This window comes from Lotus japonicus, chromosome 6, assembly GCF_012489685.1.
Source record: "Lotus japonicus ecotype B-129 chromosome 6, LjGifu_v1.2".
In the NCBI taxonomy this organism is placed as follows: domain Eukaryota; kingdom Viridiplantae; phylum Streptophyta; class Magnoliopsida; order Fabales; family Fabaceae; genus Lotus; species Lotus japonicus.
In genome coordinates this window covers 43,899,613-43,958,263 of record NC_080046.1, presented here as the reverse complement: position 1 = coordinate 43,958,263, position 58,651 = coordinate 43,899,613, and the positions used below count along the sequence as shown (strand labels likewise).

At 36.4% G+C, this 58,651-nt stretch overlaps 5 protein-coding genes and 1 long non-coding RNA gene across 8 annotated transcripts; 5 read left to right on the top strand and 1 right to left on the bottom strand.

The window, feature by feature from the left end:
* Positions 1-4,078: 4,078 nt before the first annotated feature.
* LOC130722732 (uncharacterized) lies at positions 4,079-7,282 on the top strand. The gene is made up of 5 exons (XM_057573560.1): positions 4,079-4,343; positions 4,427-4,568; positions 5,025-5,251; positions 6,253-6,510; positions 6,815-7,282. The coding sequence occupies exons 1-5, from the start codon at positions 4,302-4,304 to the stop codon at positions 7,118-7,120; spliced, it is 975 nt and encodes a 324-aa protein (XP_057429543.1). The 5' UTR covers positions 4,079-4,301; the 3' UTR covers positions 7,121-7,282.
* Positions 7,283-11,823: 4,541 nt separating this feature from the next.
* Positions 11,824-14,002, top strand: LOC130722730 (uncharacterized). Of its 2 annotated transcripts, none has more exons than XM_057573558.1 (5): positions 11,824-12,393; positions 12,501-12,587; positions 12,673-12,762; positions 12,861-12,950; positions 13,105-14,002. In XM_057573558.1, the coding sequence occupies exons 1-5, from the start codon at positions 11,839-11,841 to the stop codon at positions 13,993-13,995; spliced, it is 1,713 nt and encodes a 570-aa protein (XP_057429541.1). In that variant the 5' UTR covers positions 11,824-11,838; the 3' UTR covers positions 13,996-14,002. The 2 variants fall into 2 exon arrangements, with proteins under 2 accessions (XP_057429541.1, XP_057429540.1); XM_057573557.1 differs by having other exon boundaries at positions 13,099-14,002.
* On the top strand, positions 14,002-16,165 carry LOC130722731 (uncharacterized). The gene is made up of 4 exons (XM_057573559.1): positions 14,002-14,333; positions 14,421-15,094; positions 15,173-15,461; positions 15,541-16,165. The coding sequence occupies exons 1-4, from the start codon at positions 14,202-14,204 to the stop codon at positions 15,895-15,897; spliced, it is 1,452 nt and encodes a 483-aa protein (XP_057429542.1). The 5' UTR covers positions 14,002-14,201; the 3' UTR covers positions 15,898-16,165.
* A 13,678-nt stretch (positions 16,166-29,843) lies between these two features.
* Positions 29,844-31,351, top strand: LOC130726280 (uncharacterized). The gene is made up of 2 exons (XR_009014776.1): positions 29,844-31,119; positions 31,189-31,351. It is a non-coding gene; the product is annotated as an uncharacterized LOC130726280 (long non-coding RNA).
* Positions 31,352-32,938: 1,587 nt separating this feature from the next.
* Positions 32,939-38,801, bottom strand: LOC130722041 (uncharacterized). The gene is made up of 9 exons (XM_057572631.1): positions 38,289-38,801; positions 37,965-38,016; positions 37,678-37,756; positions 37,513-37,558; positions 37,336-37,434; positions 35,602-35,670; positions 35,166-35,499; positions 34,912-35,057; positions 32,939-34,818 (listed from the first exon to the last, which is right to left on the bottom strand). The coding sequence occupies exons 1-9, from the start codon at positions 38,646-38,648 to the stop codon at positions 33,421-33,423; spliced, it is 2,583 nt and encodes an 860-aa protein (XP_057428614.1). The 5' UTR covers positions 38,649-38,801; the 3' UTR covers positions 32,939-33,420.
* Positions 38,802-41,168: 2,367 nt separating this feature from the next.
* Positions 41,169-45,990, top strand: LOC130726955 (probable tetraacyldisaccharide 4'-kinase, mitochondrial). Of its 2 annotated transcripts, none has more exons than XR_009015064.1 (8): positions 41,169-41,408; positions 41,521-41,644; positions 42,245-42,478; positions 42,690-42,839; positions 43,009-43,218; positions 43,484-43,822; positions 44,792-44,851; positions 45,106-45,179. XR_009015064.1 is itself a non-coding variant. In XM_057578270.1 (8 exons), the coding sequence occupies exons 1-8, from the start codon at positions 41,230-41,232 to the stop codon at positions 45,477-45,479; spliced, it is 1,200 nt and encodes a 399-aa protein (XP_057434253.1). In that variant the 5' UTR covers positions 41,172-41,229; the 3' UTR covers positions 45,480-45,990. The 2 variants fall into 2 exon arrangements, 1 of the variants encoding a protein (XP_057434253.1); XM_057578270.1 differs by lacking the exon at positions 43,484-43,822 and adding an exon at positions 45,318-45,990 and having other exon boundaries at positions 41,172-41,408; positions 45,106-45,186.
* The last annotated feature ends 12,661 nt before the right edge of the window (positions 45,991-58,651 follow it).

Genomic DNA, 58,651 nt, shown 5'->3' with positions numbered 1-58,651 from the left:
AAAGAAATTAATTTCTATGCACTAACAGTGTAATTTTTTTTACACAATCATTTAATCACATTCTTCTATTTCCTAATTTAAATATTATTAAATTGAAAATTAATTATGAGCTACCAAAATGAATATATATGATTGAGTTACGGTGTAAAACTTGTTTACACTCTCAGTAAATAGAAATTAAACTTTTATAAAACAGAGGTACTGTACAACCGTACAAGTACCAAAACTTATACAAAAATATCCATGTAGTTACCCCAAGCTAATTAGAACTATCACGCAGTTGTTGTTGAGTAAGTCGAAAATGACACGTAGGCCGAAAGAAGAAATTTGATTTTTTTTTGTCACGATGACATTTTGAATTTTTTTCCAGACCAAATTTAATTCTCTTACAAATTCAAACATATTTAAGGCTTTTGGAGGTAGTTTTTTGCTTTTGGGTGATAGTCTTTGTTCTCGGGGGTTTTGCGCCTTATCTCTGGTTGTGGGTGCCTTGTTGGGCAATTGGTTTTTTGAATTGCCCTTAGTCTTGCTATCTTTTTGGATTGTCACTTCCCCTTTATTATGGGTTGTGTATTCTTTTTTTTTTTGGTACGCTTGTGAATTGCCACTATTTTTGTTTTCTATTTTTCGATGTATAAAAAAAATATTTTTGTTTTCTAAAAAAAACATCGGCATTGACTTTTTTTCTTTAAAATTAATTAATTAAACAAATATTTTTCTTGAACCTAATTAAACAAATAAATAGTTACCATTTTGAATTAGGAGGTACAGTAAAGGCATATTTAATTTTGGGATAATGTTTCATCCACACCTCTCTTTTGAGGTGGAGAGGTGGAATGGTGAGAGAGATATGAAGAAAAGAAAAAGTAAGAGAGAGAAAATATGAGATGTGATAGATAATAAGATGAGAGAGATAGAAATAAAAAGAGGTGGAAATGAAGTGTTTAAAAAAGGAGGTTTCTATGATACCCACAATGTATCATACATGAAGGATGTGATTGGTCCACAACAAAAATAATTTATATTTTCATTTTTTTCTTTTTAAATACGGAGGATGTGATTGGTCCACAACCTTTTCGTGTATCATACCCACACTAAGTGTTGTGGTATCGTAGCAAGCACCAAAAAATGAGGTGTGTATATATCATTACTCTTAATTTTGAATTACGCGTAGCAGTTCTCAGTATTGATTGTTACAAAAAATAAATGTGACCAAAAAAGTTCTCAGTAATTGATTGACAATGAAGAAATTTGTCTACGAAGTTTAAGCTTAGATTTCGCATGCAATGCAAGCATAGATGAACGGTGAACAGTTTTCAAATTGTTGCTTTCATTTTGAAGGCTTTCTAATTTGCAATCTTCCCTCGGAAGCTTATTCTGCTAGTATAATTACTTGCTTGTTCTTATTTGTCCATCATTCCCTTCTTCCCTTAATCTGATTTGGATTTTTTGGGTACCTGTTTCAGTAAGAAACTAGAAATGAACATGCAAAAAATCAATTCAACTAGTCAGTCCTGTTCCCAAGTACTTAGTCATCTTAATGAACCGACTCTGTACACATTGGAGGATGATTTTTGCATCATGCACCAACCCAAAACCATACATGAGCTTAAGGATTGCAATGAGGTATTTATGCATGCACAATATTCTTTTTTGCCATCAGTCTTCTTCAATTTACTGTGAATGATTAGTTGATTATCAATTTCTTCAATTAATTCTCTTTTTTGTTCAAATTGACAGGATTCCTGTTTTATTGTTCAAGCCACAATCATGTATCTTGTAGATGCTCATCACTGGTGGTACACATCTTGCAAGTGTGGGAAAGCTGCTCATCATGATTCAGTTGCTTACTATTGTGAGTGGTGTAAAAAACATATTGATCATGTGACTAAGAGGTCAGTTGAATCATAGTGTTATTTATTTCACTAATTTTATGTGAATTTTTGTTGTTCTTTAGGTTATGAATTGAATCTGAGTTTGAATCTTCTTTGGCTTGGAATTTAGGTATCAAATTGAAGTTATGGTCATGGATCACACTGACTCAACAAATTTTGTCATATCTGATCAACCAGCTGCTTCAATGTTCAAAATGAGTTGTGCTGAGATGGTTGAGCATTTTGAAAAGGTATAACTTAAGCTTTTGAGTAAATATATTCATGACATACATGATATCAGAATCTATTTGATCAAGCGGTCTAGAGTTTGATCCCGGTTGCCCCCAAATTTTTTTTCTATTAATTGAATTTTAGCACATAGTAGGCGGGTCTGTGTAGCCCAAGTGAGTTTTTGTGTGAGAGTGTTAGAAATATAATAGGCTTAAATAAGTTTTTGGTCCCTAACCTTTACCAAATGCTTGGTTTTCGTCCCTCGCCGGAGCAAAGGTGAGTTTTAGTCCCTAACCTTTGTCACAAGATTTGGTTTTGGTCCCTCCGGAGCTCTGGGTCAACGCCGGAGCTCCCGGTGGCCCATGTGGCATGGCCACATCAGCTAAATGAAGTGACGTGGAATTTTTTCCTTTTCATTTAAAATATTAAAAAAAAATAATCAAATAAAAAACTCTCAACCTCCTCCTCTTCTTCTTCTCCTCCTCACCAATCACAATCAAAACCCCATAGCCAAAAGCTTAAACCCAGAATGCAACCCTACCTCATTCTTCTTCTTCTTCTTCTCCACCATTTTCTTCTTCTCCTTCCCTCTCACAACTGCAGTAACAACAGAATGCAACCCCACTGCCACACAATTATTTTATTAAATACTAATTAATATTTTTGGAAGGCTACTAAAAATATTGTTATTAGCGTAAATGTCTCCATTTTTTTTTTGGTCTTGACCAAGGTATCCCCACAGCCGACAACCGTGAAACTAATCTCTCGCCCCACGGTCAGCGCACTAACCGGTAAATGTCTCCATTTAACTTGTTGTTTAAAATATTTCTTAAAGTTTTGATTATTAATTAAATTTAGATATTCAATCTTAAATATGAGAAAATAATTTTTTTTACAATAAGTAATTTTTGACAATCAATTAGTAATTAATATCATGAATAATATAAAAAGTTATTAATAACTAATTAATATTTTTATTTTTTGAGTTAATTTTCAGTTCATTATAATTTTTAAGTTTTTTCTAAAGTAGTGATCAATAATTAAAATTGAAATAATAATCATTAAATATGAATAACTTATAAAATTTACAATTATTAATTAATATAATAAATAATTGGCTGTCATTTTCATAAGGCTTAAATATGTTTTTTGTCCCTTTAAAATTAGGTTTGGGCCTCTTGGTAAAATATTTTTTTGTTTGCACACACTCTTATTTTGAGGGGCCTAAACCAAAAGATCTAATTTTTAGAGGGATGAAAAACATATTTTAAGCTTTTTATAATTATCGGTTGTTTTTTTAAAACTAATTATGAGTTTTTTTTTTTACATCGGAAAGATAAATTGTACCCGCCAGCGATTGATCCCTAAACCTCCCCCACCCAACGTACATGTCCCCTAACTTTTACCACTTGAGCTATCACCAGGGACATTTGTTGTTTCTGTTGCCATTAAATGTTATATTTTTGGTCGAAAAATTAAAATTAAACTCGTTTACAAAAGAATTTAATTTCTATGCACTGATAGTGTAAAGTTTTTTTACATCATCAACCAATCAGATTTCAAAGATGTGAGAAAATCTCTTTATTTATTTAATTTCATTAATTGACGTGACGCATCCTTAAAATCTGATTGATTGACGGTGTAAAATTTACGCCGTCGATGCATCATCTTTTTTTTCTCTTTACAAAATAAGAGGTTTAAAAAAAAAGATGGTATCTAGTCGTTACTACGAGTAATTATATATACACACCTCCTTATTTATACAATTCATTTCCACCTATTTTTATTTCTATCTCTTTACTCTTATCATCTATCACATCTTATACTTTTTCTTTTCTTCATATCTCTCTCCTCATCCATCTCTTTCCACCTCTAAATGAGGTGTGGACAAATTATTATTGCCTTACTACGGATTGATTGAGCACTTTGTCCCCATCCATATGTAACTGATGTAAGAAAACAATGAATAACATAAACCGAGTCCAAATTGGGTAAAAACAAAACCGAAAACAAATGTCCCATTGCATCAGCAGTTTCAGGCTATTCAGAATCCAGAACCTTCGTCTCTCTTAATTTCTTACTCCACCAACCCCACTCACAACCCCTTCTTCTTCATCTTCATTGATCACACTCAGAGCCAGAGCAACATCACTCACCGCGAAAGCTTCGTTATCATCATCATCATCAGCGACGGAAATGGTGAAAGCTATCAGAGTTCACGAACTCGGTGGTCCCCAGGTGAAGAAGACTCATCATCTTTCACTTTCTAATTCAATCACTCATTCACAGTTTTCACTCACTCATTCATTCATTCAATTCAGATTCTGAAATGGGAGGATGTGGAAATTGGAGACCCCAAAGAAAATGAAGTGCGTGTGAAGAACAAAGCAATCGGGGTTAATTTCATTGATGTCTACTTTCGGAAAGGGGTTTACAAAGCCTCCACTTCACCCTTCACTCCAGGCATGTCTTGTTGTTCTTCTACCAATTGATCATTCTATTCTATGTTGTTGTTGTGGTTGTTGTTGTTGTTGTTCTTCTTCTTCTTCTTCTTCTTCTTCTTCTTCTTCTTCTACCAATTGATCATTCTATTCTATGTTGTTGTTGTTGTTGTTGTTCTTCTTCTTCTTCTTCTACCAATTGATCATTATATTCTATGTTGTTGTTGTTGTTGTTGTTCTTCTTCTTCTTCTTCTTCTTCTTCTTCTACCAATTGATCATTCTATTCTATGTTGATGATGTTGTTGTTGTTGTTGTTGTTGTTCTTCTTCTTCTTCTTCTTCTTTTTCTTCTTCTTCTTCTTCTTCTTCTACCAATTGATCATTCTATTCTATGTTGTTGTTGTTGTTGTTTTTGTTGTTGTTGTTGTTGTTGTTGTTGTTGTTGTTGTTGAATTCAATTGTTTTGATGGGGTGGCAGGTATGGAGGCTGTTGGGGTTGTGACTGCTGTGGGTGGTGGACCAACTGGTGTGCAGGTTGGTGATCTTGTTGGTTATGCTGGTCAGCCAATTGGCTCTTATGTTGAGGAGCAGATTCTCCATGCTGGTAAAGTGGTTCCTATTCCTTCCTCAATTGACCCAAGTGTTGCTGCATCGGTGATGCTCAAGGGCATGACTGCTCAATTTTTGCTTCGCCGTTGTTTCAAGGTGAGTTTTTGTTATCTGAATTAGTATGATCCTAGGTTTTAAACTGTGGTTGGTTGGTGCTATTGCTGATATTGTGAAACATTGTGCAAATATGCGGTTGATGCAGTCGCGATTGCTGCTACTGATACAGCGCATGCTTGAATACACTGTTCAGAATCGTGATGAAGCCAAAATTCACGGTGGAAAGAAGCAATTTCCGTGAGCTTTTGCAACCGTGCCCACCATGATTTTGGCCTCACAGTGGTTTTACATTGTATCCAAACATGCATATAGTCATGGTATGTGGATCTCCAAAAGACCAAAACCTTGATGTCTCGGCCGCCAATGCGGTCGTGGACCTTGATTTAAAACCATTGTCCTATCTTAAGAAGCCTTTTTTTAACCCTTGGTTAGTCTGCGGTGAATAGTCCTGAAAAGGGTTTTAAGTTTCGGTTGGCAACTGCAATTGCGGCCATAGCGTTAAGGGTTTTTGAGATGGCACCGCAATTGTGGCTGCATCAACCCACATTTGTCGCTATTTCGTGACATAACACGATGGCAACTGCAATATAAGACCCTGGTTGTGAAGTCTGTTTTGATGAGCCTATGAAAATAGCTTTTGAAACCAGCAAGAATATGAGGTTTTAGCTATGTTTTTAGATAAGCTGTTTGTGAAAACAAGGCTACTAGTACATTGTTTTCACCCAGACACTCTTCAACTTATTTCATCCAAAGTTTCATTCTAGCATTAGATGGAGGCCTACAACTGGTATAGTTTTTTTATCTCTAATGTGCAGTAACCAGTGTTGCCCTCATGCATTCATTGGTGTTTATTTTTCTTCATTAGAGGTGGGCATTTTCTTGCATATTACATTGGTGTTTTCCTGTCTGTTGTTTATCATAGCGGACTATAGTATCTATTAACTGATGGATTCTTGTTTTATCCTCTAACTAATTCATTTTCTCTTAACTTTGCCCTACTTTTATATTAAATATAGACTAACATACCTATCACTTTACAGGTTGAACGTGGCCACACAATTCTTGTCCATGCAGCTGCTGGTGGAGTTGGATCCCTATTGTGCCAGTGGGCAAATGCTCTTGGTGCAACTGTTATAGGAACTGTATCCAATGAGGAGAAGGCAGCTCAAGCCAAGGAGGATGGCTGTCATCATGTGATAATTTACAAAGAAGAGGATTTCGTTGCTCGCGTCAATGAAATTACATCAGGCAATGGAGTTGAAGTGGTCTATGATTCTGTGGGAAAGGATACCTTTGAGGTAGTTCCAATTCTATGCTTACTACACTAAATGAAATTTCAAAATCAGACTAGGTATAATACTTAATATTAATGGGTGAACTCAATTTTAAGGATTACTTTCAGATTAATACAATCTAGAAGCAAACTTAGAAGCTTATTTTCCTGATGAACTGATTTCTGCCTGATGAAAGCTTTCTTTGTTAGGGCAAATTTGAAAATCAAACTTTGGGTTACTATTTTTCAGTGATATGTGTATGCTCTTTTCAAATTTCAATATTGTTGTGAGAAAAAGTTTGTAAGGAGGTATTCTATGATTTATCCAGGGATCCTTAGCATGCTTGAAGCAACGAGGCTACATGGTGAGTTTTGGGCAATCATCTGGTTCACCTGATCCAGTCTCATTATCCTTCCTTGCTGCAAAATCCCTGTTCCTGACAAGGCCCAGCCTAATGCAATATGTTGTCACTCGGGATGAGCTATTGGAGGCCGCAAGAGAGTTGTTTGCTGCTGTTGCATCTGGTGTCTTGAAGGTGAGGGTCAATCATACTTACCCATTATCTGAGGCTGCAAAAGCACATGAAGACCTGGAGAATAGGAAGACCTCAGGATCTATTGTGTTGATACCCTAAGGCTGTAAGTTATATGTAGCTATTAAACACCAGGTCCTTGTTTGATACCTCTTGAAAGGAGATATGTTATTCACCATAGTCGTTGTACTCAAATATAATGTTTTTTCTGTTATCTTGATATTGACATTCAATAATGAAGTTCAAATAATACTCTTTTCACAATATATTGTTTCACATTTTATCCGCAAAGGTAGTGCAGCTACTACGTGGAGGAGGAAAGTCCTGGTAGCCTCCTAGAAACTGTCAGCTTCTAGCAGCTGTCCGTACACATCTCACAACCAAGAGAGGTGAACATGTGCACATTGCACTTGTGCCTTATGGTATAGTCCACCTCATTTAGGCTATGTTTGGATTGATGGAGGGGTGAAATGGGATTGAATGGAAGGGAGTGTTATTATGTTTCATTGTTTGGTTTTGTTAAATGGGGATGAAGTAAGATGGAAGGTGATGAAATTCATTCCTTCACATTCCAGTACTTACCATCAATTTTCATACTCCCGAAACAATGTTGTCAAATAGCTGATATCGTGGCGCCATAGTGCTATAGCGTAGCGCTCTGAGGGCTCACAAATATCTATAATTTGCCGCTATTTTCTGCTCTAAGGACTTTTGTGCCCCATCCTCTTCCTTTGTTTGCTCGCCACCTTCAGCCTCACACCTTCCCTTGTTGAACCATAACTCGGACTTGCTGAAGTTGCCCCAAAAATCACCATCGTCCCTAAAGTTGCTTGGGTGGAACCCTACTAGAGCTTGTGTCTCGCCTAAAATATATTCTAATTCATCTAGCAAATATATTCTAATTCTAATTCAAATGGTTTATTAAAATAGCGGTCAAAACCTTAAAAATATAAGAAACTCAAGAATTAAATTATATTCTTAACAAAATATATTAGTGAAATTATTCTCTAAAGAACCCTAAGACAAAGTATGCTGAATGAGAAATAGAACGTTAGAGTTATACTCAAGTAAAAAGTTGAGTTACAATGAGCATAGGCAGCCTCCTTTATATCCCAAGTAGGTCGACCACCCTAAGGGACCGTTTGGTGGTTAGGATAGGATAAAAGCAGGATATGATAGAGTTGGATAAAGACAATATATGATAAGAGCAGGATAGACTTTTATTCTATCATGTGTTTGGAGTGCACAGGATAATAACAGGATATAATATATAATTAGAAAAATGTATGAAAATTTTCTTTGAATAAAAAATAAATTTAAAAATTCATTATTTAAATTATCATTTAAAAAAAGTGATTATTCTATTAATTTAATGTTTTTACATTTTTATAAATTAGTATATATGTTTTAAAATAACTATCAGTAAATTAATTTTATTGATTAGCTTTTTTTTTAAGGGAGTCTATTTTAATTAAAATTATGTAGTCAATCAATTGATTTTAACTTAGTTTTGACAAGTGATAAGAAATTAAAAATAAAGGTTAACTAAATTAAATAAATATTATTGAAAATATTAATTTCTCGAAAGTACTTTATATTTAAATTATATATAAGTAGAGAAATGATTTTAATAATTGATGATAATAGAAAATTAGTCTATTACTGTTAATAAATTAATGTTTATAAGTGAGTAGTCTATTTTACTATTTAATTTAATGAATAATTATTTATTTTTACTTTAATTAAAAATAAAAAAATTCTATTTATTAGTTAATATCATTATATATTAAAATAAATTAATTTGAGTTCCAAAACCGAAAGAGAATATATAGTTGTTATCATATCCTGTTAGGATAAGTTCTATCCTAACCCCCTAAGGATAATTTTACACATGATGAACATGATAAGATAAGAGACATGATAGTGTTATCCTATCCTGCTGACACAACAAACACTAGATAACAACATGATATGATTATTACTATTATATCATGTCCACTAAACAGACCCTAAGTATCTAAATACATTGAATGGTTCGGTTACATGTAACAAAAAGGTAACAGTGATAGCAAAGTAGTCGAGCTTAACTCGAAAATCCCTAAAGACTCGGTCATAGCCCCGTCTGCCAAACTCTTGCACAATAAGCTAAACGCATCCTCATACCTTCCGAAACTCCTTGATATTGGGCCGCCCTTCGTATGTATATTCACGGGGCCTATCGATGATACCATGGTTGGTAGGGGTGGGTATTTTTGTGGGGCGAATAAACAAAAGGCCCAAAGTGCTGAAAATTTGAAATCTTATTCTCATCCACGCCTAATGCTTCAAAGCTCCAGTGAAAACGCCTCCGTCTTCGGGTGACCTCTTGGCTATTGTCTCATTTGAAACAGTTTTAAAACAGTCTCAAATGCAACCAATAAAGGCATGACACGTGTTAATTCTATTTTTTTATTTTTTATTTTTAGTAGTAACTAGATATTCAATCTTTTAACACCAACATTTTACTAAACTAAATTTTAGTCCCAACTAATCTACATTATTATACTTTCTTCTCAAGATATCATAAATTATGATTTAACCCATAACATTTATCAAATTATATTTTAAATCTTCAGCAATCAATATTTTATGTTGTATTTCAAAAACTATCACAAATCTTGACTTTGTAACCGTTAGTTCAAAAAAAAAAAACTTAATAACCGTAAAAATCAATTCAACCACGTTAAAAAAAAAGAAACTTCATCCTTAAAATCTTTTGCCGCCACCTCTTGCCATCGCCGCTTGCCGCAGACCGCTGCCGGTGACGCTAGCCTTTCGCCTACAAATCCTCTTGCCATACGCGCCGCTCGACTTGTTGCCGCCGTCATTATTAGGTCTTGGATGCGGAGAGCGGTGATCTTCGGCGAACGACGAGCGTCAGCCGTCTGCGGCGAGCGGCACTGTGCGGGGCGTACAGCGGCGGACTGAGGAAGAAGATGATGTTCACGATGAAAATACGTTATTTTCACGGTCGAAATTATAATTTATTACATCTTGAGAAAAAAGTATAATAATGTAAATTAATTGGGACTAAAATTTAATTTAGTAAAATGTTGGGGTTCAAAGATTGAATATCTTGTGACTATTAAAAATAAATAATAAATAAATAGAAATAACACGTGTCATGCCTTTATTTGTTGATTTGAGACTGTTTTGAAACTGTCTCATGTGAGACAATACCAAAAAATTACCCCGTCTTCGTTTCTTTCCCCTTTCCGATTTCACTCTCACTTCATCAACCACGAAATCTGATGAAATTAACCTAATCACAAAACGAATTCGAATTCGAAATTGAATTGACGGAGTTGCGGTTGCTGCGATCGTGTTTCAGTGAAGAACAGCTGAAGAAACCTGTTTTGGAAGAAACGTTGCCGAATCTGATGATTGTGAGTGATGAAGGGAGCAAGAAATTTGAGATTGTCCATGGCTTACCCTCAGTGTTCTGCTTCTGTTCCTCATTTGGGTGGCTTTGAATATTCTTCCAATGCAGGTACTGTTTGCTTTATCTTGAGAACTTGTAAATTCTTTCTCTTGAATATGATTTTCCTCCATTTTTTAGAATTAATCCTTTTTTCTTTTCATTTTTAGTATTTAAGAATGCAAAAGCTGCTTGTTTTTGTTCCATAAATAAAAGCATCTACTAGACTAAAATCTTGTTATTTTCTTGAATGTATTGTAGAGACTAGAGTTTACTTGTAACTATCCTTGAGTTTATTATGGTGACAGGGGGAACAACTTTTCTTGGTGCTGATAATGTGCATTTGAAGGATATGGTATGTTCTCTTTCTTCTCTTTGCACTTTGATGAACAAAATTCACACCACCATTTGCAGGATCCTTTTAGGAGCACATGCACATACCACACTATAAGGTTAATAGATATTAATGTAAAGGCTTAATAGCACTTTTGATCCCCCACGTTTAAAAAATGTGCAATAATAATCCTCCACGTTTAAAAATAGCATAATAGTACCTCAACGTTTATCTCCGTTAGCAGTTTTGGTCCCCCGGCTCCTTTCCGTTAAAAACTTAACGTTTTTGTGTGACATGGCTTTTTTTTTTTCCTGATGTGGCACTCAGACTAGGAGAGAGAAAGGTTTTGGGGGGAAATCACAACACGTGAGAATCACGTGCTCATTATCTGACCTAATTCAAGCCCCAATCCCCAATTAGTAACCCTAGGTCCAAAATTGCCCTAAATCTACAATACCCATCTCGACGCCGGTGAGGATGTGCGATTGTGGTGTTGAGGAGCTGCGATTGTGGTGCTGAGGACCTACGATTACGAGCGAGGACGACGGTGGTGAGGACCTGCGATTGCGAGCGAGGTCGACGGTGGTGAGGACCTGCGATTGCGATAGAGATGGCGAAGGATTCGAAGAAGAATGGTGTGTCAAAGAAGACAACTGCCTCTCCAAGTCAAAAGAAGACCCCTCCAAGGCAAAAGAAGAACACTCCGACAAAAGAGAAAGAGAGGGTGGTCCCAGAGAAGATGGTCCCAGAGAAAAGGCCTCCAAACTTGGACTATTGGAACCTTGGAGCCGATGTGCCCTCTCACTATGTTGCCAGGTGCCTTTTTTATTGCATATGATGTCTAAGTATTGTGAATCTTGGTTGAATTTTTTATTGCCTATTGTATTCATGTCTCAGTGTTGTCGGTTGCATCTTTTATTGCCTATTTTAGTCATGTCTCAGTCCATTCAATGCATTGATGTGTGTTATTTAATTGATAAGTTTGTTTGGTATGTTATTTAATTGAATCCCTGTCTTGTTTGTGCTTGCATGTGGTCCATGAGATTCCCTTTAAAGTTTATTCTATTGTCTTTCTACAGGCCTACTGTTGCCCATGTGATAACCATGAAAGTGCATCATAGGGGTGAAATTACATTTGACCCAAATATGCCCTATGAAAGTGGGCTCTGCCAATCCTTTGAACATATGGATGTGGATCACATTTCATCCATTGTGGTGAGTAATTTGGTAAAGTACTTGGGATATCCCAGCTTCAAATGCTTGTGGTATAGGCATGTGGCTAGTGATGGGTCTGTCTGCTTTAGTCCACTTTCCAATGATGAAGATGTTAGAGAATTCTTTGAAAATGTTAAAGGTGTAGCTGAAGTTGATATTTATGTTGAACACCTAGTGGAAGATCCAAATATTGTTCCTCTAATTGCTTACAAGAGTGCTGAAGATACTCCTGAGGTATTGCAAGTTGGTTCTGAAAGTGATGATGAGGTATTGCAAGACAGGGAGGGTGAGACTGAGACAGTCAAGGAGGCTGAGTTAGTGCAAGACAAGGATGGTCAAAGTGTGCAGGAAATTCAGATTGATGCTGAGGTAATGAAATTATGATTTAATTTTTGTGTAAGTTGAAATAAAGTTACCCTTTAAGTTGTCATGAAAAAAGAGATTTATGCTTAGTTGTGTTTTTGGATAATCAAAAGGTTCTCCAACCTGAACAGAGAAGAGGTGCTGAGTTAGAGCAACACAGGGAGGCTGAAGAAGGGCATGAAAAGGAAAGTGAGGCTGAGGTAATTAAATAATGAATAGTTTGTGAATTAAAGCTACACTTTAAGTTTCCATGAAAAAAATATTGATGCTTAGTTTTGTTTTCAGATTGTTGTCAATGATGAACAGAGGAGAAGTGCTGAGTTAGAGCAAGACAAGGAGGCTGAAGAAGCGCATGAAAAAGAATTTGAGGCTGAGGTAATTAAATGGGTTTATTACTTAATGTTTAATTTGTGAATTGATGCTATAATTTAAGTTGCCATGAAAAAAATATTGATGCTTAGTTTTGTTTTCAGGTTGTTGTCAATGATGGACAGAGGAGAGGTACTGAGTTAGAGCAAGACAAGGAGGGTGAGTCAGTGCAAGAAAAAGAAATTGAGTCTGAGGTAATTAAATGATCAGTTACTTAATGTTTAATTTGTTATTGAGTCTGAGGTAATGAGTTAAGCAAAATTTCTTGTTTAAGTTGTGAATTAAAGTTGGTCTTTAAGTTATCATGAAAATTATATTGCTGATCAGTTTGTTGTCAATTAGGAACAGATTCGTGATGTGGATGACAATGATGAAGTAACTGAAAATGACAAGGGGGTAGATAAGGGAAAAAGAAAGGCCAGTGAGGTTCTTCTCAGTGATGAAGATGAGGATTCTGATGCTGAATTTGATCCAAATGATGAAGAGGCATCCTCTGATTTTTCAATGGATGACAGTGACTACGAAGAAGATTGGGATTGGCTATGTGTGCTTCCTAAAGAGTCTCTGCTGAATATAGCTGAGGCCAATCCAGATCCCACTTTTGCAGAAGGTTCTACTGATCAATATACTCAAGCTGTGAATGAGTCAAGGAACCTGGAGCCTAGTACATATGAGGAATTTGAAGATGAGGATGGTGATTCTGAGGACTTAGAAAGTCCATCAGAAAGCGATGATGAAGGAAAAAGTAGAAGGAAATATCCTAAGTTCAAACCTACTGAAGATGGGGAGGTGGTTCACCTTGAGTTAGGTCTGACTTTCAACAACAAAGATCAGTTTAAGGATGCTGTCAGTGATTTTGCTATCCAAACCAAGAAGAATCTGACAATCACCAAAAATGATAAAAAGAGGATGGTGGTTAAATGTGTTAAGGAGTGTCCATTCTACCTGAGAGCCAGCAAGACTCCCTCAAGGCCTATCTGGCAAATTGTAAGCTTCCATAACAACCATAATTGCTGCAGGACAGCCAGTAATAGGCAGGCAAAGACATTTTGGCTTGCTAAGAAATTTATGCAAATTCTGAAACACACTCCAGATTTGAAAGTGAGGGGCTTGATAGAGGAGGCAAGGGTCAGGTGGGGCATTGTGATAGGGAGGTACAAGGCATACAGGGCAAAGGTCAAGAGTCTAGAGATGTTGCATGGTGCAAGTGTGGAGCAATACATGCTGCTGAATTGCTGAGAAGCAATCCTGGATCCACAGTCATTATAAAATCAGCAGTGGGAGTACATGGCCCAGTCTTTGAGAGGATCTACATCTGCTTTCAAGCTACTAAGACTGCATTTGCCAAGCACTGTAGACCCTTAATTGGGTTGGATGGCTGCTTCCTTAAGGGACTATATGATGGTCAACTTCTGTCGGCCGTAGGCAAAGATGGAAACAACCAAATGTTTCCAGTAGCATTTGCAGTAGTGGAAGCTGAAACTAAGGATTCCTGGACTTGGTTCTTGAACATTCTACTACATGATCTGAATAGTGTTAAACCTCAAAATTGGGCATTCATCTCTGACCAGCAAAAAGTAATTATGTTTAGACTTTTCCCTTTGTCTTATTTTACATTATGTTATTTTTCTCTAATGTTACATTCATCTCTATTGCATTGTTAGGGATTGGTGCCTGCTATTGCTGAATTGGGTCCAGATGTTGAACACAGATTGTGTGTCAAACACTTATACAGTAATTTCAGGAAGAGGTTCCCAGGAGAAGAGTTGAAGAATGCTTTATGGTCTGCTGCAAGGGCTAGCACAGAACCACAATGGAAAACTGCAATGGATAACATGAAGGAATTGAATCAAAATGCTTGGCTGGAAATGATGCATGTACCTCCTAAGATGTGGACAAGATCAGCTTACAGCCCACACACACACTGTGATCTCCAGGTTAACAACATGTGTGAGGCATTTAATAGGTCTATCTTGGAGCATAGAAACAAGCCTATTATCACTTTGCTTGAGGGGCTGAAATTTTATCTCACTAATCGCATTGTGAAGCAGAATGATCTAATGCTTAGGTGGAGAAATAGTCAGCTGTGTCCAATGATTCAGCAAAAGCTTGATATTATAAAGAACCATTCAGAGAGGTGGAGACCTAACTGGAATGGTGATATTGCACATGGACTATTTGAAGTACAGAGGGACAATGATAAGTGTGCTGTCAATGTAGAGTTAAGGACATGCGCTTGTAGGAGATGGGATCTGACTGGGATTCCCTGTGTGCACGCTGTGGCCTGTATGTGGTATAATAACCATGTGCCAGAGAATTATGTGGACATGGCATACAGGTAATGCAAATAATTTTTCTTAAGTAATAATGCATTATGTTGATTAACAAACTAACAATTTGTTTCTATGTTTTTCAGGAGGCACACATTTCTGAATACATACAGCCACATAATCCTCCCAAACAATGGGCCCAAATTATGGCCAGATGTGGAAGCAGCACCTCTAAATCCCCCTTATGTGAGGAGGGCCCCGGGAAGGCCAAAAAAACAGAGGAACAAGGCAAATGATGAGCCTAGCAACCCTAATAGGCTGAGGAGGATTAGTTCCACTGTGAGATGTAGAAGGTGTGGAGAGCCTGGACACAACAAGAGAACCTGCAAAGGTAAAACTGCAGCTGATAGGACAATCCCAGTAGGAGGCAATGAGGTAATGAATTTACTTGTGCTTACCAATTAAATTTTGTCAAAGTTGTGAATTTACTTTAGTGGATTGTGTTTGATTTCAGGCAAATACTCAAGTTCTTCAACCTGAACAGAGAAGGACTACTAGAAATAGAGGTCAGAAGAGGAATGCTCAATCTGGACCAGGTGAAACTTCAGCTCAAGGTGCTGCAAATAACCAGCCTGCACCCTCTGCTCCAGCAAATTCACAGGCTCAACAAACTGATGCTCAATCTTCTCAGCCTGCACCCACTGCTCCAGCAAATTCTCAGGCTCAACAAACTGGTGCTCCATCTTCTCAGCCTCAGCACATAGCTACTGCATATTCTCAGCCTGCACCTACTGCCACTACATCTCAGCCAAATGCACCAAGGAGGAGAGGAAGAAAGAGGAATGCAGAAGCAATTAGTGGCACTCAGTAGTGTTTTTAGATCTGTTATTCTATTTTTATGAACCTATTGTCCTGTGGATGGTGTTTTTAAGTCTGTGTTTTTTGAGGTCTTGTAATGAACCTAGTCTTGTTGTGTATGTATCTGGTATGGACCAAGTATGTTTTGGATGGTAATGTAGGTTTTTTGGATGGTGGATTTTGCTGATGTAACAACTATGGCTATTCCTTCTTATTTATGAGACTTTGTTGAAGTAACAACTATGTTCCTTCCTATTAGGAATACATGCATATTATGTCAATGCCTATTATGAGTCCATTCTTATTGAATTCATGCATTTTATACATTCACTCATTCACAGGATCAATTCATGCATTTTATACATTCACACATTCAAGTGAATTCAATCCAAGCTGCCATGAAAAAAATTGCATCAAATTTAAGATACATATAACCTCAAACAGAATTGCATAAAATTCAACTCAATGGAAACACAATTGGCAAATTTCATTTCTTGCATCAAAGGATCCTAATGGAAGTACATAAGTGCATTCACTTTCTCAAAGGATTTTTTCCCATCTTAATGGAAGTACATTCCTACTTCCTTACAAAATGCATTCCTACTTCCTTACATTCCTACTACCCCAACTAGTATTCCTACTTCCTTACATAAGCTACCAACAACACAAGGATCACAATTATTGACATGAACAAAAAGGCAAGTAGGATCCTCTCTTTCTTCTTCAGGTCTTCATTCTTCTTGGTTAAGACAACAATCAACTTCTTCTCCCTAGCATTAAAATTGTCATCAGCATCATGCCATTGGAAGAAGTTGCATACCTTCTTACGATGCACCTGTAATTTTAAGTTAGTTATACAGATCAGGGAAGAAGAAAATAGCCACTGATTCAACAACTCAATAATCTTACAAACCTCAAACAGCCCACAACCATAAAACCTCCTTCCACGATTCACCCCAGTCCATGTTGTCACCAATGGACTTTCAACCCCACATTCACACAGCACTACTCGTCGCCTCATCTCAGAACCAGTCGAAACATCGCGAGAGCCAGACAACCCATGAGAACCATCGTTTCTTCTGTGCGATTCAGGTACCCTGCGACTCGAATCAGCTTCTAAATCCCTCCAATTAGGTGTGGCTGAAGATCCTCCCATGGTTAGAGCTCGCGATATTGGGATTTGGGGGAGAAGAAGAGGAATTAGGGCTCGCGATTTTGGGTTTTGAGGGAGAAGAAGAGGAATTAGGGCTCGCGATTTTGGGTTTTGAGGGAGAAGAAGAGGAATTAGTTTTGGTGATTTTAGGATTTGAGGGAGAAGAAAAGGAATTAGGGTTAGTGATTTTCAGATTTAGGGAAGAAGATGATAAAAGAGAAGGTGATTCTCACGTGAGGGGCATGTGATTTCCCCCCAAAACCTTTCTCTCTCCTAGTCTGAGTGCCACATCAGGAAAAAAAAAGCCATGTCACACAAAAACGTTAAGTTTTTAACGGAAAGGAGCCGGGGGACCAAAACTGCTAACGGAGATAAACGTTGAGGTACTATTATGCTATTTTTAAACGTGGGGGATTATTATTGCACATTTTTTAAACGTGGGGGACCAAAAGTGCTATTAAGCCTAATGTAAAATCTCGCAAAATCGGGTCATGAAACAAGGACTTCACTCAATGTTTCATTAGTTAGCATTAGTTATCCTAGAGTGTATCAGATTTTGTGACAAAAATAGCATGTTAGTGAGGGTATCATCACTCTTGCTCATCCATTCCTATTTGTATCCTGATCTGAAGTATCCAAGAATTTTATAGGGTCATTTTTTACTCCTTTTTGTGATTAATTGTCTATTGTGAAGGTTTTCGAAGCGCCATCTGAAACTCAGACTCTAGCAATGCAAGAAGGACTTCAGACTCCTTGCGTCAGTATCTTCCTCCTACCTTTTGTTTTTTTTTTTGTGAAGTCTGGAATTTCTTCTTAAGGGGTGAAGGACATCCAGATGGCTTTGAATTTGATAGTTAACTACTGAAGTGATTAATTTGGCTCTATACGTGTTTTGCAGGTGACTAGTCAGAGGTTGTCTGTTGGGATGACACCCAAAACACTTAGGCTGCCCAAACCTGGAGAGATGCTTCTCTCTGTCCATGGATCACCTCTAGGCGTTTTTAAGGAAAATAACATGGAAGCTATAAATGGTAAGAAAAATGTTTGGGGTGAAAACTGAAACCATTTCTGTATCATGTTCATGGTATTGGTTTCCATATTTCATAATGGTAACACATTTTGTCTTACATTTGCTTACTTCCCTGAAACTCCAAAACCTACCTTAGTACTTTACTTATGATAATACATTTTTGTTCTTCCAATCCAGATGAAATGCTGTAATTTTATCTAGTTATGATATAACTTCTATTCCTATGTGCAGAGTCAGAGGAGGGTTGAATTGAATACTGGCTAAATCCGTTTCAACCAAGAACAACCTATGCAAGTATGTGTATGAGCTGACGGATGCCATTTATTGTCATCATCTCATCACTCTAGATACCATTTATTGTCATCATCTCATCACTCTAGATGAGAATTCTGTAAAGATTAGTGGCCCCTGTGTTCATATTCATTGTTCAGCTAACATTCCAGACTCTATGCTGTCCATGACGGCCAATTAGATCAAACTAAATGCGAGTATTGATTTAGGCGTTCCAGACTTCCAATATTTTTGGAAAGGGATGCAGTTGGAAGCGTCTTACAGAGTTGTCTGACCGCTGTGGTATTTTATTTATGGTTTGTAATTGTATGGCTAGTTTGTGTTACCAGAGTACTGGTGCTGTAAAAATTATTTGCATTCTATTTTGTTATTAAGCAATAGGCTTTATTGAGACACCTACTTTAATGGAAAAGAAAATTCTTGAGATTTATTGTGCTTTCTCATAGTTTTATATCATTGAATCAAAGGCAGTGGTCATCTCTACTTGAAATCTGAGGAATCCGTATGCGATGCAAATTAAGATATCATTGAATCAAATTCATATACTCTTGGCCTATACTCTTTTTATGCGTATGCATGGTGGGAAAAAGGGAAAATAATATGATGAAACACATGGATACAAATATATAAAGTGGATATCATAAAGTGGATAATATGTTAGAGCACTCACCCTTCCAAGTTCTGAGTCTCACAAAATTTTCTGAAAGTAATGCAAAGATTTTTAACTCTGGCAGTGCCCACACTGTTTCTAAAAATAATTTCACAAATAATCAGAACTTCTTCTAGGAACATATTTTTGCAGGTCACAGCAGCAATCAATACACAAAGACAATCAATCAAATAAAGTATTAATATTATTATACCTAGCACTGCTTCCTTCGTACTGATGCACATGAGCATCTACTTGTTTGAAATCCACAAGTACTTGTTCTCTGCAAAAATCAAAGAGAACCCATTTGAACAATTAATTCCCTTTAAACATCTCAATATCTCATACCTAAAGTGATCTCAGAAAGTTAATAAATCAATGAATGAATATATCATAATACATAACATGGGTTACGGTAACAACCTGCTAAAAGGTCCATTAACAACCTGCTATATTCAGATTCAGATATGGTGTGTGAAAATTGAAATCAGCAAGGAACCCAAATTGCTCAAGTTCACCAATTAATTTCACATGAATTATCAGCTAGTTTTTTTCAATGATCATGAAAACATTTCAGCACACAAAATAATCAATGAAGCTAACCTTCTCCATGTGAAGAGTTCTTCATGAGGAACAACCAATTGATGAACATCTTATAAGCAAAAATTGGGGTGTATCAAATCAGCCAGGCTGTAAAGAAGAATGAGTGGCAGTTTTCAGATCTAGGGTGTAGGGCACACAACCTGTAAAGCAGAATTAACAGCTGGTTTTTGAAGCTTGAAGGTTACCCGTGCAACTTTAAGCCGAAAATCGATAGGGGAAGACAGGAGTAGATGAACTTTCTAGGGTTATAGCATCCAACTTTAAGAGAAAATACAACCCAACGAATGAAGCAGAAAGCAAAACTGATAGTCTTCAACGGTACTTTCCCTAATCAATGGTACTTTCCCCCTCAACAATCAGAGCTCCAATCCAAGGCATGTAGTACAGTTGGCCGGAGGCCAGCAGCTAGCTGTGTCGAGGTCCATAGGTTCTCAGAAGCAAAGAGAATGAGTGGGAACTTTGGAAACAATCAGCTAAGAGATAAGGCCCAGCCCAATACTCTCCCATACCAAAAAAAAAAAAGTTGGTGCATGAACAGTGATTTTAAACCTTCAATTGTAAGTTAGAAGATATGAAGAGTTATAACATTTTTTTTCTTTCCCCTAATGTTTTCAGTGTTTTGTATAATTTGTCTATCAATTGCAATGTTAGGATTGAAGTCTGTCGGACCTTCCAAGCAAGAAGTTCCTTCAGAGTCTCTCTGCTGATGATGTCAAATTGGTTTTGAAGCAGCTTTTGGAGCTAAAGAAATGGTTTGAGGTTCAAACCATCTTTCATTTTTATTCGTGTTCTGTTCTCGTGGTGTATGAGAAGGGAATGGGAAGAAAGCCGGTGCTGTGGTTAAACTCGTTGATTTTGCACATGTGGTGGATGCAAAGGGTGCCATTGACCATAACTTCTTGGGCGGGCTTTGTTCTCTGAAGATGAATGTTGAGTGAGATTCTACTGCCTTGGCTCTGTTGTTTACTTGTTTCTGAATCCTTCCAAGTGAATTTCCGATTGAGAATTTCATACTTCTTATGTGGAGTTCATATCCTCATGTTGTAATTTCTTTCCATCTTATTATGATAGGGTTCAATGCTGAGAAATTGCTCCCCATCTTTTGGTTCATGTTGCAGGCTCAAATTTCTTTACTAGTGACTTGGACTTTGTTAGAAGTCCCACATTGGCTAGAGATAGAGCATAGATAGCCTTTATAAGGGTAGTGCAAACCTCAACTCTTGAGCTAGCTTTTGTGGTTGAGTATAGGCCTCCCAATTTCTAATATGGTATCAGAGCCTATCCTAGATCCAGTTGTTGTTTGTTGTGGAGACCTCCCATTATTGGGCCACCCGTTGTTGTTGATCCCACGTTCCAGGTTGTTCAGTCCTGGACGTGAGGGGGTGTGTTAGAAGTCCCACATTGGCTAGAGATAGAGCATAGATAGCCTTTATAAGGGTAGTGCAAACCTCAACTCTTGAGCTAGCTTTTGTGGTTGAGTATAGGCATCCCAATTTCTAATAGACTTTGTCTGATAAGATGGCTGATTCTATAAGGTCTTTCCAAACTGTTTTAGAAAGTTTCAAATGATGCTTTAATTTCCCTGTCATTACTTAATAGCATTTGTGTGTGGTTACTTTTGAACTATACGTATTATCTTCGATTTGTTCTGAGCTTAGTGAAGGTTTTAGTTGAAGAAGCAGGTGAAGTTTTTTTCCAACCACCTCTTTATAAAATAGGTAACTTTGTGAATATTTGCCTCATCTGACTGACATAATAATAATATTTATTTCTCTGCTGTATAGCTCTTGTGCTTTCATCATTCAGAACTCTCATAATAATTCTTAAGGTAAACATCAATTTAACTAGTATTTATTTTGCTGTCATTGTTAATGATTACAATCCACGGCCAAATATTGCTTGCACCTAAATCTGTAAAGTGGCAATGAGTACTAGAGTGTCTCGGGTTTTCCCATCAAATGCCAGAATTGTCTTGAACTTTTTAGCATTCGTTCTGTTAATCTGTTATGTTCTTTTTTTCTCCTTTCATCCGTCTAAATTGGGGAATAAACTGTATTCTGTTAATTACTATTCCACTATAAATTTGCAGTTGGAGAGCTCTATGTCTATAACGCATGAAATTGGCTGTTAATGTTGTGAGTACGATTTGCTACATTTGTATTTATGGTGTATGCTGCATATCCTTGGATCCCAAACTAGTCCTTGCCTGCATTACCATTTACCAAGCTGAACTCATCTTTTTTTTTTGTTACATGAACTCATCTTCTTTGTTATTAACTCTATTACGCTTATTGCCGTAAGAAGAAATGAACCAAAGAATTGAGGGTCAAAATAATTATTCCGATTTTCATGGTAATTAGTATAAATCCAAAAGTTGACGGTCTTTTTCATGCAGTGAACCTATTTAGTTCGGTGAAAACTTATTTCTAACTCAGTCCTATAATACAAAAGTGAGCATGTTCTTTTTCTTTTCCTAACTCTTGTTAAATTTGCATTAATCGGCATGAAGGGTTATGAGACATAAGGATTGGAGAATGAAGGGGTTCGAACCCTAAGGAAAGACTAATTTATTAACAATAATAACTACTAATATGCCTATAAAAAAATCAGCATTAATCATTCCTCCTTTAGGCCTTGGCACAATAATAACTGTAATTATGTCTTATGTGATTTTCGAGTCACCTTGACATCACCTGATTCGTGGAATGCTAAGATCGGAAAAACTTGATCGGTAATAGTGCAAAGGTTAGGGACTAAAACCCACCTTTGCTCCGGCGAGGGATGAAAACCAAGCATTTGGTAAAGGTTAGGGACCAAAAACTTATTTAAGCCAATATAATATAAAAACTATTCAGAGTCTTTTACCCTACTGTTTTGCCTTTGCCTTTTGAGAAAATTGGTTCATGACAAATTTCTATGTTAATCTCACTTTTTCATCTTAATTCAAAATTTGTACTTATGTTCTATGACATTTCATTTTGCAGAGTAATGAGGAGGGACTTGCTTGTCCTAAGGAGATTTCTGAATTGCTGAATGAGGTGTTTCTCTTTAAGGTTGAGGTCCATAAAGACCCAAATCCTAGCTTTTCACGTTCATTTAAGGTGAAAAGGCTTACAAATGATAAACACATTTTTCAGATGTTTTCTGATCTGAATCCACCAGAGGTGTAGTGTCATATTTTTCTTAAGATTTTCCTGAGTTTGCTCTATAAATTCATTAGTATGCTACGACATAAAGTAATCACTTATAGTTGTAAACCATCACTCACAACAAACAGGAAATGGAAGATTATGATTTTGATATTGACTGGTCAATTGGTGGTGAGAATTATATTCCATTTCAGCCACAGGTATTAACTCTTTTTATGCATTGGTGCTATTTCATTTGTTTGGAACATTGGTTATTGCTTAAGATAATCTTTTTACACTGATGGAGATGTTGTGTATTATTTGGTTAGGACATGTTAAGTCAGATTTCTGCTACTGACAAGGGTGGCGGTGATGTACATGCGGTTAAGTCATTCTTGGATGTTGGATCAGATGAAGTGAATCTTTCTCCTGCTAAGAGAAAGTATGATGAGGATTGTGAAAGTGTTGCTAGCAGTACCAGCCCAAAGACCCCTGAAGAATATGAAGATTGAGAAGGATTGAACTTGTAGAGAAGACTCTTCTAGGCTTTAGATTGAAAAATCATGTTTTTTCTTAGTTTTTTAGCTGTGGTTGTTTCTATTTTTCCTTTTATAAGCAAGTATGTTTGCTTCAATGTTTCAGTTATCATGTTCTGTCTTTTCCTTGAGTTGCGTTGTGCACCCCTTGAATTTGTATCCATAAATGATATATTTTCATTTTCATTTTCATTTCAAGTTTTTACTCTCTTTTACAAGAATATCAAACTTCCACAATTGTCATTGGAAGCTCTATCATATGGAGTTATCGTCCTCGTCCAGCCCATCATAATAATCATCGTCATCTTGATGATTATCATTGTCATCATAATGATCATTTTCATCTTCATCTTGATGATCATAGTGAATTAAAAAATATGGAGCTTATATGTGCCATCTTTACTTAATCATTTTCATTTTGATAAAAAAAAATTCTCAGAAGGGTTTATTTTTTAATCTTTTTGCAGGGATCGATCTCTACACATGCATCTTGTCTCCCAGCTTTTACCGCTTAAGCTTTTCTTAGGGAACATGTGATATCTAGATGAAATTTAGGGGACATGTGATTTTTAGATAAGGGGTCTAACTCCTCTAAGGGTAAACCATTAATTGAGTTGTTTTATTTAATTGAGTTGTTTTATTGACTTTTCAAAGTAATGAATCACTATTAATGGTTGTGATGACTTATTTTACCTTTTTGATGAAATATAAGAATCGATGGAGATAACAATATAACGATGGTTCCCCAACGCTCTCCTAGGGATTGGGGTTTTTGGGTCAAGACACGGATTCCGAGTGCCGCCACCTAAAAAATTATGTGCAATCCTTGTCTTTTGTCGGTTTGTCAACGGTAGCAGTCTTTGCTGGTATTTTTGCTCACCTACGTGTGTATCTCATTGGTTTCTTCTCAATTTTGGTTTTTTTCTTGCTCCCGTTCACGAATCACCGTTTTTTCCCTTACGCTTTGTCGTGGACACTGGGTTTCTATTTTTGAGTTGCAAGTCTGCTTGTTACGTCTGCGATCATGGCGTTTCGACCACCCGATCTCGAGTTCGACCTGGAGGGTGAGGAGGCGGTTGTCCTGAGAGTGGGCAAGCTAGCAGCGGAGCCAGAGGTGGTCCCTAATGTGTGGCTCGCCGGAAAGGCGCTGGTGCACCATTACGCTGGTATCCAAACTTTCAAGGATGTCATGTTTAACCTTTGGAAGTCACGAAACTGCACTGAGATCAGGAATGCAGGGAGGAATATGGTCACCTTTAAGTTTGCTTCAGAGAAAGACAGGGACTTGGTTCTCCAATCTGGTCCGTGGTTCTTTGATAGGCACGTGATTGCCTTGAGTGAGTATGATGGGAGGAACGACCCATCAACGGTGGCCTTGACAAAAGTTCTGTTCTGGATCCAGGTTCATAGTTTGCCAAGGGCAGGCAGAACTAAGGCAATGGCTCGTTCCATTGGCGAAGCTTTCGCTGGGTTCTGAGGCAAGCTTGTATGGTAGCTATTTCCGGCTGAGAGCTTGGGTTAAGGTGGACGCGCCGCTGCGTAGGGGTCAAATGATAGCACCGAAGGAAGGTAACGCTTTTAAGGTTTTCTTCAAGTATGAAAAACTTCACAATTTTTGCTACCAATATGGTCTCCTTGACGATGTGGCCCGTGATTGTGTGGCTGAACCACGAGAGCCATAGCCGTTTGGTATCTGGCTACGGGCTAAGGATGAGCGAGTCTACCGTCCTCGCTTTAGAGGCGAGCGTGAGGAAAATAGGTATGATCTTGACGAGGGTGGAGACAACGTCCAAGCTGGCGATGGAGAAAATCTTCAGCAAGTAGGTGGGGACGTGGTTTTGGCAAATGACCCGCATGTGGCTTCTGATACAAGTGAAGGGGGAGATCTTTCAAAAGAAAATGTAATAGAAACAGATCCCTTGGCTGGTAAGAAAGAGGTGGTATTGGGTGGAACAAACCCATTTCATCATGGAGGAGACAATTTTTTCGTTTCACAGTGAGGCCAACATGGTTAAGTTGGGGTCGGACTTATCTGCTTCAGGGCCAAAACCCTTTGAGAAGCCGAGAGGAGACCATGATCAGCGCAAGTGTGTTGATCGGAAGCGCCCCAATGTATCTTCTGGCTCTGGTGGTGGAGGCTCGGGGATCTCTCCCCCTTTGAAGAAGGAAAACTCTGAAATTGGATTGGGATTGGCGGAGACTGCTAAGCAGTCCCGCCTACCTCAATGAGGCTCTTATCTTGGAACTGTCGGGGGCTTGGGAACCGACCGACAGTTCGAGTTCTGCAGGAACTCATTCACTCAAAAGGTCTCGAGGTGGTGTTCGTTATGGAGACTAGACTTTACTGTTCAGAGATGTTGAGACATAGAGGGATGGGTGGTCTCTCGAATATTTATCCGGTTCAGTGTGCTGGTCGGGGTAAATCCCGGGCTGGCGGCTTGTGTTTGCTTTGGAGCAAGGATGTCCAGGTTGAGGTGGAGAGTTCATCTCTTAATCAAATTCTTTTTACTATCACTCACTCGGGCCATTGTTTACCTATGCAGGTTATTGCAGTTTATGGCTTCCCTGAGGATCGGAATAAACACCGCACCTGGGGATTGATAAGACGTTTCCGGCCACAGGATGATATCCCTTGGCTTTGTATTGGTGATTTTAATGATATATTGACCCCAACGGATAAGCTTGGTGGTGATTTGCCCGATATGGGTCGCATGCAAGTGGTGACACAAACATGCATTGACTGTTCTTTACATGAGGTTGATTTTTCAGGTTCCAAGGACACTTGGACTAATAACCGGCCTAAGCCTGGCACTGTGGAAGAGAGATTGGACTACGCCTTGGTTAATGATGCTTGGGAGTCTCTTTGGCCATCTCTCAAGGTGTGTCATCTCCCACACCATTGCTCTGACCACAGTCCAATTCTTCTCATGTGCGTTGATCGTAGGAAACGAAAGGAGAGAAAAAGATCTTACATGTTCAGATTTGAGGAGCTCTGGCTTCAGAAGGGTGAGGCTTGTAGAGAGGTGATAGCAGAGGCTTGGAATAGATCTTTAACAGATGTTCGAGATAGATTGTCAGCAGTTAGTGGTTTACTTGGGCGATGGGGAAAGGGACAGTTTGGGCACCTCCCGAGAAAAATTTCAAATGGCAAGGCCCTTCTTCAAGACCTGCAACGAAAAGATCAAACTGAGGAGGTTATTATGGCAACTCATGCAGCGGAGAAGGAGCTTGATGCTCTTTTGGAGTAGGAGGAGGTTTGGTGGAAGCAGTTATCCAGGGCTACATGGCTGAAACAAGGTGGCCGCAATACTAGATTCTTTCATCAAAAGGAAAACCAGAGGAGAAAACGGAATTTGATTGAGGTTCTGAAGGATGACAGAGGAAGGGAGGTTGATGATGATGCTGATATAGCTTGTGTCCTGGGTGACTACTTTAGTGGTTTGTTTACTTCTTCTAACCTTGAGGGGATAGAGGAAGCTACAAATCTCGTGGCGGGTAGGATCTCTCAGGCTCATCTTGTTGTGTTGAATGACCCTTTCTCCCGAGAAGAGGTTGAGGAGGCGTTGTTCCAGATGCACCCACACAAGGCGCCTGAACTAGATGGTTGTCCAGCTTTGTTTTATCAAAAGTATTGGGATATCGTTGGGGATGAAATCTCCTAGTTCTGCTTACAGGTTCTTCAGGGTTAAATCCCTCCAGGTATGATTAATCAAACTTTACTTGTCTTAATTCCTAAGATTAAAAAGCCTCAGTTTGCGAATCAGTTTCGCCCAATTATTCTTTGCAATGCGTTGTTCAAAATTATAACAAAGACTATTGCAAATAGATTGAAAATAATTCTACCTGATATTATTTGTCAAACACAAAGCGCTTTTGTGCCGGGTAGACTTATTACTGATAATGCGCTTGTCACCTATGAGTGCTTCCATTTTATGAAGAAGCGTATTTGTGGCCGAAATGGCATGATGGCCCTGAAATTAGACATATCAAAAGCTTATGATAGAGTCGAGTGGTCTTTTTTGCAGTGTGTTCTTCAGAAGATGGGGTCCCCTCCCCCCGGTGGGTGAGTTTGATTATGAGCTGTGTGACTACCGTGAATTTTTCAATTATGCTTAATGGTAATCCCCAGCCGAGTTTTACTCCGTTTAGGGGATTGAGGCAGGGGGATCCCCTCTCCCCCTATCTTTTTATTATTTGTGGTGAAGTATTTTCAACTCTAATTGAAAAGAGCATGACATCCTGTTTGCTCCATGGTTAAATTGCTCATAGAGTGCCTGTGATTTCTCACCTCCTTTTTGCAGATGACAGCATCATTTTTGCTAGGGCCACGACCCAGGAGGCGGAGTGTGTTATGGACATATTGTCTACCTATGAGAAAGCTTCTGGTCAGGTCATCAACCTGGATAAGTGTCAACTCTCTATTAGCCGCAACGTGCCTCAGAACAGTTTTGATGAGCTTAAGCAACTATTGCAAGTAAAGGCAGTTGAGAGTTTTGACAAATATCTTGGTTTACCGACCATGATTGGTAAGTCTAAGACTCGGATTTTTAATTTTGTTAAAGACCGAGTCTGGAAGAAACTCAAGGGTTGGAAAAAGTCCACTCTCTCTAGAGCGGGTAGGGAAATTTTGTGGACTTGTCTTTTGTTCTCCGTTGTGGCAATTTTGTGGCTGATTTCCTTGCTGGCATCGCTTCCAATTATACAGACATGGTTTGGTTGGAGGAGGTGCCAAGTGAGGCTTTACGTTTTGTGCACCCTGATGTAATGGCTTCTATGCCTTCCTTTGATTAATATATTTGCAGTTTCATTTCAAAAAAACAAGATGAAATATAAGAATCAAGTCCCGCATTGACGGGTTTGTAAATGAAATGTAGTGTGTATAAGCTGGAGAGTTGCATCATCATTCATCAATTACCTCAGTTCGTTTTGGACTAGGCTTCTTCTTCGTCACCTTCAAACCACACTCATAGACAACCAACTATATTTTAGGTCCGTGCGCATCCAACTCCACAAGTGGTTTTAGAGCTCACTTGCCCAACAATCAAAGATCTGGAAAAAAAAAAAAAAAGAGTCTGAAAGCCCCTCAACTAAAATTAAAGCCATGAGCCCCTATGACCCCAATTCCCATAGAAGAAATACAAGCTCACAACGATGTCTTTGAGGTTCTGCTTGAGTACAAATTCAGACATAGTAAGCTCAACAAGATGGGTCTAGTTGAACTTGCGGGGAAATGATGAAAGTTATTTTTGGTCGAATGATGAAAGTTAAAAGATAGCACCACATTGGATAAATTGAAGGGACAACAATGATTGATAAACATGAGTGTTTTTTTTGTCGAAATAAAAATTGAGTGTTTTTTTTTTTCAAAAAAATGAGTGTTTGAAGTTCAATTTTTTGAAAACATTTAGACTAGACCACACTCTCATACAAAGCTATCACTCTTCTGGACCTACGTACCCCATAATTTTGGGCCACCCAGCTTCCAGCCCAACACTTCTAAAGTGAGTCCAGCCAAAAAATAAGGAGCTTATATGTGCCATGTTTACTTAATCATTTTCATCTTGATCAATTTTTTTTTCTTGGAAGGGTTTATTTTTTAATCTTTTTGCAGGGATCGATCTCTACACATGCATCTTGTCCCCCAGCTTTTACCGTTTAAGCTTTTCTTAGGGAACATGTGATTTCTAGATGAAATTTGGGGGACATGTGATTTCTAGATAAGGGGTCTGACTCCTCTTAGGGTAAAGGAAGCCATATTTACCATTAATTGAGTTGTTTTATTGACTTTTTAAAGTAATGAATCACTACTAATGGTTGTGATGACTTAGTTTACTTTTTTGATGAAATATAAGAATCAAGTCCCGCATTGACGGGTTGTAAATGAAATGTAGTGTCTATAAGCCGAAAAGTTGCATCATCAATTACCTCAGTTCGTTTTGGACTAGGCTTCTTCTTCCTCAACTTCAAACCACACTCATAGACAACCAACTATATTTTAGGCCTGTGCGCATCCAACTCTACAAGTAGTTTTAGAGCTCACTTGCCCAACAACCAAGGATCCGAAAAAAAAAAAAGGAGTCTGAAAGCCCCTCAACTAAAATTAAAGCCATGAGCCCCTATGACCCCAGTTCCCGTGGAAGAAACATAAGCCCACAACAATGTCTTTGAGGTTCTGCTTGAGTACAAATTCAGACGGAATAAGTTCAACCAGATGGGTCTAGTTGATTTTGAGAGAAAATGATGAAAGTTATTTTTGGTCGAATGATGAAAGTTAAAAGATAGCACCAGTACCACCTTGGATAAATTGAAGGGACAAAAATGATTTATAAAAATGAGTGTTTTTTTTTTGTCGAAATAAAAATGAGTGTTTGAAGTTCAAATTTTTTAAAACATTTAGACTAGACCACACTCTCATACAAAGCTATCACTCTTCTTGACCTACCCTATAATTTTGGGCCACCCAGCTTCTAGCCCAACACTTCTAAAGTGAGTCCAGCCAAATCCCCAACCTATATGCCGCGTCCAATGTGTTTCGTGACAGCTACCTTTGTTCTTAACATGTTGTCAACAAAGCAAGACGTGTTTTGATTGCTGGCGCTCACAAATTATGCAATCATGTACCAATGTTTAAATGTTTTTTATGTGCTATACTTGTCCTCCACTACATATAATAAATATATATGTTCTTGTCCTATATATCTATTTATATATCTACCAGAAGAATACAAATTCCTCAAGCCACCTTGTTTTCTCTTTGTGGCTTTGAAACTTGAATAACTCTTGAATAGTTCATGGCTATGTTTTTCTTTTGCTGCTTCTCTGAATCCTCAGAATCCAAAGAGTTTATATGCCAAGGAGATGTTTGTATTCTCAGAGATCGGAAGAAGTACCAATCAAAAAAGTCCAAGAGCAAGCACTAATCGTTTCCATGTTAGAACTATGTCCTATGTATTTATTGATTTTATGGTTTTATAGTAAACTTTTAAAGGAGATCCATTAGATGAAGGATTTTTTAGTCCTACATATCTATTATGTACTTGATTACTCAGAATTCCCATGTTTATGCGGGATACAGCTGAAAAAGTTGAATGGATAACGAATTTGGATACTCTTGCAACAACAGAAATTTTCTACAGCTCGATCCCCTGTGCACATTCAGAGCCAATGATTTTTTCAATTATTGTTTCTTACGGTTATATTTTTGTTTTGGAATAGATGTGCCTCCTAATTTGTTGCTTTGTTCTATCCATAAATAGTCCCTTTACCCTTGTGGCTCAAGTCAATTTGGCTCACAAAATTTATGTCATCTAGTGTTACCTCAATTCTAGGCTTCATGTAAACTTTGAGTCTAACACGTTTTCTAGGCAAATAATTTTGTGCCTCTCAAGATCTATTGCACAATTATTGACCATTCTTTTGCATATGCTGCTTGGCCTTGAATTACTGAGGCATATAATAATCTAATAGAGTTCAGCAAAAAAAAAAAAAAAACAAAAGAAACCAGTACTGCAACAAATTGTTCACCTTGGAGCTGGAAATTCTTTCTCATGGATTTGTCATGCTTCAAGATTCGCTTTTGCTTCTCTGAATCTTCAGAACCTAAAGGGCTCATAGCCGTTTGTGAGGGCGATGTTTGTTATCTGGCGGATCGGAAGAAATACAAAGGATCTAAATCCAAGGGAAAGAATATGCATAGCAGCTGAACCAAGTTTGTTTATGTATCCCAAGGGTGTCCATGTTTGTTGTTGCTAGCTGCCATCAAGTGTCTCAATGCCTTGTAATTACTCTACCATGTAGCTGCTGTTTGGTGTCATGTGATTTCCAGTCTCAGACAATGGTAAAAAGGTAGAGAAAGATTGGCATTTTTTCTCTTTTTGTGCCTGATCCCAATGGCTAACGTGATCAAGATTGCAGGTAAGAATATTTTACTGGTGTTTCAAGGAGAAGAAAAGAACACCTTATGGGTGCTGTATAGCAAGCTAGAAGAATTGAAATATTTGTTAATCCCATGTTGGAGGATGGTTTTTAATTTTATATTTTTAACATTTAAAAAAACTGATTTATAATTTTAGATTCAGATTTTTCTAGTTTTAATTTATTAAAAAATTGATGTCAACCTTGGAAATTTATTAGCATTGATGCCATTGTCAAGAATTCTTGAGCATTGCCACCACACAGCAGCCTCCACCGTCTCCCAATCCAACACCATCATTGCCACCCTCCATCCCTGCTTTTGTCGCGCGTCGCTCTCCACCACCACCAATTCCACCATCCTCAACAACTTGATACCCTCAATTGTTTGCCATGGAAGATCTTGGGCTGTGACTTCTTTGGTGAATGTTGTTGGGTAGCAATATTAATGTAGGTTGTTGGGTGGTTAATGACTTCATACAGTGGTGGCAACAAAGGGCGTCGAGACCAGTTATGGAATGTAGGTGCCCAATGGTGGTAGGAGGAGCGACGGTCGGTGTCAGGTGATAGATGTCGGATAGCAATGTTAACGACGAAGAGTACTAACAATGGTGGTAGAGGGTATGGGGAAGTGGCGATTGTAGAGCGTGTTAAGTAGTAAGGATAGTGTTATTGTGTAGAATTCTAGGTGATGATGGAGGGCGGAGGACAAAGACTATGGTTGAGGGTATTGGGTGGCATTAGTGGAGTAAAGGGCGGTTGCAGTGCGGTGGAGGGTGATTGCGACGAGCCAATGACAATGAAAATAATATTTAGTGAGCACGATGGATAATGTCCGATGCTGAGAAGGTGCAATTGCGACAACATTAGTGTAGAGGTAAGAGCGATCACGACAATAATACTTTATGCAGAGTGATGGTAATATCACAAACTATATATATTAATGCAAATATTTAACAATATTCCCTTAATTTCATTTAATTTTTAGAAATAAATTTTTTTTTGGCTTTTGTTAGAGATTCTCACCGTTTATATTTTGCTTTGTTTGCAAAATATATATATATATATATATATATAACCATAAAAAATTAATGATAGTGTTTTAATTTTTAATAATAATATATTTATCTGCATATTGTTTCCACAACTTGAAAATTAGCAGTGGTGGTACTGGTAAGTATGGTGGTGGTGGTGATGGTAGAGGGTGTCAGATGTAGATGTTGGCAGTAGGAGAGAGTATGAGGTGGCAGCGACCGTGAAGGTTGTCGAGTAGCGGTAATGGTGGTGATGGTTAATGCATTAGGATAATGACAGTGATGAAGGTGTTTCATGTTCTCGAAACTAAACACTATAATCACAAAACTATATTTTCTAAATAATTTTAAAACTATGCTAAAATAAAAACATTTGAGCACCATTTGTACTGCTTTGTTTTCAAATTTACATTTAAAAGCCGAAAAAAGAAAATCTACAATCACCCCAAACAGCCCTAAATTTCTTGAAAATCTACAATCACCCCAAACAGCCCTAAATTTCTTTCAAAGAATGAGATGAGATATGGCTTACCGATAGGTTGTCGGCCCCAAATCCTCCTGAAAAGTGAAAATTATAATCACAAGTTAACAGATATATCAATGTTATGTGTCAATTTACATAAGAAATGCAATAAACACTAAAAACGTGATGGCTTGACTTTTAATTCAGAAAGGCTAGGCAGACATTTAACCAGGAATTGTTTGTTCGAGTCAACAAGAAGCAAACAATGGTTTTTAATTAATAACATGTAAATCTCATGTACAAAATGATGGCAGAACTAAGAAGTAATGCACCTATCACCAATTCAGATACAGATGTAGTCATCAAATGAGCGAAATATCCAAGGCAACCGAATTTCATCAATTTGTAAAGACATCATTAATATCTTTTGCTTGCTAGTGATCATAATCAATTGACGCGCAGATACACGATTCCTGAGTCAGTCACCCTCATCTAGAGAAGACTGTATGTGGGTGTAAGTTATTTTGTGTAAAATTCACCTAAGTCTTCTGCATCTGCAAACTCATTTTGACTCAGGACATATTGTGCTAAATCCCAATCCAAGCAGACTTTTGGCTGTTTCATATTAATGAAGAGCCTTTTAGGATTGAAATTCAACATCCAATTTCAGGAGCTGCGAATTCCGTGACTATTCGAGTTCCTGAAGAAACATCCACACACCAAGACAGCAATCCCATTTCATAGTTGCAAAGCTAGGTCCGGTTGCTGTGATTGTTTCCCAGGTGACCCTGGAGACTGACAACCAATATTCAAATCAGGCGGAAGGGTTTCTTGTTTCTGCTGGGCCTGCTGGCCTTGAGGACTCAGACCTCGCCAAGGGGACTGCATTTGAAACCTAGTTTGGTCAGCAGATGCTAATTTAGGGGAAACCATTTGTTGGTTTGGAAACTGAGAAACAGCACCTGGTTGAATAGGTTGAGGTACAAAGGCTTGAAATGGGAAGTTGTTCTTATCATACTGGACAGACATTCCACCAGAAGAAAACTCCCCCCGATTTCGTGAAAGATGCTGATGGAACTCCCTAGTTTGGTTTTTCAAAGAATCTGCAGAAATCTGATTCTTGGGTGAACTAGAATGGTCAGGTTCTTGTTTGAACCCTCCCACCGCTACAGACGTCCACCCACGAGCAGCTTCTGATGAAGCATTGCTCGAGTCATCTCTTTGTCCAGATGGAGTTGATGATGTCATTGGTGAAGTATCAACTGCTGAATGGTTAGAAGTCTGCTGCTTTTGAGCCTTTTCAGTGAACATTCTCATCGACTGGACTGGGTTACTGAGACCCTGGTCCTGCCCATGAACAGAAAAACGAGTAGCTCTTCCTGTTTGGCTTGATATAGTTTCAGATGATGGACCAGTCACCTGTCTATTCAAACTATTGGTGACTTTTCCATTATGCAACTCTCCACCAACAACTCCATTAGTATCTGGCTGCTTGAAAGGCGTAGATGGCAAAGCATTCATGCTCCCTGACACCATCTCTTTGGGCTTAGAATCTTCAGTAGGAGCATTAGCTGTAGGAATGTTACATGCAAAGTTTGTAACCAAACTGGAATTATTCTGGTTAATTGAGGGTACAGAATTCGACTCCACTTTGTCCAAACTATTATTCTCAAACTTTCCAAAGTTCCTGGATTGGACATTCTGCTGCTGATTTAGAGGGTTTACAGGAGCATTGGGTCTAACTCCTACAGACCCAAACATAACAGGATTTCCTCCCGGTGCAAGCCCACTAGTAGGACCAAGTGCCGGATGTTTTCCCTCAAGCATCTGTCCATTAACAGGATGTTCAATGGTGGACTCCACACTCTTACAGTTTTTGTCACACTTCGGAAGTTCAGCAGGGGAATGCAACTTCGCAACCAAACTAGTTTCTTTTCGAACATCATTATCATTATGGTGCACAAAATTTGGGGTTGGAAGCTGTTCAAACTCTCCAACCCAGCCACGACCAAATTTAGAGCCAGCTGGCAGTACCTGTTGAATCCTGTGGGAAGCAATTTTCCAAGCAATGGGTCCTAGAGAAGCACTAAAACGAGCCAAACTCCTAGCATAAGAATATTCGGCATGAAGCCCAACCTGAATGCAAAAACAACAAATTAAACTACTATAGCAATATAAGCATAAGAAAGCCAATCATTCATGAATTAAATTCATTCCTTGGATACATACAGTAACCAGCTGCTTCATTCCACTCTCAAAGGACATAAATACTGAATCTGATCTAGTAATTGGTTGCATAGACATATTATAAGATGCACGACGATTGTCATCAAGCACAAAGGACTTCCTTCCCAATTTAGAGAGCAGGCCCTTCCCTGAAACAGTAAGGCAGTACAGTTAAACTGTAATAACTAGACCTTGAGATTTGTATCTTACAGGAGAGGCAGATTACAGCAAGGTCCCTTATCTCATATCTGATATACCTGACAAAACGTCCTCAGCTTTCTCTTGATTTGCATCGATGAAGAAAGTATTCCCCTCTATGATACCATCAAAGTTGCCAGACCTCCCATAGCTAACATGTTGCATTGGATGAAAAATTGGCTGCACATCTCCAATAGTCGCAAGAGTGGCCCCTGAGGAGAAATCAGAGCCAACAGGTTCCTGTGAAGCACAACCCAGTGGCTTCTTTACTAGCTTCTTAACCAGAGAATTAGGTCGCATGTTTTGCTCCGACTTCAGCTCAATCTGAGAGCATTCAGAGTCAATCCTTAACTTCTCAAACTTCTTCTGCGCTAGTTCTTGTATTGACCGCGCCTGTAACAAATATAGGGGTAAACACGTAAGCACAGCAAGCGGGTTAGTTAGTAATCCCACATTTGATGGTTGGGGAACACAAGGAAGCATTGAGCTTTATACCTGTTTGTAGTATACAGTCTCTGGTGCATTGTATTGCATTGCATTTGAGCTAATTAAATAAACATCACTCTGCATTCAACAATTCCATTCACAAATCAGTGTAATATTGCAGCAAAAAATTTCTCTTGCAAGTTTTATTCAATCAGGAACACAATATTAATGCACAACTTTTTTTTTTCAAAAAGAAAGATTTAGATGATAGAGAAAACAAAATTAAGAATTTTCATGCAATAGAGGGATCTCTTAGTAGAGAACTAAGTCCATTCTCACACACCTTGAAAATCATGCCTCATAATAGCAATTAATCGAAAAAAACATAATTTTCAGTATGAAAAAAACCGACACTAGTTAAAGATGGAAGAAAAATCAACTACTTCCCCAGCCTCTCTTTTTCCTCTAGAGAAAAGGTCCACCTTTGAGTAGTAAACAGCATGCAAGAAACCATGACACATTAGTACACTCAGGGAAATCTTCAAATACACATTTTTTGTGAATCTAATCTAACTAGAAATAAGATTGGCATATGGCATCCCACTGGGGCAGTGGCACTGCCTCTGCTGCGTCTGATCTCCTAGGGAATCAATATTTTAAACCCAAGATCTATTCTATCCCATATCCTTTCAGGCATTAACACCAGAATAACACACAAGAAGAACAGGAAAGCGATACACATTATTTATGCATTTTATACTTTTTGAGTTATGAGTGGTATATATATGGATGGCTACACAAAGAAAACAACAAATAGAAAAATATGCTGTCAATGACAATCAGAAATCTTTTAAAAAAAGTCTACGGAACTCATGCTCAAGAAAATTTAAGCAAGATCACAACAAGAGGATAAAATGTTCAAGGTTCTACATCCTAGAAGTTAAACTGCAGTTCGAGTTTTAGTATCACAATTCAACGCCAATTTACAGTCAAATGCGAAATGAAGAAAGTGTCTTCCACCTTCTAGGTTAATATCGATCTTTGTAGTTTACTTACACATCAACAGCAGGTGGACTAACATGTATCTTTAGGGTAAAAATCACAATCATAGAACATACTAAATCACATTAATTCAATTCATATAATGCTGCTCTTGATTTTCCTCATCAAAACCCTCAAATGCACATAAACAACTACAGTGAAGCGTGCCATTTCATCACTTATTAGAAAAAATCTGACAGACTCCATTTTAATGACACAAAAAACATGAGATGCAAAAAAACATGAGATGATGCATCGAGCCATCGACAGATAAATGCTAAAATATACCACATATACTGCCTATAGTTGCCTCCAACTAATACAAAATGATCCAATGACCACCTGTAAGTAACACTACAGAAAGACTGGCTCAAACTTGACAAAATGCTGAATAAATTGAGAAATTAGTAATTCAAAATGATTTGTTTACATGCAAATTGCAAAGTACTAACTATATGTGGCCGACAATTGCTAACAATCCTCATTTTTATTGATACATCATTGAAAACAGTCATCCTAGTTTGAATCCATTTACGGAAAGACAGAGTAAGTTACACCTAAATTTGAGTCTCAGCTCTCAAGTCCTTCAAGCAATATAAGTATCAACAAGTTCAAATACTTAGAAGTTAGAAATAAATAATATCTCAGTAGAACACAGCCAACAGCCAACATCCAACTCCAGTGACAAATTGCAAAGCTATCAAAATCTCAAACAAAAATAAAACTCTACCAATCATCAACAGCAAAGACAAGTTTGTGCACCTCAAATTGTTCCAATGTAGAATAAGATCCATTTGCCAACTTCTTCCTCAGGGTGGTGAAGTCCATGGGATGCTCAATCACGTCATGATAATCAGGAAGCTGCATGGTCAAAACAGAATTTGAACTTCCAACTCAGGTGGTGTCTTCCAAAAGCAAGATTAAGAAAATTCCACACACCTCTTCCGGATCAACCGGCTCTGCAAATACGCTATACCTGTCCTTCCTGTAATCATTCAGACCCACAACAATCAGAAACACAAAACAGTGCCAGAAACACACACCTCCGCTATGCAATCATTCATATCATCATAAACACCAAAACCAAAACACAAGAACCCATACTTCTGAAGCTTGTCAAGAATCAATTCCAGAGTCTTCTGATCAGGCAATGGAATCCCAGATGCAGTATTTGCAGGAGCTCCTAAAAGTAAAGGAATTAAATAAATAAATAAAATTGACAAAAACACTTGTTGTTGCTGAGACCTGAGAGAAATACACAAAGGACGACGCATGAACAGAACCACTAGTACCCTATCATAACTTTTTCCCTTTTTCAAATTTTAGAAATAATGAAAAGAACACCTCCAAACCAAAATTATGACAAATTCTCCCATTAAAATCACACAAACCTGAAACAGAAACAGAGTGGAGCCCTTTCAAATCCACTTTTCTACCCTTTACCTGTCATCATAAGAAACAAATACCCCAATTATTAACCTCCAAAACCAAACCAAAATACTGGAGTTATATATATAAATAGTGACACAAAAATAGAGACAGAGACAGTGTCCTATGAATTTTATAATATATAGAAAGAGAAATCAGATTCTGTGCAACATCATGGTTTTGACAGTTGACTAGTTCGTTAATCTTTCAGACAAAGACAGAAAAAATCTAGAGAGAGAAAAAAGGAAAAACACTGACACCAACACAGCTTCAACAAAATTCATTACCACACTGTCTTCCGCTTCTGTTTCTTTATGTTTCTCTTCCACATCGAATTCGCCGCCGTTCTGTTGTTCCTCCTCTGGCGAGTGATCCTCACGCGCCTCCCACTCCCCTCCTTCTTCTTCATCTTCGCCCTGGTTCAGCTTGGCCATTAGCTTGAGCTTCTTCTTCTCGCGCCTCCTCTCGTCCTCCTCGTCGACGTAATCGTCATCGTAGTCGATGATGTTGTACCTGACGTTCCGGCGGCGGAGGCTCCGACGGATGTCATGCTGCTCCTCCGCGGTTTCCGGTGACTGAGCGGCGCGACGGGCGGCCAGATCCGCCTTCGACGGCCGTCCCTTCTTCCTCCTCGCGATCTGAACCATCTTCTCTCTCTCTAAAACTGCTTTGGTTTTCTCTCTCCTGCTTCGGTTTGCTTCTGTTGTTTTTCGAGGGTGCAGGTTCGGATTCGGAGCCTGGGCACCGAACACACGAAGCTGAGGCTCGGGTGAGTAAGGTAGTGAGCACCTAACAGTTAATGATTGCTTTAATTTTGTAGGAGGCAAAAAGAGGAGAGAGTGTGTAAAACGGCGTTTTGTGCTGCCCGTTGCCCGAGACGGCTTGCGTGCTGCCCGGGTGTTTCGTCATTCTCGTTGTTTTTTATGCTAATCTTCGTCTCATTTGCTCACGTTCGACTTTGTTCACACTCATTTTTCCCTCTATTTTATTTCAATTCATCTACTTTTATGCTTTCTTTGTTCAGCAAAGAAAGATAGAAAAGAGGAGATGTATGTAAGAAATAAAATAAATTTTGTGGTATGATAGAAAATTAGTAATATAAGAGAAAGAATTATGTAGACACTCTCTTCTATTGTTTGATTGAATAGTAATTTTTTTTTTTAAATGTTGATTGAATAGTAAGTGAGAATAGAGAAAAAAGAGATACAGAAATGAGAATAAGTAAATTTTATAAATTGATGACAGTTGTGGAGGGTGGTGTTGGCAGACTGGAGTGGTGGAGCGTGGTGATGGTGGTGGTGGCATGGCGGTGGAGGGTGGAGGGTCGTGATAACTATGAAGTTGTGAAGGGTACTAATGGTGGTGGTGGGTGGCGGGGAAAACGGTGGAGGGCGTGCTAACGATGGAGCTAGTGGGGGTGGTGAAGATGAGTGTTACCTAGTGGCGACGATGTTGGTAGTGGAGGGCGATGGTCGTAGTGATGGTAGCGGCGACGGCAATGCTAGCAATAAAGGAGGCGGTTATGATGATGATAGTGGTGGTGTCGATGGCGGTGTCGGTGATAGTGGTGGTGAAGGTGGTGGTGGTAGTGAAGGTGATGGTAAAGAGACCGCGTAAACAAGAGCACGACATTGTGACCTCCATAAGAAAATAAGTTATAAGTTATAAGTTATTTTTTCTAAAAAAGTTCCTCTTGATATTTTTTTTATAAAAAGCTTCTTTCTGTGTTTTTCTTCGATAAAAATAAGTTACTAATTTTTTAAAGAGTTTTTCATAGTTTGTGTTTGACTCAAATCTTCTTTTAAGGATTAGAGAAGTAGATTAAAAGCGGGACAAAATGGTACCTTATTTATAAATATTTATATATTTAAAGTAAAAATGTCATTTATTACAAAAGTAATTTTATCTATGTCCAACAAAACGAGAGCAGAGACTTAAGGAAGTGTACACATCATTATTTCTTTTTTCTCTTTCATGTTTCTATCACAGGAACAAAAATTAACTAAACTTTTGATTCTTGTATAATATGTGAAGTTTGATTTTCATCCATCGTCAGGGTAAAGTTTGGATTTAGTTCATAAATTTTGAGAAATCACTCAATTTTGGTTATTGCTGGTGATGGTGGTCAGACCAACTTTCCATGTGGCATCACCGAGTGATGTGGCATTTTCATGTCTTAAATGAATACCTTTTTTTTGTTACATGGCGGAGTCCACTCCGAAAGAAAACTAAGCACCAAACTCAAAGGGCAAAGGAGACAAGTCCTCCCCGACATCTATCCTAAGAAAACTATGGCAACCATCGAATGGAGATGAGAAAACATGTGCCCCAAACAGAAAAGACATGGCTTCACTAGCTAACCAATTGACGACAGCTTGCACTCCCTATGAGCAAACAAAAACGTGATATTAGCATGAAAGACAACTCCATGATCAATCTAAGGAAGAATGTCTGTGTACGGATGATCATGATCTTGCTTAGAAGAGACCAAACAAATTGTTACTAAAGAGTCACTCTCTATGATAACTTGAGGGTAGCTCTGCTTAAGAACAATCTGAATACCTGTCAAGATGCCATGAAGCTTGGCTAAGAGAGGATTCAAAGAACCTAAGTTATTGCAGAAGCCTACAATCCAATCCCAATCACAGTTGCGTAGCACATCTCCACAACTAACCCTCATATCCTCCTTAACGACGCCATCAATATTGAAGTTCACTTGTCCCACACATAGAACCTTCCATCTATGCGTGATTTGTTCTCTGTTGCGAACCTCATCACAGTCAAGCTGCTAGGGACTCCGAATGTATGGTGTCAGAGAAGTTTGATGTAGGAATAGCCTCTACAAAAATCCCTGTATTTCACATCGACCTCCACCACTTGCATTTACGCCCAGACACAGTGGTAGTCCGGAGCGAAGCCCTAAAACACTGCCTTGTTCAACCGGTTGAACGAGACTCGATCACTTGGCCAATCCGAGTCTCTCGTCGGATCAATTCTATAAGCGACCAGTGTGACTTGGCTAGTTTACTGATTAAACCGGTGGCTTAGTCGAGTTTAGTTGGGCCGAAGAGTCAAAGTGGATGGCAAGGAAAAATTGTGTTGGCTAAAAAGCCTTTATCACTTATCACTAAGCCCAACTATTTTCTCATTGTACCAAAAAAAAAAGTCTCTCACATAGTTCGCGCTTGTTAGCTTGAAGAAGACACAAACCGAAACAACAATGGTTAGATGGAGAAACTGAGTAAAGCAGTGAATGACATAGCCTACACTCAGAAATCGAATCTCCGCAACCTATCTCCACTTCACCGCTCTCTCCTCCCTCTCCTTTCCATCGCCTCTTCTCTCTACAAACTCGCCCTCTCACTTCGCCACTCCCTCTACCACCACCACTTCTTCCAAATCCACCGGTAACCAACCAACTAACTCATTATCATTTTCCTTCTGTCTGTTTGGTTTCTGGGAAAATCAAAACGAAAATGGAAATTAACATTGAGGAATCGGTGTTGTTGTTGAGTTTAGGTTGCCAGTTCCTGTTATTAGCGTCGGGAATTTGACATGGGGAGGCAATGGCAAGACGCCCATGGTCGAATTCATCGCTCTCTGCTTCGCTCGTTCCGGAATTTCACCCCTCCTTCTTTCTAGGGTAAACAAACTATTTTTCTCTCCTTTTTATTTTCCCTGTTTTTTAATAGTTCAACTTTCTAATTAGCATTGCATCTTTCTGAAATGGTTAATTCAGCTGGAGAAATTATTAACTGGGTGTTTGTTTTCTCATGGGGGATTTTTGTTTAATTCAATGAGCAATTTAGCATGCAGGTTGACAAATAGGTAATTGGTTTGGATAAATTGTGAATTCAGTTTATGGTTAATTATTATTATAAGTACATAAGGGTTAGTTTTGATTATTGGCTGATGAGCAAGTGTATGTTTGGAAATGAGCTATGCACATACTCCGGAAAACGTTTGGGCAAACTCTATAAATGTGAATCCGGAGAGTAAATGTGGTGACGGGACCATGGCTAAAGTGTCATTAATTACTTCCTTGTTAAAACAATGGCCTTTTTGGTGATGACCTAAGTTATGACTGATTTTCTTGGTTTTCCATATGCTCAAAGTTATTGAAGATATTGCACCGTTCGTTCGTGTCAAATTCGAACTGAAGTGCTAATGTCTGTTCACTTCGCATTTCATGTTTTAGTCACTAAGTTGCCCAGGTTGATTCATGTATCTCTTCTTTTGGCAGGGTTATGGTGGCGGGGATGAAGTCAACATGCTTCGGAGGCGTTTACTTGGGACATCAACTAAGTTTGGTGTTGGTGCGAATCGGGCTGCAGTTGCAAGTCATCTTATTCAAAAACATGGCTACATTGATATTCGTAAGGGTTCATGGTATGAGAAGCAAAAACTTGATTGTAAGGTCCAGAGTTCTCTTGATTCAGAAAAAATCGGGGTTGTAGTTCTTGATGATGCAATGCAGGTAATACAACTCTTCCCCTCACTTTGTTTACCCATTACTTCGTGATTTTCTACTTAACTTTGCTCCAATTGAGATCTGCTACATTAGTTACATTCATTCTTATTTTGTTGGAGCTGCTGTTTTGCTTCTAGAGACTTATATGCTTGGACTTGGTATAATTTTTCTTTGACATAGCATTTGCTCTAAATCGTATTATTAATATGTAAGGTAGCATTGGAGCTTGTGGCGTGATTTGGATATTGTAATGGTTAACGGATTAACTCTTTGGGGTAACCATCAACTGCTGCCACTTGGACCTTTAAGGGAACCATTGACTGCACTCAGACGAGCCAATGTAGTTGTAATCCATCATGCAGACTTGGTATGTCAGAATTTTATCCGCATTTCCTTTTTCAAGGAAATAATTTCCAAAAGTTTCTTGGCAAGTTATTCTTTCATTATATTGCATTTGCTCATTTAGGTGGCATGTAGTTTTGCAGATTTATAAAAATATGGCATAGTACTGAAATTCATGCTTTGGAGATTCTCAGGTTTCTGAGCATACTATCCAGGATATTGAGTCAATGGTCCGAGGAATAAAAAAGTCTGTTCCCATTTTCTTAACAAAAATGGATCCCACATACTTATTTGAGGTGGGAATTATCAATGCCAAAATACCATTGACGGCTCTTCATGAAGCTACAGTATTATGCATTTCTGCTATTGGTTCTGCAGAATCTTTTGTGAAGAGGATTCAGAAGGTATTCCTCCTTTAAAATATTTCCATATCTAAATAGAACTTATATTTTATGATGATCATGGAGACCAATTTAAATCGAAAATATTAATTGAAATTTTCATTTTAACATGTTAAAGCTTTTTGTAAATTTCTTGAACATGAAAGGATTCTACTATGAAGTGAAGCAACTAAACGGTGGATAAATGAAATAGTTATGTTCTGGAGCTGCTTGTCATAACAGTTTAATATATATTGTAGTATTCATAGTTGTCAATCGCGGATTGCAGAGCATCGCGGCCAACCAAAAACCTTGGTTGGTCAGTGGTTGTTTGCTCGAGGCAGAGGCAGAGACGAAGTTGTTTTTCTCATGTAGTGGAGGCAGAGGCACGCCATCTCTGTTTCACATTTAGACTTTTTTTCATGTGGAAATTCCTGAAAGCCCCTAAAAGTAGCCATAAGTCAAGAGCATTTCTCATAAGTCCGGGTGGCCTACCCTGTTGTGTCGAGATTGCATGCAAAATGCGGCGATGGTGAAGTGAGATGTGATGGGACACACCGTCGTAGTGGGTGGGTGCGATGTGACGCACTGTGGGGATCACAGCGACCACATGCGATTAACAACATAGGTAGTAATACTGTAATATATATTAGTAAAGTATCATCGTCTGTGCAATTGAATTAAAAGACAGAAAGGGGTGGTGTCCTAGACATTACGATGACCTAAAGTTTACTAATAACTTCAAGTTAAGTCCTGTTTGGAAGAGTTATTTAAGTTTATCTATAGCAGAAGTGTCTTATACATTCGCACTCATCTTCTCTTCCATCTCCATTTCACCTCCTTTTTCTTCTTATGTCACACTTCTTTTTCCATCACATCACCCTTCATATCTCTTTTTATTTCTTTATCTCTCTACCCGGAGGTGGAGACGGGTGGTGATTCTGGTGAACAAAACATTAGTGTTAAACAACTGTTTGAGAGAGCTTTTGTAAATAGCTTTTGACCTGCCTATAAGTTGTTTTAAGTTTATTTTCATAAGAAGTCGAGATTAGCTTATGAAGAAGCATTTATGAATAAGCGTTGATGCATAAGCGCTTATTTCCATAAGCGCCTATGCATAAGCGCTAATTGCTATAAGTGCTTAATTAAGTTGTTTACCCAAACATATGCCCTTAGATTTGCAACTAAAAAAGTAACATTTTAAACCTTAGATAGAAAAGGTTGCAGAGAGAATGTCATGCCTGAATAGACAAACTCTGGGTACAGCAATTGAATAGACTGCAGGCCATTCTTCAACATGAAAGGATTCTACTATTAAGTAAAACAACTAAATAGTGGATAAATGAAATAGTTTAGTGCTTGAGCTACTTGTCATAACTGTTTAATAAATGTTGTTGGAACTTATATTCGAAAAGTATCAACGTCTTTGGAATTGAATTGAAAGACAGACAGGGGTAAATGTATCTTGCAGCCTTGCAAGCATTTCAATGATCTACACCAACTCCTTGTCTGCAATGCTATGTAGCTAATAGTATATATATTTTAAGCGGGTTTTCTCTTCTCTTTGTATTTCTAACGTGCAGATAACTTGTTGCAGATGGGAGCACTTTATGTTGATCGAATCGATTTCAGTGATCATCACATGTTCCATACCAAGGTACATTTATCTCTCCTGAATTTGGAAAAGATGGTTTATTGACTGTTTATATCATGTTATTTCAAGTAACCATTTAAACCGTGCATATCTTTTGACACTGCTGTTAAATAAATAATCGTGTGTGAGAAAACTGCCTGAGGATCATTTTGTGTGCTGTTTACTTTAATTATTTGCATATTGATTTATTTTGAATTTTCTCATGCCATTTATTTGCATTGACTAAGATGCTAATATCATATTTTCAATTAATCCAGGATATTAATATGATCAGAGCCAGACTTGGAGAGCTAGAGGGGAAGTTTGGTTCCAAACCAATTGTTGTAATAACTGAAAAAGTAAGTAGACATGCTTCTCATATTTTTGTTGCTGTGTATAATTTTGTTGCTGTTGTAATAACTGAAAACCAATTGTGTATAATTTTTGTTTCTGGATTCATGATCCCTTAGTTAAATTCTCGCTTTCGCAGGATTATGATAGGGACCCAGAGATTCTTCAGCAATTATATCCATTTAAAGTTTTTGTTCTCTGTTCTACATTGAAGGTTTTGCCCTATAGAGGAAGCACAGAGGATAGTTTTAAGAAATTTCTGCAGGACCAATTAAAATTAGAATTTCCTGCAGAAAATTAATCTTAGGTTGTTGTAAGCTTTTTCAAGCATGCAGTTAATATACCAAATATTGTTGGTTTTTTTTACTAATTATACAAGATACCGTACAAAGTTGAGAAAAGGCAACGCCAATAGATAGCATGTTTGGAAGTCCTCATACCATTGATTCCAAAGGCAAAATCAATTTTAGAGAAGCTTTTATGAGTAGCTTTTAGGCGACATAATTAATTGAGAAAAAATTAGCTGATCCAAATATGCTTTGAACCCATGACATCATGTACTTGACGGTTGATAGAACTTTTTTCTTGAGTTAGGTTGTTTTTGTGAATACTCATGTTATTGAGCTTTGCATTGTCGCACGGGTACTTTGAAACTGGCTACGCACCCGCACCGGGTATGCACTGGGTACTGGTACGCCATGGGTACTTTGAAACCATGGGTTTTTTTTTACAAGCTTTACCATGTGTTTGGCAGAAAGCCTCAATCCTTTGAATTGTTTATTTATTATTATATGTAAGATATATGAATATTGAAAGATTTGATATGTAATTAATAATATTCTGTACGATAGATTATTTGATATCTTTTTTTTTTCTTCACTGTATATATATTTATATATTTTTTTAATATATATATTAACGTACCTATAACGTACCCGTATCTAGAATTTTCTAAAAATGTTGTACTCCGTATCTAGTACCGTACCCATACCAGGTACCGCACCCGTACCTGTGCATCCTATCATTGCCCTCAGTGTCTCAGTTTACTCTAATGCATCCTAGAAGGGCATAATCTAATCTATGTCGGAAAAAATTACTATTAATAAGTTCTATTCTGTTATATGCACAAAACACATTAGCTTCTTTATTTGAATGTCATGCTTTTCCTCAACGACCTTCCAAACATCACTAGTATCAAGAAAAACCCCTGTTTTAACTACCCATGTGTGATGATTCTCACTCTTTGATAATGTTGTAATTGGATTATTGAACTGCATTTTGATTGTGGTGTTGGTATGAAACTCAATCTCACTCGGTCCCTTGAGAATAATAAAGTTCTGTCATCTGTTGTTGGAGATGGAAGAGAAACTAAGGGCCTGTTTGGTTTGAGAAAACATTTTCTGTTTTCATTTTCTAATTCTATTTTCTGAAAATGATTTTCATTTTTAATTTTTTGATATTTAAAAAACATGTTTGGTTTAACTTCTTATTTTTCATTTTCTGAAAATGAAAACATAGGAAATGTGTTTAGTTCAACTATTTCCAAAAAATTTATAAAATATATTTTATATAACAAATATATATTTTTACATTATTAGTGAAAAGCTTATGAAATGTTTTTATATAAGTTTCAATATATATATATATATATATATATATATATATATATATGTTGAGAACCTAAGCAGAAACTGAAAAAATGAATAGTCTGTGAACAACGCTGAATCTTGCTGAATCCAGTTCGTGTAAGCTGGATTCTCAGTAGCGCTCACTCGATCTTCTTCAGAGAGAAAACGAGGAGGAATTTCTGGATCTTTCAGAAAGCTCTGCAATCGATGAGAACGAACAACGCCTTCAACAATTTGGCGCCAAGAACGAAAATTCGTATCATCAAGCTTGATCGAAATTTTGTGTGCTAAACCATTGGTAACACTGTGTTGTGCTCCTGGATTTGCTGGAATTTCAGCCATGGTTGAAGAAGAAGAAGAAAATCACAAGAATCGAAGAAGAAAATCACAAGGATCTAACCGTGCTCATGATACCATGTTGAGAACCTAAGCAGAAACTGAAAAACTGAATAGAAATTATCATTGAATCAAAGGTGTGATTACAAGAGTGAGTCTCAGTATTTATACTTGAGAGAGTAGCTTGCTAAACAAGCTATCTAGCCTAACCATAGTTCTAACTGAACTAACTAGAGTTGACAGCTGGCTAACCAGGGTTAACAACTAACCGCAACTAACTATAACAAACTCATAACAAACATTGAGTTTAACTGCCTTATACTCTAATAATATATATATATATATATATATATATATATATTAACGAACAATTTGTAACAACAAAATTTGCTCAATAAAATTTTTTTATGTTAAATTGCTCTTGCAACTCCAACCTGGGTGTGGTGAATTTCAAAGGTTATTCCAAAAGTGTGACTTCACATTCTAAAAATTTAAACAGTCACTTTTTACTACTGCGTCTGACACATGTTGGGTTACTTTATAAATCTTTAATGTCATTAAGGATCTATAAGTATATAATATATTTATTTGATAAAAAAAAATATACGTTTGTTTATATATTTTAATTTAATTTATTCTGATGCAGCAAAAATATATTTTAATGTAATATAATTTTCTAGTACCCATCAGATATTTACGTATTTTTATTTTTTTCAAAGAACGTATATGGTTAATATATTTGTTAATACCTTTACAAGTTACAACGTATATTGCTAATATATTTGTCTACAATACCTTTACTAATATATTTATTTATAAAATTATAATACATATTTAATATTAAAAAAACTCTAATGATCTGATCCCATCATGGATGTGAGCGAGTAAAAAAACCAGCACCAATAATTTTATGCAAGATTCTAGATTTCATAGGTTGCACTAAACGACAGCTTTATATGAGAAATAGAAGAAATTCTATTTTGATATGTGCCAGAATCGAACACGCTACGTGGAAGAAGAAAGAAGCTGTTCCTTCACTTATTCACAAAATTGCCACCGTGTTTCTGCCATTTTCATTTCCAAAGTGTTCAACTGAAAACGTAGAAAACAACAATATTTTGTTTTCAAAATTGGACCCGTTTCCGGAAACATTTTCAGTGAAAACATTTTCTCAATTTTGAACAAACGCATTTTCAACTATATTTTCTATTTTCATTGAAAATGAAAACAGAAAACAAGCAAACCAAACAGGGCCTAAGAAAAACTAAAATGGAAATTAAAGAGCACAAGTTTATTGATATTATGTAATTTAATTATGAGAAATTCTAATTCTATCTGTCCCATTTTTTTATAGGCAAATGTTAGTGGTTAGTTGTTATTAGTAAGTTAGAAAATCCCTTCAAATTTCCCTTCCAGGATTCGAACCCTGGACCTTCCCCTAACTGTCCCATAACTCAAGGCCTTGATCCTACTGCCGTGTTTATTAACCTATGTTAATGTTTAGGGTTTAGATTTTCTATTGAAATATGTATCATGAGCAAATACATATTCTCTCATAAACTCAAAGATGAGACCCCTAAAATTAAAATTAATTTCGACTTTAACTTCACCTTAGTGCGCTCTACCTCCCTCCTCCAAGGGTGAGGGGTGGGGAGTTTCCTTCCCCATAGGATTTTCGTTTTCTTTCCCTTTTCCCCCTTTCTCCATATCCATCTCTCCTTACATGCACCACCGTCCACCACCACCACTCGCCCCTTGCGTCACCTCCACGACCTCAACCTGTGCTGGTGCGCACTCCATTTTCCTCCAACTTGCTTGTCTTCTGCTTGGTTTTGTGTTTAATGGTGCTACTTGTGCACCTTTTGTTGATGATAGCTTGATTGTAGGTAAAGTTTTGTAGATTCTACAAAGCGGTAAGACTTTGAAAGTAAAAGATGCGACATAAAAAATATAATATCAAATTTTCACTTCAAGACCGACAAATCAATTCTTGGATAAAGCTTAGAAGTCTGATTTAAAAATTAAAAGCGAAATGATGTTCCGTTTAAAAATTAAAAGCGAAATGGTGTTAGTCTTACAAAATTGATGCAATCCAATTTATGAACATTCCTATTCTCACCTTAGCGTCGCTCTACCTCCCTCCCTCCTCAAGGGGTCGGAGTTGGGGTTTTCCTTCCCCATAGGATTTTATTTTTTCCTCTTTCTCCATATTCACCTATCCTTAACCGTTAACACCACCTGCGACCGACGTCCACCACTGAAAGTAACCACCACGACCTCAACTTGTGCATGTGTGCACTCTATTTTCCTGCAACATTCGTATCTTCTTCTTGGTTCTTGGTTTAGTGGTGTAACTTGTGCACCTTTTGTTGATGATAGCCTTGTTGCAAGTAAACTTCTGCACATTCGACAATATAAAAAATATAATTTCAAAGCAGTAGATCATGACTTGGATGGAGCTTTGGAGTCTGTTTTTTGTTGGTGATTATATTGTTTTTCCTTTTTTCGGTTTATGTGTACTTATTTTAAAATTAGAGCATGGTCAACAGGTTGCGCCCTTATCTTAGTAAGCTGATTGGCCCGATGCAGAATAGTTTTATCCTAGGGAGAGGGACAATGGATAATGCTTTCCTTGCTCAAGAGATCATTCATCACATGTACCTCTCATCGGCAAAGAAAGGAAGCTTCGCTTTTAAGATTGATTTGGAAAAAGCTTATGATAGTGTATCCTGGTCTTTCTTAAAGGAGACCTTGGAGTATTATGGCTTTCCAGAAATAACCATTCGTCTTATTATGTGTTGTGTTACCTCTTCTCCTGTATCCATTCTTTGGAATGGTTCCAGGCTCCCGAAATTTAAACTAGTGAGAGGACTGAGACAAGGAGACCCTCTATCCCCTTATTTGTTTGTGCTTTGTATGGAGCGTCTTTCTGTGACTATAAAACACCTTGTGGATGTTGGTGATTGGAAACCGGTGACAATTTCAAGGGGAAGCCCTCCAATCGCTCATATTTTCTTTGTCGATGATGTGCTTCTTTTTCGAAGGGCAACCACATCCCAAGTTAATCTCCTAGCGGCTACCATGAAATCCTTCTGCGATAGCTCAGGGCTAAAAATAAATATGAGCAAACCCAAGGCCATAGTCTCAAAGGGCGTTAGCTCGGAAGTGAGAACGAAGATCTTAAGAATTGCTCCCATCCCATTTGTTAGGGACTTGGGCAAATACTTGGGTTTTCCTCTCAAGGGGGGAGGTATGCGAAGTAAAAAATTTGACTTCCTCATTGAGAATATCCAACGGAAACTAGGTACATGGAGGAGGAATATGCTAAACCTAGCAGGTCGAATTTGTCTTGCAAAGTCGGTTATTGCTGCCATTCCGACATATACAATGCAAATTTTTTATCTTCCTCGCATAGTCACTAATTGCATCAATAGAATGATGCGCTCCTTTATTTGGTCAAACAATGGAGGCTCAAGGGGGTGGCATCTCGTGAGTTGGGATAAGATGTTGGGTTCTAAGGCAAGTGGTGGGCTGGCAGTGAGTGATACAAACATGGCCAACACGGCGCTGCTTGGCAAAGCGATTTGGAGCATCATTCATAAGCCTCGGAAACTATGGGTTCAAGCCCTGAAACATAAATATTTGGGTTCCTCATCTGTTTTGCAGGTTCAACCCAAGAGGACAGATTCTCATGTGTGGAAAGGTCTTTTGAAGGCGCGTGATCAAATCAGGCCAGGGTTCCAGTTCAGGTTGGGTGATGGAAACACGTCTCTGTGGTACAATGACTGGAGCGAGAGGGGAAACATGGCTACCATGATTCTGTATGTGGACATTCACGATGTTGAGTTGAAGCTATGGGATGTGATTGTAGCAGGGCGCTGGAATTTAGACACCGTGTACACAATCCTTCTGGGTGATGAACTTGTCCAGCGACTGAGATTAATAAATCCTTCTCTGATCCAAAACCACCAGGATGCTTGGATTTGGGGAAGCAGTGACAGTGGGGTTTACTCCGCCAAGGAGGGTTATGTGTGGCTCAGGAACCGGCATAGACATGATGATTTACATGAGGACTGGCGCTGGCTCTGGCACATGAAGATTCCGGAACGGCTGCGAATTTTCCTCTGGCTGGTGATGCACGAGTCAATTCAAACAAACTCGTACCGTTTCAAGTGCACCATGGCAGCTTCGCCAAGCTGTACTCGTTGTTCCGGTGCAGAGGAAGACGTGATACATTGTTTAAGGGATTGTCCCCATTCCAGAGAGCTGTGGTTGCGTGCGGGTGCCTTGTCTTGACTGGGTCTTCTTCCCTGTTTTGCGTGAAATTCATGAGCTGAGGATGATAAGTTGAAATTTGACTCTTAGTGCTATCAATAGAGATTGTAATCAACCCGCAGACTGGCTAGCTAAGAAGGGTGCATCGTCTCTGTCTATGGCAATCTGTGTTCTTGAAGCTCCGCCGTCGGCGTTAGAGATCCTCATTTTGAGAGATCGTTTGACTATTCCTTAGTTTTCTTTTGTTGTTGTTAGTTTTCCGATGTAGCAAAAAAAAAAAAGGAGCATGCTAGCTTGTTTCATAATGAATATACTTATTTCCTAAGTCGGAACAAATTGATAGTACCTCATTCTCTTTGCTGCAATTAACCTGAAACTCTAATTTGTCAAATTTTCAAGAATAAAGAATATATTTAATTAAAAAAAATCTATACACTTCTATTTTAGTCAAGCTAAAACTTTGGCTCCACCACAATTAGAACTATTGTAAGAACAGTTATCATTAAATTCTTCAATTGAACCTTCAAAGTATGAGAAATGTGCAAAACTCCAGATCATTTCACTCTTTCGAAAAAAGTCCACTAATAACAAGACAAATAATTTGACTAACAAATTCTTTTTTTCTGAATGACTTGCTCATGTCGACCCCATAATTTACATATAATAAAAGCTAATAGAGTATTTAAATATTATTATATGAAATATATAAAGAATAGTCGTCAATAAAAAATCAATAGTAACATGCTCATTGCATCAGCTTTTAGCTTAGGAATTGAAATGATTAAGGAGAGAGAATTGCCTCCACTCTTTGTGGACTACAACACTCAAACCGATGTTACTAGCGGGATTACCCGGGCCCTGCACGGGTGACTTTTGTTATTTACAATTTAAATTTCATGTAATATTATGTTTTGTATCTTTTAAGTAAATATATTTTAACAATTGTTTCAACTATATGTTCTTAATAGTGATAATTATGTATTAATCTACCACAACTTTTTACTTATAAATTTTTAATTATTTAAATATGAAAATAATTAAATATTTTAAATTATAAGACTTAAATTCACTCAAATTTTTATATATGCATTAAATCAGTATTTTAATTTTTTTATACATGTTTAATTATTAATATTTGATTGATTATTTTTCATATCAATGTTTCTATTTATAATAGCAATAACACTAATAATAATATATATATATATATATTTTGATTCAAAATGTTTGGTGAATGTGCATTTCCTTAAGGGATTTCGCCTAGGCTTCTGGTCCGGGTTCGATCCCCTCTAAGGGAAAATATAATACATTTGTGGTCAGGGACATTACTACCGTATCCCGAGCCAGATTAGTCACGTGGGGCTCTTTTCCCCCGTGGTGACTAGTGGCCAAAGGACAAAAAAAAAACATGTAACAACAAAATGAAACCCCACTTCTAATAAAACTCAAATCAAATCATAGGAGAAAATCGCCAGATTAAATAAACCAAAATAATAGATAATTTACGAAAATTATTTAGATCCAGAAGCTTCTCTTATTTTTGAATAAACTCTCATGTGACTATTACTTTTAAGTTTGAACTCGTTCCTCTTTTTTTGTCCTTGGCTCTTCGATCATACCTTTGGTAACCACCGCCTACCAGGGACGATGGAGGAAAAATTCATTTTATCAATCCAAGCAGATAAATTGAAGGATGTTCGTCTTTCCCCTTCATGATTTAAAAAAGGGGTGAAACAATATATGATGGTGAATAAAAAATGGATGAATAAGTAAATAATAGGATCATGAAATAGGGGTGTTCATAACCGAACCAAACCAATTAAAACCGCTCAAATCGATCCAAAAAAACCAAAAACTAAAAAACCGAAAATAGCAAAAACCAATATTTACGCTAATGGATCGGATTGGTTTTCAGTTCCTATGTTCTAAATCGTACCGATCCAAACCAAACCGAAAGTATTTATTTATTTAAATTTTGGCATACATAATTACCCATTTAACCATACTTATAATATTTTATTCCATGTATACTCAAACCTTTACAGTAATGTGTTTAACATTTTCCAAGTTAGGAGACATATGTCTTCTTTTCATTCAGCGAAAGTGAAACATATCAGTGCGTACATTATTCATTTCTTACAGTATTGATGTTAGTGTTAAGCATGATATCTTGTCTCTGTAACTTTTACAGTGCTTCTTGTTTTATGATTTTATTTTCTATTTTGTTATGTATTTCAAGATTTTTACTTTCTTTGAAAAACTGAAATCCAATCCAATCCAAACCGATAAAAATTGGATCAGATTTGAAAAAAAAAATTGGGTAATTAAATTATAAAACCGAAACGATTGATAAATTATTTTTCTCTATAGTTGTTTCAAATGAAAGAAAAATTGAAGGTGAAAGTTCATTATCATGAAATTGAATAAAGAATTGAGAAACAGAAAAATGAAAGGGAGGAAATAGAGGAGTATGAAAAATTTGGAAGAAAGTTGAAAATACTTACCATGGAGTAGACGAACGGAGAAAAAAACAGGATGAGTTTTTTTCATAAGAAATTTCAAAGATGGGAGGAAGAAGTATAAGATGAATAGGAAATGGAGGAAAATGAAAGTCCTTGCCTTGTTTTCGAGGAGATATGCACAAAAGGATGCTGAAATATTTTGATTTATTAATGTTTAATTTTTTCCTAAAATAAAATACTCATTATTGGTCAATGAAAAATTAATCAGAAATTAAACATATCAACAAAATTATTTGTATTAAATGTTCTAAGGATTCATTAATTAAATTATATCAAAATGTTATAGATTAAATAAATAATGTGAGAAATGTCTCAAAAGAGCAAATGAATTCTCTAACCAATGCACATGTATAGCAAAATTAATTATTTTTGCATTAAGATAAAATTAAAGCATTATCTAGCACATGATTGATAAATTATATTTCTCTATAATTGTTTCAAATGAAAGAAAAATTGAAGGTGAAAGTTGCTTAACATGAAATTGAATAAAGAATTGAGAAACAAAAAAATGAAAGGGAGGAAAGAGAGGAGTATGAAAAATATGGAAGAAAGTTGAAAATACTTACCATGGAGCGGAGAGAAAAACATGATGGGTTTTTTTCATAAGAAATTCCAAAGATGGGAGGAAGAAGTATAAGTTGAATAGGAAATGGAGGAAAATGAAAGTCCTTACCTTGTTTTCGAGGAGGTATGCACAAAATGATGCTGAAATATTTTGATTTATTTATGCTTAATTTTTTCCTAAAATAAAATATTCATTATTGGTCAGTGAAAAATTAATCAGAAATTAAACATATCAACAAAATTATTTGTATTAAATGTTCTAAGGATTCATTAATTAAATTATATCAATTTAATTTCGAAAATGTGGAATATTTCATTTTTGAAATTTCAATTCTTTAATTAATCTTGTCTAATTTAATTAAATTTTTTCGTTATTTCTTACAAATTATTTCATTGTTCCAATAAATTATCAATTCTTGAGCAGCAAGGTTTTTAAAAATTGAATTTCAAAAGACAATTAATTATACTCATTAATTGTAGGAATTAATTAGAGCCATTAATTTCAATTATAAGAAATCAAAATTGTAGTATCTAAAATAGGAATATTTATTCAATTGCCAAATTTTCGAAAAATTAAAAAAAAAAAAAAATGATGCTAAAATTTTTTAAAAAATATATTTATTTTATTTTCAAAAAATTATTTGCTCATCACACTCATTTTACAACTAATCTAGTAATAATTAGATTTTAAACGATTACTATAGTAAAGGAAATTCGAATTTCAAAAAAATTAATTTATATTTTAAAATCATTTTAACCATAATATTAAAGAAAAACAAATAAATAAATTTTAGAAAAATAAAAATTAAAAGATCCAATACTTATTTCTATTTGAAATGATTACGAATATTTATTATAACTATTTAGAATATTGTTAATTAAAAAAAAGGGATTTCAATTATTTTGATGAATCATATTTTCAAATTTGTAATATATTTTTAAAATATTTGATTTATCTTAAAAAATAATTTCAGGGAAAATAAAAAATTAATTTTTTTTAATCAGAATTGATTATTTTCAAAAAGTTTTAATCTAATTATGAATTTTTAATAATGGATGAAATGAAATAGGTTTAGAGATGCTCATGTATTGTATCATGTTTTCGAAAATATGGAGGGGCAGAAAATAATATTATTTGGAATTATATCCTTACTTTGATAGTTTTTATAAGTATTACTTATGTTTTATTCTTAATAAAGATTTTACCTATATTAAACTTAGCAATTAATGTGACAAAAAAAAGTGGAAATATATTTTTTTGTTTTGGAAGGAAAATGAATTACTTAAGAGGAGACATGTGGCATAGGTCTTCTAGAAGAAAACCTTCTTTTCATATATATATAGATATAGATTGAAAAATTAAAATAACATTTGCGTTGAAAATTAAATTAAAAAGGATTTAAATTAATTTTATTTTCTGATTTTTATTATTTTTGTTCTATTTTCGAATTTAATTTTTTTTATTATATTAGATATATTTTCAAATAAAATTCCTAGTAAAGGTTACATAAAAAATTGAAATTAAAATCAATATTAAATATTGAAAATCTGTACTTTCGAAACAGATGAAAAATTAAAATAATAATTACGTTGAAAATTAAATTAAGAAGTATTTTTTCCGATTTGTGATTATTATTTTTTATTTTCTAATTTAATTTTTCTTATCATATTTGTAATGTTTTCAAATATAATTCCAAGTAAAGGTTATATAAAAAATCGAAATTAAATATTAAAAAATTAAAACATTAATTGTTGTGATAATTCAATTAAAAAGGATTTAAAATATTTTTGAACTTTTAAATAAAGGTTACATAAAAATTGGAATTACATTAAATAGATTGAGTCATGATTGTATGTTGTGACAAAAAAGTAGAATGAATATTTTTTTTCTTGGAGAGAAAATGGATGAATATGGAGGTGCCATGTGTCATAGATCTTCTAGAACAAACCTTATTTTCACATATATATAGATTTTTGGAATATTCCATTTCTTGGAGAAAAAATTCCAGAATATGCTCTAGCTTTTTGGATCAAATAGGATAATAAGGTCCGCTAATGGAAAAAAACCTTGGAAATTTGTTTAGTAATGAAATGTTTATTAATGATGTGTCTCACATATAAATTATTTGTTTGATTTGTAGAAGTTTTAGCAAAAAAAAAGCAAAATTTTTAAAAAAATTATTTTTTTTCATTTTTGAATTTAAAAAAGGTAATTAATTATATCCATTGACTTTAGTTATTAATTAGAATCATTAATAACAATTATAAGGATAAAATGTTTAATATAGATTAAAATTTCGGAAGAATAAATCAAACTTAATAAAAACATGATGCTTATTTTCCAATTTACCAAAAAATCATGATGCTGGAAAAAAAAATATTTATTTGATTTGAAAACATTCATTTTCTCATCTAAGTAAACCAACAACCAATAATATTAATTAGATTTTCAACAATTATTATAATGAAGAAAGTTAAATTTCAAATGTAAAATTAATATAATATTTCCTTCCAATATATTTTTTAAAAAATTTAAATATATTTTTTAAAAACATGTTAAAGACATAAATTATAGGTTAGGAAATAATGATAGTTTAAATTAAAAGTTTCAATATTTATTATCAACATTGCTGTTGGAGTTGAACAAACAAAGGATTCTAATTTTTGTTGTGTATTATATTTTTTAATTTGTAATAAAAAAATAATGTTAGATTTATTTTTAAAATAATTTCAAGTAATTTTTATATTTAAAATTTAAAAAGTGAGAAAAAGATTTCGAAATAATCATTTTTTTTGAAATAGATTTCGTAATATTACTTGAATTGTCACAAACTTTCAAAAATATAATATTTAAAAATATACATTCAAGTGTATCATATAGGATAAGGAATTATTAATAATAAATGAAATTAAATAGGTGAGAGATGAAATATGTTGTAACAAAAAAGTGGGATGTCTTTTTTTTTCTTGGAGGGAAATTGGAAGAATTTGGGGGTGCCATGTGGCATAGGCTTCTAGAAGGAAACATTATTTTCATGTATACTAGTGGAATTACCAGTGCCTTACACGGGTGACTTTTGTTATTTAAAATTTAAATTTTATGTAACACATCATTGGTCAATGAGTACATTAACATCATTAGTGTTTTAGCCAATGTGATAGAAATTATATTAGAAATTTTTATGAGATCTTTGGGGATGAGTACTGTAGTACCCTACCCAGACCCTACCCATTGCCTTCCCTGCGCAGTGTACACCTCAAAATTTCACTACCGTTGGAATTCAATCGCTAAAGTAAATATATAGTTTTCAAATTAAAAAATCACAAGAAGGTTAAATTATATTACTTACTCTAGAGCATCCAAATCAATAACATTATAGTTGACTTTTTATCTCATTTTTTTGAAATCAGATAGTTCACCTTTAGATACGACAAAACATATGACATCTACATCAAAATATTGAAAATGGTGATCTTTATATTTTTTTTCTTGGAAAAAAATTAGAAATATGTCTAAATTATACCGATCAATTTCTCATCTCTATGGGTTTTTCAAACATAAAAGGATAAGGTGTGAAGTTAACCCATAAAAGGGAATTTGTAAACTTTCTATTGGTTTCACTGCGGGGGTCAGCTTAAAGTACAACCTGCATGGAATGCAAGGTGGTTACTCTAGACCATGCACTGAATTTTGTCACCCTAAAAAATGTAATAGATTCGGCAAAAAAACATTTTATGAAAGATTTTTCATCGTATTTTTTGGAACAAAACGTCGACATACTCATATCTTGTTACACATTAGATTTTTTTTTCGCGCAAGTAAGAAAAAAAAAGTAAAACTACTAAAGAACATTCTATTCATTATATAAGTTTTTTTTATATGTTTTATGCCTTTATATAAGTTTTTTGTATATACATTAAATCGATATTTTAAATTTTTTAATATTTGATTCATTATTTTCTTATCAATGTTTATATTTATAATAACAATAGGAAAATGCTTAATAGGCCGAGCATATTGTATACGAAACATAAGAATGACGTGGCATGGCATGTCTGTGTCATCTTTCAATTTCTCTCTCTTCCCATGCCTTAGATCAGATCCGGTCTTTCTGAACAGAGAAGTGTTTTACTACCTACCCGTAGAC

What these genes read in the sequence shown, in the direction of transcription:
- LOC130722732 (XM_057573560.1), top strand. Translation starts at nt 4,302, where the DNA reads ATGGTGAAAGCTATCAGAGTTCACGAACTCGGTGGTCCCCAG. An exon ending in ACGAACTCGGTGGTCCCCAG is followed by an intron (nt 4,344 to 4,426) that starts GTGAAGAAGACT and finishes CATTCAATTCAG; the next exon opens with ATTCTGAAATGGGAGGATGT. An exon ending in TGGGAAAGGATACCTTTGAG is followed by an intron (nt 6,511 to 6,814) that starts GTAGTTCCAATT and finishes TGATTTATCCAG; the next exon opens with GGATCCTTAGCATGCTTGAA.
- LOC130722730 (XM_057573557.1), top strand. Translation starts at nt 11,839, where the DNA reads ATGTGGTCCATGAGATTCCCTTTAAAGTTTATTCTATTGTCTTTCTAC. An exon ending in AAAAAGAATTTGAGGCTGAG is followed by an intron (nt 12,763 to 12,860) that starts GTAATTAAATGG and finishes TTTTGTTTTCAG; the next exon opens with GTTGTTGTCAATGATGGACA. An exon ending in AAAAAGAAATTGAGTCTGAG is followed by an intron (nt 12,951 to 13,098) that starts GTAATTAAATGA and finishes GTTGTCAATTAG; the next exon opens with GAACAGATTCGTGATGTGGA.
- LOC130722731 (XM_057573559.1), top strand. Translation starts at nt 14,202, where the DNA reads ATGTTTCCAGTAGCATTTGCAGTAGTGGAAGCTGAAACTAAGGATTCC. An exon ending in TCATCTCTGACCAGCAAAAA is followed by an intron (nt 14,334 to 14,420) that starts GTAATTATGTTT and finishes TTGCATTGTTAG; the next exon opens with GGATTGGTGCCTGCTATTGC. An exon ending in TATGTGGACATGGCATACAG is followed by an intron (nt 15,095 to 15,172) that starts GTAATGCAAATA and finishes TATGTTTTTCAG; the next exon opens with GAGGCACACATTTCTGAATA.
- LOC130722041 (XM_057572631.1), bottom strand. Translation starts at nt 38,648, where the DNA reads ATGGTTCAGATCGCGAGGAGGAAGAAGGGACGGCCGTCGAAGGCGGAT. An exon ending in CAGAAGCGGAAGACAGTGTG is followed by an intron (nt 38,017 to 38,288) that starts GTAATGAATTTT and finishes TTATGATGACAG; the next exon opens with GTAAAGGGTAGAAAAGTGGA. An exon ending in AGACTGTATACTACAAACAG is followed by an intron (nt 35,500 to 35,601) that starts GTATAAAGCTCA and finishes TATTTGTTACAG; the next exon opens with GCGCGGTCAATACAAGAACT.
- LOC130726955 (XM_057578270.1), top strand. Translation starts at nt 41,230, where the DNA reads ATGGAGAAACTGAGTAAAGCAGTGAATGACATAGCCTACACTCAGAAA. An exon ending in TTCTTGATGATGCAATGCAG is followed by an intron (nt 42,479 to 42,689) that starts GTAATACAACTC and finishes TATGTAAGGTAG; the next exon opens with CATTGGAGCTTGTGGCGTGA. An exon ending in ATCACATGTTCCATACCAAG is followed by an intron (nt 44,852 to 45,105) that starts GTACATTTATCT and finishes CAATTAATCCAG; the next exon opens with GATATTAATATGATCAGAGC.